General features: G+C 37.4%; 1 protein-coding gene, 1 non-coding gene and 1 pseudogene across 2 annotated transcripts; 2 read left to right on the forward strand and 1 right to left on the reverse strand.

The window, feature by feature from the left end:
• Positions 1 to 10,360: 10,360 nt before the first annotated feature.
• On the forward strand, positions 10,361 to 54,341 carry CAND1 (cullin associated and neddylation dissociated 1). Its single transcript, XM_039234287.1, has 15 exons — positions 10,361 to 10,841; positions 22,243 to 22,386; positions 32,750 to 32,904; positions 34,695 to 34,818; positions 36,572 to 36,828; positions 36,905 to 37,010; positions 38,192 to 38,337; positions 41,696 to 41,988; positions 43,751 to 43,892; positions 44,214 to 45,707; positions 46,444 to 46,539; positions 49,469 to 49,638; positions 49,719 to 49,883; positions 51,274 to 51,381; positions 52,293 to 54,341. Exons 1-15 carry the CDS (start codon positions 10,774 to 10,776, stop codon positions 52,515 to 52,517), a joined length of 3,693 nt encoding a protein of 1,230 aa, XP_039090218.1. The 5' UTR covers positions 10,361 to 10,773; the 3' UTR covers positions 52,518 to 54,341.
• LOC120233194 lies at positions 28,745 to 28,851 on the reverse strand. Its single transcript, XR_005528746.1, has one exon. It is a non-coding gene; the product is annotated as a U6 spliceosomal RNA (small nuclear RNA).
• A 15,832-nt stretch (positions 54,342 to 70,173) lies between the features above and the next one.
• LOC120233189 lies at positions 70,174 to 71,265 on the forward strand (annotated as a pseudogene).
• Positions 71,266 to 72,089: the final 824 nt, after the last annotated feature.

The following is a 72,089-nucleotide window of genomic DNA, read 5'->3' on the forward strand; positions in this document are numbered from 1 at the left end:
AGTCTTTAAGAACTGAGAAAAGAAACGTGATTAGGCGGAGAGCAGGTTTACTAGAAAAATCAGGCCAGGTAAACTTCGTATAATTTTTAGATAGGCTCATAATATATATCTTGATTTTAAAGAGTCTTTTGGCAGACTCTCTTATAGTACCCTTAGAAGGAAAAGATTTAGAAGGAATGATGTTTGCAGATCAAGAAGTATTGTGAGTGTGGTTATGTGGATTTGTAATTAGAGCACTTGATTAATGATATTCCCCAAAGCGCTGAGTAATGAGTGGATGCCAAGTTATGCAGAATTCTCCAGGAGTATGTTAGGGTCTTATTCTCGAATTTTTATGAATGATTTGGCTAAGGACATTGCTGACACGATGTTAAAATTGCAGAAACTCGGTAGCACAAGGGCTAGGTAGCATGTCTTACGGTAAAACCAAGATCCAAAAATATCTTCAGAAACTGATGCAAAATTCCACACTTAGGTCCCAAACAAAACAGCAAACATGAACAGTGCAACTGAACCCAAACCAGCAAAACAAAGCTGCGGTTCTCGATGCCAACGTTGCATGTTAGCATTGACTGGAGAGATTTTTATTTAATTGGTCTGAGTGTGGCCTAAGCAAGCATCAGTATTTTCAGAGGCATTCCAGTTGATTCTAAGTTAAGCCAGCTGAGAATCGCTAACTATGCAAGGAGAGGAGGATGGTATGTGGAATAACCAAAGCCCAGTGTGTGTAAGGAAATGTTTGGAGGCTTTGTGGACTGCAAAATCAGGGAAGCAACAGTGAGATGTGGTGACTGAAAAAGCTAAAATGATCTTAAGCCGTAAGTATTGAACAGAGAATTAGAAAATGGCAAAAGCAACCCCCATTTGTCAGATAATTACTCTTGTGCAGGCACAGTAGAAAGGATTTTTAGTCCTTACATTAACACCGTGAGGTCGCTATTACCACCACCACCCCCATTTGCAGTGGAGAAACCAGAAGCTTGCTGAGGCTGAGTAACCCAGCTAGTGCCTAAATCACCCAGCTAGTGTCTAGTATGGCTATGGTTTACTGAGCAACTATATAGTAGAGTTGAAGAGGGTCTGGAGAGACCAATTGTGCTGGGGGTTTATTAGAAAAGAAAAATCTAAGTAACAGTTTCATGAAAAATTTAAAGTGAATAAAGATAATGAAGGAAATACAAAATTCAAATCTTTTCCTGAGATTTTCAGTCTACAAGATGTGAATATTTGTGGGAGCTACAAATAGAAATATGGTGCTAGGGAAGAAGGGTACATTTTTAGAGAAAACTAATTTTGCTTTTAAATAGGAATAGGTAATACTTATTAAGTACCCGTGGCAGGCATTTTATATAGATCTCATTTAAGCCTCATACAGTCCTACGTACTGTCAGTAGTATTTTCATTTTAGAGAAGTTGCCCAAGATTACAGAATAAGTGGTATAGCCAGGGGTTGAATCCAGGGCCCTATGAGGTCGAGTCTGCTCTCTGAATCACCTGGCTATACAATATGGCAAATCGGGTTTAAGATGGATATACAATATGTAAGCAGAAACATGCCAGAACACTTGGACATATGGGAATGGAGCACAGGCAAAATGATTGGATTTATGTCTGAGTAGTTAATAGTTTATAAATGTATATACTAAGTTATTTCAAATGAGGCATTAGCACATAAATATTTTTAAGTGTTATAAATATAATATTACTAGTTTCTGAAATTTTTTTATCAAGACTATAAATATGTTTTGCTTGTGTTTGAGAAAGAGAGAGAGAGAGGGAGAGAGAGAGAAGGAGGGGCAGATGGAGAGGGAGAGAGAGGATCTCAGGCAGGTTCCACACTCAGGGTGGAGCTCTGTCCCACGATCATGGGATCATGACCTGAGCCAAAATTAAGAGTGGGACGCTTAACCAACTGAGCCATCCAGGCACCCCAAGACTGTAAATAGGTATATCGTCAATAGATACTCTTTTTTTTGTACAATTCCTGGTTCCTCCTCTGTAGTAAGTATCTCTTGCTCTCCAGTGGTGACAATACTGAGTTATTCTTCTTATGTCTTGGAGCAAATGCTCTCTCTGGGGGAAAATCCAAGAAAGAAACTCAAGTTATTTTGACTCTTGTATTTTATTTTATTTTATTTTTTAATGTTTTATTTATTTCTAGGAGAGAGAGAGAGAGACAGCGTGAGCAGGGGAGGGTCACAGAGAGAGGGAGTCAGCACAGAGCCCGACGCGGGGCTCGAACCCACGAACCGTGAGATCATGACCTAAGCGAAAGTCGGACGCTTAACCCACTAAGCCACCCAGGCGCCCCTTGACTCTTGTATTTTAAAAAAGTTTGTTTATCGTTAGGTAACTCACTTCTATTTTAATCATTATTTTGGCGTCTCTATTGAGGTATAATTGACATCCAAATGAACAGCACACATTTAAAGTGTACACCTTAACGGATTTTGACATACGTATACACTTGCGAAATCATTACTACAGTTAAAGTAACACACATTTCCATCAATTTCAAAACTGTCCTGGAATCTTAATCGGTCCTCCACCCTCATCCCTTGGCAACCACTGATCTGCTTTGTGTCTTGACAGATTAGTTTGCAGTTCTAAAATTATATATAAATAGACTCAGAGTCTGTATTCTTTTTTTCTCTAATTTCTCTCGTTCAGAATGATGCTTTTGAGATTCATCCATATTGGTGAGTTTATCAATGGTTCATTCCAGTTTACTGCTAGGAAGTAAGCCATTGTATACATATGTTACAGGTTGTTTATCTGTTCACCTGCCAGCAGACACTTGAGTTATTTCCAGTTTGGCACTACTATAAATAAATCTGACATTAACATTCATGTTCTTCTCTTTGGGGTAGACACCTAGGAATGGAATGGCTGGGATATATGGTAGATGTGTGTTTAGCTTTTTGAGAAACTGCCAAATTGATTTCCAATAGCAATATTTTAATGTCCTAGTTGTGCCATATCCTTACCAACACTTAGTATGATCAGCCTTTTTGATTTTCATATTCTAAAAACTATGTAGCAGTATCTCTTAGTAGCTTTAATTTGTCCTTTGATGCTAATGATATTGGGCACATTTTCATGTGTTTGTCATCCTGTAGCTTTTTTTGTGAAGAGTCTGGTCAAATCTTTTGTCCATTACTTTAGTAGGGATTTCTGTCTTCTTATTGAGCTGTATGAGTTCTGAATACAAGTCCTTTCTCAAATATATTTTCTGCAAGTATTTTCTCCTGTTTGAAGCCTTGGTTGGACTATTAAAAGTAAGAGTTTGCCCCCAAACCATAGACATTTTCCTTAAACCAATTCTAGATTGTGACATATCTTAGGTGTTAATAGCTACTTCCATTATAATAAAGCTCTCACACCTGTTAGGAAATGAGGCAAGCTTTTTTTTTTTTTTTTTTTTTTTTTTTTTTTTTTTTTTTTTTTTTTTTTTTTTTTTTTTTTTTTTTTTTTTTTTTTTTTTTTTCAGAAAATTTTGTTTTTTTCAAAATGATATAAATACAATAACAAGACAGGTATTTTATATAATCAGCATTTTTTTCTAAAATGTGGTATTTCTGTCACTTCTCCTATTAGTATGTATAATANCCATTATAATAAAGCTCTCACACCTGTTAGGAAATGAGGCAAGTTTTTTTTTTTTTTTTTTTTTTTTTTTTTGTAGCATTCTCCATGCCATGTAAAAAGAATTTGGGGTTTTTTTACTTAGATCATACAGAAAATTTTGTATTCTCCAAAATGATATAAATACAATAACAAGACAGGTATTTTATATAATCAGCATTTTTTTCTAAAATGTGGTATTTCTGTCACTTCTCCTATTAGTATGTATAATAATGATGGACTCATTTCATTGTATAAATATCCACTGCAGAAAGAATCCCAGTACCACTTCATTCAGTTTATTTTCATTAAAATTACTATTTTTTCCAGATTCATTTTACTGGGCCAGCTTTATATTTATAAAGTTATAGTTTTAGTTTTCTGAAAATCCTGGACAGTGCTCTTATAAATTTATATCAGAGGATGTTATGATTTTTAAATGCCAGACCTGTAAAAGTCAAAAGTAAGAATGAGATGGTAGATGTTCCAAAGGAAACACCTCTGTGATATAAATAATCTTTGTAATTTTCTCTAACATGCTACAAATGTATTTCTAACTCTAAAAGAATAATCCCTTCATAGAATAACAATCCAGTTTGATTTAGACTGTGACTAAAAATTAACCAAGAGCGTCAAGCAGTTGTTTAGAAAAGAGTAGGTCATAGAAAAAACTCTAGCTGTGGAATTGTTTCCAAACAATTGGAAATAAATCCTCTTAAGATCAACCTTCTACAGCATTTACTTCCTTTTGCATCTAGGGTGAATTCATTATTAACAAATGATCTGTAACAGGGGCATTTTGTGTTTATTTGTGTGCAAAGCTGTCATTGCTGAAACACAAATCACAACTGCTCCTTTCCTCCACTATTAACACATCAGCCTCGACATTTGACCAAGAATTATATTTCAGAAATTAGTAACTGGTTGACTAAGTATAGCTCTATTTATTTCCTTTAACTCTATTTACAGCAAATCTATGAATTAAGCACAATCCACCTTTACTTGGCAGAAGGCTATTTTAAAATGAATGTCTAATAAACTTATTTTCTACCAAGATTGTCTTCTTCCCCATCACCCATGCAGCATTCAGTTCAGAATAAAATTCACCAATGAAACAAGATTTCCACTGTTTCATGGTACTCTTAATTCCTTGAGATGGTAATAGGTAGGACTCTAAAAAACTCTATGCTCAGATGTGTAAAGTACCTGCATACTTGTATTAGTCAGCTTAAGCTACCATAAGAAAATACCACAGCCTGGGGTGGCTTAAAACAACAGAAACTTACTTCCCACAGTTCTGGAGGCTGGAAGTCCCAGATTAGGGTGCCAGCATGGTTGAGTGCCAGTGAGAGCTCTCCCCCTGGCTTGTAGATGGCTGTCGTCTTTCCGTGTCCTCACATGACACAGAGAGAGAAAGAACTCTCTGGTGTTTCTTCTTCTTTTCTTTTTTTTTAAATGTTTTATTTATTTCTGAGAGAGAGAGAGAGAGAGAAACAGCATGAGCAGGGGAGGGTCAGAGAGAGAGGGGGACACAGAATCCGAAACAGGCTCCAGGCTCTGAGCTGGCTGTCAGCACAGAGCCCGATGCGGGGCTCAAACCCACAAACTGCGAGATCATGACCTGAGCCGAAATCAGAGGCTCAAGTGACTGAGCCACCCAGGCACCCCTGGTGTTTCTTCTTAAAAGGGCACTAATATCATCATGAGAGCCCCATTCTTGTCACCAGATCTAAACCAAAATACCTCCCAAAGATCCCATCTCCAAATACCATACCACTGGGAACTGGGCCTTCAACATCTGAACCTGTCCCCCCTGTAAGGGAGAGGAGTGAATGAAACACACAGGTCAGTCCATAGGGGTTCTATATATTTTTCATGGGTATTCACATCACATTAGCATATGAAGTGTCCTGAGATTTTTCTGCAATTAAGAAAACTGTTTTCTAAACTTTTTTTTAAAACCACAATGCTACCCTCTATTATACACACCCCAGTAGTATCTGCTTCTATTGACATCTTATGGAACTAGTGTTTGGGACCAGTACCTGGTTTGGGAAATGTTATGGTAGAGCCCCCTTGTAATAATGGGGAGCTTCCTTATAATAATGAAACAGATATAAAGCCCTGAAGCATCTTTTGGAAAATTAACCTGAACTGAATAGCATTCCTCTCAAATCACTGGATAATTGTATGTTACCTATTAAAGCATCAATAGCCATAAAACAGAAAAAGAAAATTTCATTCTTTGTCATATCACCCAGCGCAAGAGCTTCAGCAGACGAAGTAAGCAACTCCCTCCAAAATCAGACGGGCAGGAGACTTCTTGAGGGAATCCATCTGTGAGTGCTATTTGCCCCCTGGAGAACGAGGGAATGCTCAGATGTGTTATGTCATGCAAGTGTGCAGAAGGAAGACCTCTGAAATACACGTTAAAGAATTTACAACCTTGACCCTCAAGGTTGGGTATCTGCCATCAATAGTCAAGAGAGAGGTAGAATTATAAGCAGTTAAATAAAGAACATTTTCTTCTTTCCCCTTCTCCTCTCTTGTCATTCCCTTTAACCTTATGGAGTATGGAAGCAGATGGCGGTGTCAAGATGGACATTGGACTAAACTAGATTGAACTTTTAAGACTTCAAAGGGAAAGTTCTGGGATCTGCCCAATATGTCATTAAGAGTCATGTGACAGAACTGACAGAGTGTGTTTGAAAAGCAAAACACAAAGTAACATTTTATGCTGGTACCCCAGCAATTTCGTATGACTTAATAAATCAATTATATTGTTTCCATTGTCTTCTCTTTATTGATATTTATCTTTTAATAGTTATTTACATTTTACCATATTTATCTTTTATCATATTTACATTTTAAAGACAATTTCAGGATCCATTCCTTTTAGACAAAATTCAAAAAAAATTCTATAAAATTTAAGGTTTGGTCAACATGAATGTCCCCCCAAATAAAGGAACCTGTCTCTTGCTCATCCCTGCGTCCCCAGCATCTAGTACACTGTCTGGAACAGTGTAGCCACTCAATAAATGTTTGTGAATTCAGCTAACCTACTGGTTGATATCTGAAGAAACTTCGAAGACCTGAAGGACACCATTTTTTTTCTTTTCTTCTCTCAGTTTTCCATTATGACCATTGACTAGAAAGAAAACTCTTTGAGGGCAGCTTTATCTAGGTTTATTTATTTCCTATTTATTTATTATTTATTTTGCACTTAAAATTGATTTAGCATTTACAGATCCTTAAGAGAAAGCGTTTTCCCAATGTTAGAAGCTATATTCAGCGATACGTAGATCAAATCTCTAAGAGGCCAAGAATACAAAATAGAAGTAAGTACTTTTGTGTGTGTGTGAAAGAGAAAGAGAGAGAGTGTGAGCAGAGGAAGGGGGAGAGAGAGAGACTCTTAAGCAGGCTTTGTGCCTAGTGAGGATTCCAACATAGGGCTCTATTCCACAACCATGAGATCATGACCTGAGATGAAATCTGGAGTTGAATGCTTAACTGAGGCACCCCAAAATTAAGTACTTTTGAGTGTCTCTTTTGAATTTGGCACGGGCTAAGTACTTGAAAGAAGTTGAAGTGGTTTAAAGTTGGTATATGCTCTTAAGAAACTTATACTCTAGTTGGAGGCTAGAATATAAACACTATTATTGGTTAAGATCCTAGAAAGAGACAGGGGAGATGAATAGCATTCCAGCTGGGGACAAACATTTTTGTACAGAGATTTGGAGCATAGGCTCTGAAACCACATTGCCTGGATTTTAATCCTGACTATACCCTATTGGTGACCTTTAGCAAGTCACTTAAGCTGTCTGTGCCTCTCGCACTTAAAATCTGGATTAAATGAATTAATTTAGTACCTGACCTATAAATAAGGGCTTATTATAATGATGATTGTAAAAAAAAAAAAACAAAAAACTTGGAGTTGGGTCTTTGAGGGACTCAAAAAAATTGATGGGATCAATATTAGAATAGTGGGAGAAAGATCAGAAAAAAGGGTTAGGAACAGATGAAGGGGCCACGGAGTGTCAAAACACGTGGACATCATTCAGTAGTAGAGAGCCACTGAAGTTTTTTAAATAGCTGAGTGACACTATAAAAACAATGTTTTAAAAACACTCTAAACTGGCTATGTAGAATGGTTTGGGATAGGGACAAGTAAAAGACCAAGAGAATATACGACTAATAATAGTTGACTTTTATTAGATGCTTTACATGACATTTGCAATGCCATAAATATTATTACATTCCAAGTACTGTACTGAGCACTTTAATGGGATATCTGTTATAGACTGAACTGTGTGGCCCCCCAAATTCATATGTTGAAGCCCTAATCCCCAGTGTGATGGTATCTGAAGACACAACCTCTAAAAAGACCTATGAGGTGAAATGAGGACACAATTAAGGTTGAATGGGGTTAAGAGGATGGGACCCTAATGCAATTGGATTGGTATTCTTAAAAGAAGAGAAGGAGATATTAAGGGTGTGGGTGCACACAGGAAAGACTACATGAGGACACAATGAGAAGGCCGCCTTCTGCAAGCTAAGGCCTCAAGATAAACCGGCCTTGATATTACATTGGTCTTGGATTTCTAGGCTCCATAACTATGAGAAATCAAGTTATTGTTGTTTGAGCCACCCAATCTATGGTATTTAGTTATGGTAACACTACCAACTCAGGCAATGCCTCCTTTTTTTTTTTTTTTTTTTTTTAATTTTTTTTTACTTTATCTTTGAGAGAGAGAGAGAGAGTACAGGAGGATCAGAGAGTCAGGGAGACACAGAATTTGAAGCAGGGTCCAGGTTCTGAGCTGTCAGCACGAGCCTGAAGTAGAGCTTGAACCCACAAATCGTGAGATCATGACCTAAGTCCAAGTCGGTTGCTTAAACTACTGAGCCACCCTGACTCTTAAAAACAGCCAGATTGGGTAGTACTATACTCTGATGATTGTAGTGTTATCCATAAAGAAATCAAGGCTCAGAGACCTTGAAATGAATTGCCTAAGACAGCTAATAAGTGGCAGCAAACAGGATTTATATTCAAGCTGTCTGCCAACAAATATTACAGTTCAGTTGGAAACTGATAAATGAAAGGATTTAATACACAAATGGAGAAAACATGACCTGGCATCTGTAGATTCAGGCTCAAAAAAAAAAAAAAAAAAAAAAAAAGGAGGGGTGGAGTTGATTTATCACCAGATGACTGAGATTTTAAGCCTTGGGGTCCACACGAGGTAAATGACCGGCTTGTTTGTGTGTGATGTGCATAGCATAGTTTATATTAAATATTGTTGATAGCAGAAGGGAGTTAACTGCGGCTGGCACCCTTAGAGAAACTGATGTAAACTTGGGTAAAATGAGTGAAAAGATGCGGTGCTGCTAGGGAGAAACACAGCACTAAAGGAAAAGGACACATGGGGCTGAACAAAGGGAAAATTTAGGTATGAATCATGAGGCCAGATCACATTTCATCTGTTTTAACTGTTATTGATTATAACAGTGCGTGACTTTTAGAAAAGACAACTACAAGAAAGAACAATAGAGAAACGTCAGATTTAATAGTTGGAAGAAATGAGCTATTCAGCTTTTTTTTTTTTTTTTTAACAAGAGCAGTAAGAGATACAGACAGAATTTTCCTTGTCTCCTGACTGGGCTTTCCCATTCTTCTTTTACAAAGGCCTGTTAGCTAGCTCTAATTCCAATTAAACAGATAAAAACGTGGGTACTAAAGCAAACGATTCGGTATCTGATCTCCCACTGCTGTGTGTGTGTGTGTGTGTGTGTTTGTGTGTGTGTGTCTGGAAACAATACACAACTGCAGGATTATTAAATCCACAATAGCTGACTACAGAGGGTAGTCCTTTAGGTACTATGAACAAAACGAGTAGGCCCGAATCCAATCATTGGTCGTTGGCCTTCCTTGCTATAGTGAGCTGGCTCTTTAATGCACTGAGGGAGTGTGCCCAGCGAACTCCGCTGCCTAAAGAGGATGAGACTCCCATCATTCTCAAGGATTAGCGCTAGGAAATCGCTACTACATCTCTGCCAAGAACACTAACTGGTCCGCAATGCGCCTGCCCAACCCGCAGCAGCCTAGCTCTGCGGACACCCGACAACAACAAAAAGAGCTGCAAGAGGAAATCGAACCCGCGGCACAAACCAAGTGCGCGGGGAGCTAAAGGTCTTAGAGAGAGCAACTGCCTCGCCAGACTACAAATCCCGGCATTCACTCCTCGCACGGGAGCCAATGAGGAAGCTACAAGTTCCTTCAGCCAATCACATTCTGACTCAGTGTCACAACCCCGAAAGCATTCTGGTATTTGTGGTTTTCACGTGGCAACATTATTCTACCGTGGGGAAGGCAAAGTAGGCCACGCGTCCGATTCGAAATGAAAGCTCCTTCTAACAATTCTTATGTTGGTTGCCACGCTACACCTTAGCTAGCAATACTCTGTGACCTTATACTCCTTAAGAATCGCAAACCTTTCCCAATACTGTCGTACAGAAAAGAGAAATTATTCTCAGGTTACAGCACGCTCGTCCCCCTCAGCCCCCCTTCCTTTAACCGTCGCTTTCAGGTCTCGCGAGAACAGCCCCTTTTGGTCGTTGTCATGCCTTCCGGAAGGCGGTTCACGCGAAGACTGACGGAGGCTTCAGCCAACAGGATTGCCTTTTAACTAGCGCCTCTACAGCGTGCGTGGGGAGACCTCCGTGAACCCTGACCTCAGCTTTCCGTGGCGTCCCGCGTTTGCCGCCCCCGCCCCTGAAGCTAAGGAGGCGGGTTTTGGCCTCTTGCCCTAGGCAGCGAGTGCGGAGAGAGTGGGAGCGAGACGGACCCGAGTAGAGGTGTCTAGCTCCCCGGAGAGGCCCTGCTGTACTCCTCGCTGCCCATGAGCTCGTTCTCCAGCGAGCAGCGCCGTCGTTAGGCCGGCCCCGAAGCCTCTGCTTTCTCCGGGACAGGCCCGCTCCTCGCCGAGGAGGAGGCAGCCTGTCGAGGCGCCTCCCTAGTCCGCGTCGGCGTCGCGCTGCGACCCTGGAAGCGGGAGCCGCCGCGAGCCAGAGGAGGAGCCCCAGCACCAGCGGCGGCGGCAGCGGGCAGCAGCACCAGCAACGCCAGCGGGCGCGATCGAGGCCGTCAACATGGCGAGCGCCTCGTACCATATTTCCAATTTGCTGGAAAAAATGACATCCAGCGACAAGGACTTCAGGTGAGGCCGAAACCCGACGCTAAACCCACCTTGGGGGGCCCCATCCGCAGCCCTGGCCCTCACACAGGCCTTGCCCCACCCCTTTGGCCTTAGCCGGTCCCTCTGCCTTCTCGAGGTCCCCGGCCCACCACCCCGCGCCCCGATCCCGCAGGCCCCTTTGCACTCCCACCTTCCAGCCCCCTCCCCCATTCTTTCCTCTAGGCGGTTGCCCGCCGCGGCTCTGAGGCCCTTTCTGCGTCCCCAGACGCCTCCACTGCATTCTCTGTCCCCACCCCCAATCCCGAGACACGATTCTCGCGTCCCAGGTAGCGTGAAGGGGCGAAATGACCCGCCGTTGTGGGGTAGGGAGTTGCTCTAGGCGTGAGGACCGGGAGGCCAGGCCTACCGGCCAGCCGGCCTCAGGCGCTAGGCCGCCCTGCTCGCTGGGGCTCTGGCTGCTCCCGACTCCGGTCCCCAGCTGCCGCCCCTTTCCCCGCAGATGGGGGTGGGCCTGGGTCCATTCCGCTTCAGTGATTTGCTTCTTTCCGAGCTTTTCCTGAATTGGTTTATAAACTTTTCCTTTGGACCTTTCCTTTCGGGAAGGTGGGAAGAAGAAGAAGGAGATGGGGAGGAGGGGAGCCAGGATGGGGGAACTTGACTCTCAGGGTTTTCCCGCCAGCATCTCTGTCATTTTTCCTTGTCAGGGAAAAACTAAAAACTAAGCAGGAATTGGGGGTTTCAGTCTCGTTTCCTTATATCCAAAATTACTGTCTGGAAGGTGCATTCCTGAACCTTAGAAGAGTAAAACGAGCAAATGGATCTTACTGATAGAAGTTTTCAAAAAACAAGCGTGGTGAATATGAAGCTTCATGCAGTTGTGTTCCAGAAGACTTGTACTATGGTTTCCAAGCCTTGGTAGCATGCATATTGAAGAAATACTATATTTTCACGGATTATCTTGGTGTCTCTCTCTCTCTCTCTCTTTGCATTACAGTGGTTGCATTTCTTCCTACCTCCTATCCCATCACAAACTAAATAAGCTCCTGATCTAAAAAAAAAAAAAAACTTTTCCATTTCTTTGATATCTGTTTTTTCTCTAAGGCTTGGTGGTTGTATTTTGTGTGCATTTTAAAGAAAAGAACAGATAGTCTTCTACTAAAATCGTGGCTTCAGTCTCTTTTATTTTATTTTATGTAGGTATGAACAGTACCCTGAAAACACACCCAAACCTTATCAACCAAGAAGAAATTTTCCCATTTGTGAAAGGAGAACCATGAAAAATGTAATGGTCATGTTTCTAATTAAATTGATGTGCTGGCATATTCAAATGGCCAGTGAAATACAGTTTGGGTTCTGTGACTTCAAAGCCAGAAATGAATTTTTAAAAGTTTTGCTACCTAGGGAGTCATCAAGCAATGCATTTGAAACTTTTTAAACCCAGTTTCCTAGTACCAAAGATTTTAGTGTGTGTTTAGTGATTTTAGTGTTGTGACTTTTTGGAAGACACATGTTTGTATTGTTTGGGTAGTGTAGATTAAAATCAAGATTACTGGAGGAAATAAAGTTTTTCTTTTTGTTTTTGTTTTTTGTTTTGTTAGGGTTAGAATTCCCTTTACTTCCCTTTGGAGCTTTGCTAGCTCCCAGTGCAAGACACTGAAACTAAAATATACATTCGGGTGACCTATGTATATGTACGTATATATATTAAAAACTTGGAGCTGTGTAGAGTGTGTTGTGAGATTCGCCCCCTTCCCATTTTTGTCAAGTTGGCTCATTCTGTAAAAGTACTCAATATCATTCTGATTGTATTCAATTTCAGACTAAAGGTAGCACTTTCCTATAATAGCACTATTTTGTTAAACTGGTCAGCCTTGTGTATGGGTAATATGTTTAGAATAAAATCAAGTCATGTTAATGGTGCATATGTGATTTTTGACTGAAGCTACTTAAATTTCTTGTAAATATACATACGTGCTTTCGTGTTTTCTTTTTAAAATAAAATATATGAAAGAAATATTGCTCTGATGTTAAGCAGTATTCAGTGTTGAACTTGATAAGAATTATCTACCACTTTAAGCTAGAGTAAATCAAAACATAGCTTGGAGGATTATTTTTCTAAAAGTGTAATATTGGGGCACCTGGGTGGCTCAGCTGGTTAAGCATCTGACTTTTTCTGGCTCAGGTCATGATCTCACAGTTCGCCGGTTCCAGCCCTGCGTTGGGTTGGGTTCTGTGCGAACAGCTCAGAGCCTGAAGCCTGCTTTGGATTCTGTGTCTGCCTCTCTCTGCCCCTCCCCCCACGCGCACCCTGTCTCTTTTTCTCAAAAATAAATACCCATTAAAATTAAAATAAATAAGATAAAATAAAAGTGTAATATTGATCTATTTCTAATAGTTGGTGAACATTATAGAAGATAAGCGTGGAAACCGTGACTTTAGCAATATGGCATTGCTAAGATTTTTATTAATTCTGTTTTAAAGACTTGTAATATGCTCAAGCCATCTAGTTAACAGACAAGTCTTTGGAACTAAAGCACTGTGTATATTAAATTACAGATATATATATATTTTTAAATGTTTTATTTATTTCTAGGAGAGAGAGAGAGACAGTGTGAGCAGGGGAGGGTCAGAGAGAGAGGGAGTCACAGACCGAAACAGGCTCCAGGCTCTGAGCTGGCAGTCAGCACAGAGCCCGACGCGGGCTCAAACCCACGAACCACGAGATCATGACCTAAGCGAAAGTCGGACGCTTAACCGACTAAGCCACCCAGGCGCCCCTTAAATTACAGATATTTAACGTTAACTAAAATAGTGAGCACTTGTTGAGTATTTTGAACATTTTTCTGTATAATTGCAGTATAGACATTTGAATGTATGTGTTCTATTTTAAAATTATGCCTTCTGATTTCTCATTTGAAGTTTATTTTGCTATAAAATATCACACTTTATTGTTACATGTTTTAAAATATCTACTAACAGAAAGGACAAAGTTAAAAACTAGAATATCTAACATGTGCAAACCACTCTACTTGTGCTAAGGGCAGAAGATAACAATGATATATCTAAAAGAAAAAAATTATTCTTATGGTAGAATCCAAACAAAGTATAACGGGCTGGTCACAAAATATGGGTTCTAGCCATGGGTTCTAATGTAGTAGGAGTCTTTCCTATGAACCATCTGAAATCTTAGGCAGGCCACTTAATTTGGGATTAAATTTTCACTTTGTACATGGGTGATTACAAAAGATCCCTAATAGGCCTAAAATTTTAGGTCTGTGGATAACTACATAGTCCATTCATGTAAAGAAACGGGTATAGGCTTCAAAATTTTCAGATGTCAGCATTTTTAAAGAATCATTTTGTAGGATTTAAATCCCATGATTTAAATGTGCTATTGGGAGGGGGAATCTAATGTTCTTTTCTTTCATGTTTTAGTATTCTGTATTCTTGGAGGGTGGTATATTAAGGTTTAGTGCCAGTAGACAGATAATTCTGTAGGTACCAAATGAAAACTTTAATGTGAATGCTCCATTTGTGAATATTAATATTGAAAATTCAGTGGGCTGAGGTAACTAACGTTTTGCTTTTATTTTCATATGCTTCACCATAATTGAACTATGGTATTACAAAGAATCAAGAGCTAAAGAAAGTACACATCATTTTTCTCTACATCATAGTTAACAGTGCTTACTGTTAACTTCGTACACTTGATCCTAATTATCCTTATAATACTAGTAAAGTGGAACCTAACAATCTCTATTCCAGTTGAGAAATCTTAGATGTGGTGATGTTGATTAAGTACTTGCCCAAGGTAGGTTAGACATTAGATCTGGGATTTCCAGACACCACCCGGGCCTGAACTCCTAACTACTATGTTATGTTACTTCTCCAGAATTTTGACTAGGGAACATTTAAGAATGAGAACTTAAATTTCATTTTCTTCTAAGGTAGGCTTATGGAATATTTTGTGCTAGAAGATGCTTTTAGTAATTCCCTGAGAAGGACTACAAAATATTTAAGATCTAGTGCTTGCCCTCAGTAATAGTACATGCTTGTTGAATGGTTAAGACATTTTTATAAAAAGATAAAGAGCCCAGGGCAGTAAGTAGTTGTTAGGCTTAAGTGGCAGGGAAGATGAAAACAAGGCGATTGATGTTTGTGGAATGATCTGAGCTAGGTCTTGAAATTGTAGGTAGAGAAAATGAGTACAAGTATGAAAGCACGCTGTATAAAACTCCATTGGGGGAGAGGGAGTAGGTAATTTTGACTGGAGCTGGGGGTCCCTGTTGTTTAGGGAACTGCTTGAGGGTAGGGACCTTGTTTCACTGAACTGAATCTTCTACTGTTTTGCCTTGTGGGTTCTTAGTGGGTGCTTGTTTTAGTTGAATTGGATTTTAATTTCAGAGTTAAGAGAAAAGCATGTAAGGATTTTGGGAAGTTTCTTCTAGAAACCATTGTAAAATCTCCCAATCTTTTTTTAAAATACCATTTGATATAATATAAAATATTTTTTAGTGCATTGCAGTTTCCTGGCTTGATAATGGCTTATGTTACCAAATTTATTTATTTATGTGTTTTAGACATTAGAACGTATTTTCTCTTGGAAACTTTAAAATGCTAGTAAAAATCCCAGGCCAGGTATGGAATCATAAGCTGGAAGGGACCTTAGAGGACTTACAGCTGAAAGTACTGCATGGGCATTTACAATAATGTAACAATAAATACTAGCTAAGTTCTGTGGACAATTTTTACTTGTAGAAAAGTAAGTTTAATCAGAAGAAATAGATTTGTAGAGCTTAAGGTGATTTCTGGGCACTTTTTAAGTACTTTGCAGGTTGATGGCAGTAAGTTATTGGATTTCACTTTTGTGATTTTTCTTGATAAAGGTGTACTGCTAACACTGATTATCAGCAATGATTAAGGCTCACCACTGAAAAAATAGAAGAAAAACCTCATTGAGCAAACTGTGAAGAAGAGAGAGGACTAAAAATTAGTCTTATTTACATGAACAATATTAAGACTGTCCTCAATTCATACACTAAGGGAATAAATGAGAAAAAATGAGATAGTGGTGAGTTCTTTGAAAGATAATTGTCACTAGACGATGCACTTGGCTGCTGTTAATTTAGCTTTCTTTTGGTAACAAGGGTAAAATTGTGTTTGTGCATGAGGGGAAGATTGTGGGAGCTGCTCATTGTGCAATACAAGGTATCTGTTTCTACATTTCTACCTTGGATCCACTAGAGATGAATAAATTCTCCCCTCAAGGACCTTTCAGTCCAGTAGAGTAAGCCAGGTGTTCATAACTGTTTGCAGAGCCGGGCACGGTTCCTAATGATGGAACCCCCCCCAAGTGTTTATTGAATAAATGAGTGAGATGGCACTGCCTGTAGGTTCAGTCCACCTAGGACTCCTGTAGAAGCCTGGAGTTAATGTTTTAATTTCCCTGTCTCCCATCTTAAGCCATTTTTATTCTTATTTTTGTCCTGTTAGATTACCATCTACCAGATGGCCCAATTTGGAAAACTTTGATGTCACCCTTCTACCTTTTTCTGTGTCATTTAGTGTGCTGATGAGTATTTTCTCAAATTAGTCTTCCTGTCTCAGGCCTCTTTTTAATCCAGTCTGTTGGTAACTCTTCCATTGGAGTCTTCTTTCTAAATGTCACAGCTGATCATTGCCTTCCCCACTAATTCCCATTGACTACAACATAAACTTTGAACTTCTTAGCTGTTGCCCACTAAGATTGTTGATACTACTTTCCCCCAAATTTCTAACAAGCTCTGTGTAACTAATTCGGTGGGTGTTTTCCTTGTTAATCTACTTGACATGCAAGCACTGTTTACTACTTTTTACTTACTGAAATTCTCTTATAGAGGCATCCCTGACACAGGTTGGGTTTATTTATTACCATTACACTGAGAGGGAAAAGATGTTGGGTCCTATTCATTTGGGTAATTTGAGGAAGGGTCTGAGGAAGTGGAGTTTCACATTAGACTGGTTTGTTGGAGAGTGGGGCAATTCCATCATTTGATATCTTAATACACGGAGGGCAAGACCAAAGCAGAGGAAAAGTTGTAATTGGTGAAGAAGCAGCAGTCACTTAATGAGTTAGAAAGGAAGATGTTTGGTATTTTGTGTTAAGCCAACTTGTCTGAAATGGATGTTCTGTGAGGTTTTTTTTATGTACGGGAAAACAGTATGTTTTAGCTGTAAGCATCAGATTGGCTTGGAATAACATTGAGAAATAGGTATAAGCCTCAGATCAGTTCCTGAACTGCAGAGCTACTGTTTTTTTCCTTCTCAGTCCTCACTTTTGGCCAAGGACAGATGACGTGGGGCTGCAGGGCATTGATTTATGGTTCATACCTTCACTATTGCTGAGATTTTGATTAGGATCAGAAAAATGGCCATTCAGTATAGTTTGTAGTTGAGCCATGTTTATTAAATCCTTTCTCCTGTTTAAGATGAGTGGTTGAACCATCTGCTGTGACAGTGTGTGTTAAATCACAGTAAGACCCCTGAAGGGGTACATACCTGACCGTAACACCCAAGTCCTGGGGTTTCCCTCCTTCTTTGTCCATTTTCTAACTCATTCCTTACCATCCCCGTATCTAATCCTTTCCAAAGACTTTGTTTTAACCTTTTAAATCTCAAATGATTGGTTCTCTTTATTTTCAGTAGTTATTACTATAAAGTTACCATGAATGTTGAGTTAGTGATAGTGAGCCTTACTTCTAGGGGAAGTACAGTGGTAGGTTCCTATGAGCCTCTAGTCACAACATTTTCATAGTTGATCACCTCATAACCTTGTTTTATCTGTATTCCTGTTTAAAGATACTTATTTAATCTATGTTGTTGATTCATCCACACTGCTCATGGCCAGCAGTACTATCTTCATACTTGAAAGAAGCTTATCTAATACATGTATTTTTTTCTGAAAGATACTTCATAGCCTTCTTGTACCTGGGAACACTAGACAGTACTTCACTATGCTTGGGGTTCATTTTAAACATTAAAATTACTAACAGCACAAGCATGCAAAAGATGTGGCAATACATAGAGAAGAGGATATTACTCTTTAAAAAAATTTTTTTTAATGTTTTTTATTTATTTCTGAGAGAGAGAGAGAGCATGAGCAGGGGAGGGTCAGAGAGAGGGAGACACAGAATCTGAAGCAGGCTCCAGGCTCTGAGCTGGCTGCCAGCACAGAGCCTGACACGGGGCTTGAACCCAGGAACTGTGACATCATGACCTCAGCTGAAGCCTGACACTCAACCAACTGAGCCACCCAGGCGCCCCAGAGGATACTATTCTTTGTACTATGTGAGCTGAAACAAGAAGGCATTTACTCTTCTAATGAGGATTGATTGTATGTCCATTTTTCTTCATCCACTGATTGTCATACCCTGATTCTAGCTACCATCATTTCTCACTTAGACTGCTGCACTAACTCTCCTAACTGTTCTCCATTCAGTTTGGCTGAATGAAGAATGGTTCTCTCCAAACTCTTGCCATAGTGTATGTAACTGGATTAATGTTTCTGAAATGCACATTTAATCATTTCCATATTCTCCCCATCTCTACCTCAGAGGCCTTTCAGTAGCTTCCCATTGCTTTTAAAATAAAGAATAAAATCCTAATAAGACTCCCAAATTTTTTAATCTCTTGGCCCTTGCTTACTTGGCCATCCCCCTGCACCTGCTGCTCCTCCCCCGCCCTGCCCCTGCCCCAGCCAAAAAAAAATTCCTGCTCATGCTTCAGATCTGTCTTCCCTGGTGCACAATGCCCAATACAATCTACATCAGGTTACTTTGTTATACCATTGAATTTTCTTTGTGCTGTATTCCTTTCCTTCCCTTCTTAGCATTTATCTCTATTCATAATTACATATAATTAACCCATATATGTAGTTTTTTAAATTGCAGTGTCTCTGTTTGTATTGTAAGCTTACGATACAGAATCTGGGGCCCCTGGGTGGCTCAGTTGGTTAAGCATCTGACTTTGGCTCAGGTCATGATCTCATGGTTTGTGGGTTCAAGCCCTGCGTTGGGCTCTGTGCTGACAGCCAGCTCAGAGCCTGGAGCCTGTTTCAGATTCTGTGTCTCCCTCTCTCTCTGACCCTCCCCTGCTCACACTGTCTCTCTCTCTCAGAAATAAAACATTAAAAAAAAAAAAAAGACCACAGAATCTGTATGCTTTTACCATCTCTTGTTTACACAGGGCCTAGCAGAGTACCTGATACATAATGGGTTCTCACCACATAGTCATTGAGTATAAGACATTTCTTATCCTGACCTCAACCTACATTTCCATCTTATTCTTTTTAGATTTCTTTCCATCTACTTATGTCCCATCCATTCTTAACTGCTTCTTAGCTCTTCACTCTAAAGTGTTAGGCCCCTTAGCATTGCTGTTGCTGCTACCAACCCCACCCTCCACACTAACACAGACAAAAATAAAAATTTAAAATCCCAAACTAGCTTTCCCCATGGAGAACCCCCTGTTACTCCTTTGAGATCCAAACTAATTGTCCATTCTTTGGTGTGATCATTGTCAAATGTCCTTGAGTATTTTTCAAAATCTGTAAGATTGAGATTTGTCCATTTACCTGTCTGCTGTATTAGAAGAAAAGATTAAGAGGAGAGGACTGAATCTGTTTTATCGTCTTCGCTCTTAGCACCATACCTATAATAGTAAATACTTAAGAGACATTTTACATACTGTCTTTTGAATCTGCCATGGACAGCTTTTAAACCGGTCAACAACTTTCTTATAAGATGATTTATAGTGCAAATTTTTATATCAAATTAACAGAAGGAAGAAATTCTTAGAACATTCTGGTTTTGGAGTCACCGTAAAAAGTAACTCTTGGTATAACTTAATATTATTTCAATCTATTTTTTCTCATTTTAAAAAATACCTGTTGTTAATTTTACTGGTGCTCATTTCAGCTTTTTAAAAAATGTTTAACCATTTATCATAGATTTTTTTAAATTAAAAAAGTACTTCTACTGAAGGCATAGTTGACATACAGTGTTATATTAGTTTTGGGTGTACAACATAGTCCACAATTTTAATTTTGTACATTACACAGTCCTTAGCATAAGTATAGTCACTGTCATCATACTAAATTATTACAGTATTATTGACTATATTTCCTATGCTTTACTTTTGATCCCTGCCATTTATTTCATAACTAGCAGTTTGTGCCTCTGAATTCCCTTTAATACCTTCTGGGTCCATGTATGTTGTTGAAAATGGCAAGATTTCATTCTTTTTATGGCTGAGTAATATTTCATTGTTCTTTATCCATTTATCAGTGGAAACTTAGGTTGCTTCCATATGTTGGCTATTGTAAATAATAGTGCAATGAAGATAGGGGTGCGTATTTATTTTTGGCTTTTATGTTTTTTTTAATTTTAATGTTTGTTTATTTTTGAGAGAGAGAGAGAGAGAGAGTGGGGGAGGGGCAGAGAGACACAGAATCTGAAGCAGGATTCAGGCTCTGAGCTGTCAGCACAAAGCCCAACACAGGACTCAAGCCCATGAACTGTGTGATCATGACCTGAGCTGAAGTCAGATGCTCAACCGACTGAGCCACCCAGGGTACTTAATGCATATATCTTTTTGAATTAGTGCTTTTATTTTTGAGGGGCAAATACCCAGCAGTAGAATTGCTGTGTCATATGCTATTTCTATTTTTAATTTTTTGAAGAACCTCCAATCTGCTTTTCCTAGTGTCTGTACCAGTTTGCATCTTACCATCGGGGCATTAGGGTTCCCTTTTTTCTACATCCTTGCCAACGCTTATTGTTTCTTAGATTTTTTATACTGGCCAGTCTGACTGGTGTGAGATGATGTCTTGTGGTTTTGCATTAAACATAGATTTTTGAAAATTGGTAGACTTTTCTGAGGTCAGGAGCCAAGGTTTATTTACTTTTTATTTGTTCTTTGCTCATAATCCAGCCTTTGTAGCATAATAGGCAATGAATAAATATGTGGTAAAGGAAAGAACCTGTGTACCAGTAAACTCCCTTCAGAACCATAAAACAGTTTTTTGCATTTAGATTATTTGCTCTTTTACCTAAGTTGAAGACTGCCATATTCTCTTCAACCAGATAATAAGCATTTCAGGGTCTTTAGAGCATCTAAGTACTGTGGTTTTACTTCATGGATTTTATTTAAGTTAAATGCCTAAAATGTTAAGTGGCTAAGGTGTATAGAGTGCCTACATTAGTGTGCTGTTCATTTTTTTGTTTTTTATTTTCTAGAATATCGTGTGGTTTTAATTTCATTTGTCATATAAAATGGAGAGAGGCTTCCGATTAGAACTGGGTTCATTTTTTTAAAAAAAGTGCATCCTTACTTTACCTTGTGTAATCCCAATTTGAACACAGGCTTTTCTTTATAAGCTGTTTTATAGAACTTGTTATGAATTGTGCTTGCATTATAGTTTAAAACTTGGTCAAATCAGCATTACATGAATGAACATACTAACTCCTTAAATTCCTAAGTAGGTTGTTTTGCTAGTCCTTACCCATAGTTTATTACCTATATTGGCAGACAATCGGCATAGCTCTTTATCATTTCAGCTCTAATAGTTGTGTTTTTTAATTGGTCTAAATACAGATTTGACATTTCTGTATGTAACATAAGATACTACACTTTTATTCAAAGGATTCAGTTCAAATACAGGAGAAAGGCATTAAGTAATTGTTATTTAAGTAAGGTTATTTCAATAAGTAGAGAAGAACCAAAAATTATGGGGAAAATTCATTTGGTCCTTAAACAGGTTTGAGGGTCTTTATTTCAATGTGATTATATATTACTGTGAGAAATTACTTTTAAGACAATTTTCTGGTGAGGTATATGAGAAAAAATCTGAACATCTATTTACCTTATCTTTGTTACCTTATCTTTGCTAAACCTTTCATTTAAAGCTGAGATTAGACAGTTGATCACTCTGGGTTTTTTGTCAGACTATTCAGGATTAAACTTGTCTTTGGCAGTAGTTTTTGAGGGGACTGAATGTCAGATGGAACGATGTTCTAGAATCACCCCTTCATCGTTTTGAAAATACACCTGATACCTTGTGATGGGAGTTGAGTTAGAGGTGAGAATTTATGTTTTGGAGTTTCCCAGTAATTTTCCTCCACCCGCCCAACTCACACAATGTTATACAAGAAGGTATTCTTAATGTTTGTAGTTATACGCATCCTAGATAAATCATTCATATTGCATGCAAAGAAAAAGAGCAGCTTTTCTCCTCCTAAAAGCAATGATGCTATTAGTTAGAATGAAAGAGCACTCACTGTAAGTCCTGTCAGTAACTTAAAACAGGACTAACCTGGGGGAGAATCTTTTTTTTAAATTAATGCTTAAAAATGTTTAATCACCAATAAATTTAATTTTTTGATAGGTTTATGGCTACAAATGATTTGATGACAGAACTGCAGAAAGATTCCATCAAGTTGGATGATGATAGTGAAAGGAAAGTAGTGAAAATGATTTTGAAGTTACTGGAAGATAAAAATGGAGAGGTACAGAATTTAGCTGTCAAATGGTAAGTATGTTTACTTGCTTCCCACCTCCACCACTGCATTAAAAAACTTAGTGTAATAGTTGGTAAATTATCTTAATCTTGTGCTTTCTGTAGTTTTCTTTAGAATTTGCAGGTGAGTGGTGAGTGTTTAATGTTTGTACATGGTACATATACACTTTTTAAAGTTTCTATATTGACTAGCCTTTTATGGTATTTATTTTATTATTTAAAAATTTTTTTAGGGGCGCCTGGGTGGCTTAGTCGGTTAAGCGTCCGACTTTCGCTTGGGTCATGATCCCGCGGTTCGTGGGTTCGAGCCCCGCGTCGGGCTCTGTGCTGACTGCCAGCTCAGAGCCTGGAGCCTATTTCAGAGTCTGTATCTCCGTCTCTCTCTCTGACCCTCCCCTGCTCGTGCTGTCTCTCTCTCTCTCTCTCTCTCCTAGAAATAAATAAAACATTAAAAAAAAATTTAAAAAAAATTTTTTTAATGCTTATTTTTGAGAGAGAGAGACACAGAGTGCAAGCAGGGGAGGGGCAGAGAGAGAGAGGGAGACACAGAATCCGAAGCAAAGTGCTAGGCTCTGCACTGTGAACACGGAGCCCCATGCGGGGCTCAAACTCACAGACTGCGAGATCATGACCTGAGCCAAAGTCGGACGCTTAACCGACTGAGCAACCCAGGCACTCCTGTTTATTTATTTTGAGAGAGAGAGAGAGAGAGCGTTGGGAAGGGGGAGAGAGTGGAAGATACAGAGAATTCTAAGCAGGCTCTGCACTGTCGGCATGGAGCCCAAGGCGGGGCTCGAACTGATGAACCAGGAGAGCATGACCTGAGCTGAAGTTGAATGCTAAACTGCTGAGCCACCCAGACCTCCCTATGGTATTTTAATTTGCATGAAATATATATAGGAAGCTTCAGAAAGAGTGGTTCTTTCACTTGTGTGTGATTTTTTTGTTTTTGTTTTTTAGCTGAGTTACAAGGCTTCCTTGCCTCTATTCATCTCTGTATGAAAATTTAAGAACCAATGATGAAGGAGAAGTAAAAAGTAATAAGACTTCGTAAAGAATAGCAGCAGCTAAAACCATAGTTAGTCCAAATTAATGCTGATGACACAGCAGTTAAAAAGAATTGTTCCTAAAAATTGTGGGAATTCCAGTGGTCTTTGTGTACAGTGCAGTAGGAACATCTTACTAGGCATGATGTTGACAGTTTGACTCTTTTATTAATCAAGTACAGGATCTGAATTCTAAGTAAGTTCTATTAAATTGTTTCATTTATGCATATCAAATACTAGAAAACCTTAACAATTTACATAGTAAGTTATTAGAAAGTATAACCTTTAGTTTCATATGACAAATTATGGAATTTTGTCATTTTTTATGTCCTGTGATAATTAGGCATCAGTTTAAATCATTGTCTCATGATTACTTTTTTTATTGCACATTATCTACAAAGGTTTTAAGTTTGTTTTAGGCTAAGCTTTTACATACTTGCTATAAAAACGGCAAAAATGTGAGTAATCATTGGTCATCATAGAATTTTGAGACATGCAGTACAATTTATCTTAGGACATTTGCAGGTTTAAAATGTACCTTCAAAAGATAAGATACAGAATAATACAAATGAGTATAATTTACTGTAATCGTTATTTTTTATCTTTTATTGTTTTTGCCTGTGCTTAACAAAATTAAGTTCTGTTCAAAATATATGCTGGGCATTTACCAGCTTTTTAAAGTAGTCCTTGTCCCAGATTGAGAGTTAAAAGGTACCATAGCTCTTACTTGCATGTATCATTAGGAACCTGAGCTTTTGATCTTTTGAAGACCTTTTATACTTAAAATTAACAGTTTGGGGGAAGAAAAGACATATTTCAAGAAAAAAGAATGGAGTTAAGATATAAACTTATTAAGATAAGTAATATAGTAGGAGATAAAACCCGAGAGCTGATTCTTGGAGGAGGAAAAATCGCTGTAGATAGATAAATTACTAAGCAGCCTCATCAAGAAATTGGGGAAATTGTCAAAGAACCTATCACCCAAAAGAAACTCAGGCCCAGAAATCTTTCACACAAGTCTTTGAAACCTCAAAGAACAGATAATTCCAGTACAGAGAGTTCTAGGTCTATTCCAAAACATGAAGTATGAAAACTTTCCAGTCGTATTTAAACCCAACTACTGATAACAAATCCTGACTAAAGACAATTGTAAAAAAAGAAAACTACAGACCATTTAAATGTTGAAAGTATAATCCAACAATATAGTAAGTGTAATGTACCATGACCAAGTGAGATCAATCCCAGGAATATGAGGACAATTCAATATTATGTGCTTTATCAATATATTTCATCATGTTTATAGAAAAGAGGAAGAAAATACAGTTGTCAATGCACTGGTAAGATTCAGCATTGTTGATTAAAAACACCACCACCACAAAACGCCACACTTAGTTAGGCTGCTTAGTGTAATTAGAGGAGTGAAACATCTTCCAAAGACCAGTATCATACTTAATATGTCATTGGAGTGAAGAACAGGTCAGGGATGCTTTATCTCACTAGGGAAAATTCACTACCTGTTTCAAGGGAAACATTTAATAACATGGAGTTGACAAGACCTTTTTTTAACGTTACAAGTACACAAACCTACACACTCATGCCTCAGCCCAAAAGCCAATAAATTACCAGATACCTTTACACTAAAGTCAGGAACAAGGCACAGATGTGCCTCTATTTCCACTAGATTCTCTTTGAATGTATTAGCCACTGTAGGACAAGGGGTAATAAAGCTGGACATGTAAGGATTGAAAGAGGTACCTGGGAATAATCAAGTCAATCAAGAAAAAAATTTAACGCAAACAGGAAGAATTCAGTGAAGTAATAGGATGTGAAGGTAATGAACAAGAATCCTTAGGTTTTATATATCCAAGTAATAACGAATTGGAGTATCTCATGGAATCAAATGTCGATTTATTACAGCAACAAAAAGACAAAATGCCTAGGAATTAAATGTAACAAGAAATGTTACGATGGTGACCATGAGTAAAGGTATTGTGTGGTATATGTAAGGTTATAGTTTTATGTTTTTCAAAACTTAAGGAAAAGTTTAAAATATTATTGACCCCTAACAAAAATGTACTTGGAACAAATGAAAAGACATCCTGTACCCTTGGATAGGATAACTCAACACAATTGTTGGTTCTCTCCAAGCTTAGTGCTATCTTAATTGTAAAAATCAGTTATTTCCACAAGCTAGACAAGATGATTCTAAAGTCTATTTTAATGAAAATATATTTTTAAATTTTCTTTTAACGTTAATTTTTGAGAGAGAGTGAGTGAGAGCGAGCATGATGTGGGGACGGGCAGAGAGAGAGGGAGACACAGAATCTGAAGCAGACTCCAAGCTCCAGGCTCTGAGTTGTCAGCACAACTGAGCCAACTGTGTGCCCCATTCTAACGTATATTTTGATGAGAGAGAGAAGGGGGCAGATACTTGCCAAGAAAAGTGTGAAAAGGTATACCAGTTGCTGAAGTTGGAGAGTTGTTGTTTAACCCTATTTAGATATGAAGAGACTATTATGTTTCTCTAATCAAAGGAGTGAGGCATTAATGGACAAATGGAGTAAAATAGGATAGAAACTACATGATGGAAAGTTGAATTTTTTTTTTTTTTTAAATAGGATAGAAACTATATGATGGAAAGTTGAACTTTTTTTTTTTTTAAGACTGGATAAACATTTCAAAAAGATAAAATTGTATAAAATTGTATCCTTACCTCACAGCATCCCTACTTAAGGTCACCATTGTTTTGTTCACCTTAAATTAGTTTTACTTGTTTTAGAACTTCATATAAATGGAGGTCTACAATATGTCCTCTTTTGTGTCTAGCTGTTTTCATAGCTGTGAGCTTCATCCATGATGAGTGTATTAGTGTTTCTTGACTTTTTATTACTGATTAGTCCATTGATATCTTGTCTATTTTTGTATTTGGTTTCTTTCTAGGATTTGGCTATTTCGAATAGAGATAAAAATGAACATTCTTCTATGAGTCCTCTTTAGGACATGGGTCTTTCTTTATGGATAAATACCTAAGAGTGAAATTGTTGTTTGTCCATTTAGATTTTTAAGAAATTTCCCATTGTTTCCCAAAGTATTTTTATCACTTACATGAAAGTCCCAGTTGTCTTCACATTCTCCTCAGTGCTTGGCTTTGTAACATTTTTTTTTTTTTAATTTTTAAAAAATTGTTAATGTTTTATTTATTTCTAAGAGACCGAGAGAGACAACATAAGCAGGGGAGGGTCAGAGAGAGAGGGAGAAACAGAATCTGAAGCAGGCTCCGAGTGGTCAGCACAAGCCTGACGTGGGCCTCGAACCCACGAACCGTGAGATTATGACCTGAGCCAAAGTTGGACGCTTAAACGACTAAGCCACCCAGGCCTCTGTCACTTTTTAATTTTAACCATTCCAATAAGTGATAGGTGCAGGGTTTTTTTGGTTTTTTGTTTTGTATACCTGTAGTTTTAATTAAATGTCCCTGATGACAGTGCTGTTTTGTGTTTGTTAGATTTTTTTTTTCCTAGTTTTTTAAATTGAGGCGGTTTTATAATCAGATTTTAGGAATTCTTCATATATTCATATATATGAATATATATACAACATATATTTTATAAAAATTCTTCCAATTTGATAAGCTTAAGTTTTTAATTTTAGCTTTAAATTTAATTTTGTTTGATTTCATTTATAAATAAATTTTAACTTTCATGGTAATTTTTTTCCCTATCATAAGAAACCTTAGTTTTCCTTTTGCTGCAACAATTTTCTCCTGTGTTTTTTCCTAAAAGCCTAGGAGTTTCAGCTTTTACTTTTAGTCCTGTGATCTGTCTTGAGTTAATTTTTGTGAAGTAGGAATTGAGTTTTTTTAATTTAATATTTTTAATCTTTATTTTTGACAGGGGTGGGTGGGGGAGGGTCAGAGAGAGGGAGACACAGAATTGAAGCAGGTTCCAGTCTCCAGGCTCCCAGGTGTCAACACAGAGCCCTACACCTGGCTCAGGCTGGTACTCAGGAACTGTAGAATTATGACCTGAGCCGAAGTCGGATGCTTCACCGACTGAGCCACCCCAGGTGCCCCAAGTTCATTTCTTTGATATGAATATCCAGTTGCTGAAGCACCATTTATTGAAAACATCTTCTTCTCCCTATTGAATTGATTTCTTTGTCAAAAGTCATTGACTATGAACATGTGGGTTTAGTCCTCAGTTTTCCTTGTGTCCCTCTGTGTATTCTTTTGCCAGTGCAAAACTGTTACAATTGTCAACCCTACCAGTGTTGACTTTTTGGGCAGATAATTCTTCGTTGTGAGGAGCTATCCTGTGTCACCTTTGTAGGATGTTTAGCAGGATCTTGGCCTTTAGCCCCTATTTGCTAGTACCATTCATTCCTTCTTCCTCCAGGAGTGACCACCAAAAATGACTCCAGATGTTGCCAACTCTCTCTTGGGGGGTGGGGGGGGTCATCAGTGAATATCCTCTTTCAGTTCTGATTTTGATAATTTGTATTTTCTCTTTTTTTCCCCTCAATTCATCTAATTAGGGATTTACCAACTTTACTTACTAAAGAACTGACTTTAAGGTTTGTTAATTTTCTCTTTGTTGCCTATTTCATAGATTTCTTCTCTTTTACTGTTCTCACTTTCTTCCTTTCTAATTTTTAAGCAGTTAAAGGCATATATGTTCCTCTAATTACTTCTTGAGCTACATTCTACAAATTCTGGTGGTATCATTTAGTCTGAAATATATTTCTTTTTTTTTTTTTTTTTATATTTAGTTTCTCTTTTTTTTTTTTTACAAATAGTTTATTGTCAAATTAGTTTCTACATAACACTCAGTGCTCATCCCCAAAGTGCCCTCCTTCATGCCCATCTCCCCCTCCCCCCCACATCCATCAGTCCTCAGTTTTTGTCAGCATTCAAGAGTCTCTCATGGTTTGCCTCTCTCCCTTTCCCCCACCATTTCCGCCCTTCTTCTCCCCCTTGGTCCTCCGTCAAGTTCCTCCTAATCCTCCTATACGTGCAAACATATGGTATTTGTCCTTCTCTGCCTGACTTATTTCACTCAGCATAACACCCTCAAGGTCCATCCATGTTGCTACACATGGCCAGATTTCATTGTTTCTCATTGCCATGTAGTATTCCATGGTATAGATAAACCACATCTTCTTGATCCATTCATCTGTTGATGGACACTTAGGCTCTTTCCATGTTTTAGCTATTGTGGAGAGTGCTGCTATGAACATTGGGGTCCATGTGCTCCTATGCCTCAGCATTTCTGCATCCCTTGGGTAAATTCCTAGCAGTGCTATTGCTGGGTCATAAGGGAGTTCTAAAAAATATGGAACGCTTCACGAATTTGCGTGTCATCCTTGCGCAGGGGCCATGCTAATCTTCTCTGTATCGTTCCAATTTTAGTATATGTGCTGCCGAAGCGAGCACAATATATTTCTTTTAAGATATTATTTTTAAATAATATCTATACCCAATGTGGGGTTTAAACAAGAGTTGCATGCTCTACTGAGCCAGCCCAGTGCCCCAGTCCAAAATATTTTTAATTCAATGTGATTCTTCTTTGATCCATGGGTGATTAGAAGCAATTGTCAAATATTTGGAGGTTATCTAGATGTTTATTTTTACTGGTATCTAATTTAATTCCATTTTGATCAGAGAACCATACTCTTCAAATAAAAATTCAGGATGTTTGTTTTGGTTTGTTTTGTCTACTTACTGAGGTTTCTTTTATGGCTCAGCATGCAATATGCCTTCATGAATGTTTCATCTGTACTTGGAAGAAAGTATATCCTGCAGGAATTGGGTATAATGTTTTGGAAAGTTCAGGGTAGTTAGTTGATAAGGTTCAGATTTATATCCTTTGTGATTTTTTTGTTGTTGGTATTAGATATCAAGGAGTGTTTAAAATTTCCAACTATGATAGTCCATTTATCTTTGATAATCAGTTTTTGCTCTATGTATCTTAAAGCTCTATAACTTAAGTGCGTACACATTTATGTCTTCTTGATGTTTGACCCCTTATGGGTATAGAATGTTTCTCTTGAAATATACCTTATTGTGAAATGTATTTTTATGTTAATATGGAAAAGCTACCCTAACTTTTTTTTAAGCTTTTTAAAAATGTTTTATTTACTTTTGAGAGAGAGAGAAAACAGGTAGGTGGGGGAGGTGCAGAGAGAAGGAGGTGCAGAGGATCAGAAGCAGGGTCTGTACTGGGAGTAATGACTGGTTGTGGGGCTCAAACTCACAAACGGTGAGATCATGATCCAACCCAAAGTCGGACACTCAACCAGCTGAGCCACCCAGGCGCCCTCACCCCAGCTTTTTTAAGATTAGTGTTTGCATAGTGTATCTTTCTTAATTTTTCAGTTTAATCTGTGTTATCTTTAAATGATGTGTCTTGCAGATGGCACATAGTTAGTTCTTGCTTTTTTTTCTGATTCAGTTCATAATTTTTGCCCTTTAATAGAAGTGCTTATGTAGTCCATCAACGTTTATTGTAAATATTTGATTTGGTTGGATTTAGGCGTGTGTCATTCTTCTTATTTTGTTTTTGTTGTTGTTTTGAGTTCTTTTTTTTCTGCCTTCTTTTGGGTTAAATGTATTTTAAAAAAATGTTTATTTTTGAGAGAGGGGGAGAGAGAGAGAGAGGGAGGGAAAGAAGGAAGGAGGGAGTGAGGGAGGAAGAAAGGAAGAAAGAAAGAACAGTGGGGAGGGTGAGAGAGAGGGAGACAGAATCCGAAGCCGGCTATGCACTGTCAACTCAAAGCCTGACTGGGAAATCTCAGGACTGAGATCATGACCAGATATCAAGAGTTGATGCTCAACTGACTGAGCCTCCCAGGCACCCCTGGATTAATCAAATCTTTTATAGCAACAGTTCTCAAAGTTTGATTCAGGGGACCTTGGAACATCCCATGACTCTGAAAGTGTCAGAATTATGTAAATAATTCTAAGGTATTATTTCCCTTTGACTCTTCATATTCTTCTAAGTGCATGGTTTAATTTTTCAGAGGCCACATGACATGTGATACCACAACAGACTGAATGCAAAATCTGATAATGAGAATCCATTTTTTAAGTGCAAACATAAAAACAGTGCTATTATCCTCACCTTTTTTGAAAATATAGTTTATTTTCGTTACTTTTAGTTTTTAATGATATCTGTAAATGGTAAACATTGACAGATAAAATGCACATAAAGAAAAGCTCTTTGGGGTCTTTCATTGATTTTCAAAGTGTTATAACCAAAAAGTTGAGAATTGTCACTCTAGGCTAGGGATTATAAATTGCATCTTAAATTTATGGCAGTCTATTAAAAGTTAATACTGTACCACTTGATATAAATTATATAAAAACCTTGCAACGTTTTTCATGTACTTTCTTCCTGTATTTGTGCAGTTTTTAAAATATATTTGCTTATATGTTTCTGTAATACAATATTATTTATAGTTTGAAGGAAAACTATACAGCCTTTTTTTATTTTAAATTTATTTTTTAGTACTCTCTATACACAGTGGGGGGCTTGAACTCACCACCTTGAGATCAAGAGTTGCATGTTCTACCACCTAGCCAGCCAGAAGCCCCATATAGTCTCTTAAATATAGCCTTTTATGTTTATACACACTTACATTTCTGGTAATCTTTGTAAATCCGGGTAACTATCCGATTTAATTTTTCTTTAGCCTAAAGAACTTTTCTTTGGCGATTCTTGTAGTGTAGGTTTGGTGGTGATACATTTTCAGCTTTTATAACAGATTGTCTTTGTCTATAGTTTCATGGAATAATTTCACTGGATTTGAAGTTCTATATAGATCTTTCTCTGGTTTTAGTTAAATCATTCAAATTGTTGTTTTCAAAACTACAATTTTAGAGAGTTTACAGACATTGTTGCAGGAGGGTTGGTCTAACAAAACTTTTTCCCATTACCAAAAGCTAGAACTCTTTAAATTCCTTTTTGGAATCCCTTTTACTTTCACTCTCAATTTTTTCATTCTTTCACCTTAGGGTCTCTACATATATGCTGTGTCTCTTTTGTCATTGGCATTATTTTGGATTGGACTGTTCTTGGATTTCTCTTCCTTCTCTTAATTCTCCAAATTGCACTGCCTTTAAGTCGGCTTCTCTAGTCAAGTAGTAGTTGACTGCTAATTGAGTGTCTGTATATGAAATATTGATCTGATATTTATCAAATTAAACTATTTTTATCATGTCACATGTGCTGGACAAAATGCATTGGCTCCCAGTTTTACATTTAAATTTGCTGGCCTAACTTTAAAGATTCTCCGTAATGTCCTAGAGGCTTACCTATCATGTTGTCTTTTTGTGCATTTTGTATCAAATACTTCTTTTCACCCCTCATTTCTTTCAGTGTGCATTCCACTCATTCTGGTCTCTGATCTTACCATTTGATATGCTCTTCTTTTCTAACAATATCCTATCAAAGCCCAGTACCTAAAAACCTGTCCCTTAGGTGCAGTCTCCTGTCCTGTAAATGCTAGTAATAACATCGAATTCAAATGTTTGGGTTTTTTTTTGTTTTAAGAAATTGTGCAGAGTAGTGAATGCCTTCATTTCTCAAGTAGTTGTGTGAGTTCCTTACCTTATCACCCAGTGAGTGGTAAATATTTGGAGATAGGAGCCATACTTTTCTTACTCTGTATGGTCTTGAATACAGTGGCTCTTCAGTGAAAGTTCATGCACCAAACATCTGCTATCTTAAATTCTATGGGAAGCATACAAAGGAAGAACTTTTCTCAATCTTCAGTCAACCTGCATGCAAACCTATAATAATAGGAATAGATACTAATATGGAAGGGATATATGAGGATCTTCAGGAAGACAGAGTAGTACTAACTTTTTGCAGCAGATTATATGATGCTTTTAAAATTTAAACAAGAAAATAAGAGGAATGTACATTTTTTTTGGTTCACAAGGTAGAGTTGGTAATAGATGATAGGAGAAAGGAAGGATTATAATTGGTAAAGTGAAATGCTGGATGGCATTGCTATTTCAGTGAAACCGTAGAATCCCTTTTTATTACTAAAAAATGTGTTGTATGTTTGAAGGGTTGGCGGATGGAAAGCATCTTAAGTTCCATAATACCATGGTAGAAATCACTGGGGAGACATTGGAAACCAACTAGATGGAGTTTATCAAAATTTGTTGTAAACCCTTATTCATATACTATTTATGATACAGGTATAGTGTACTTGCTTTGTGCTAATAGTTGCTAGGCACAAGAAATTAATGCTTTTACTTGTCTGTTTTTCTGTTTTTGTATTTAACGTAAATTAAAAACTTTATTTTCTATTTTATATTACAGTCTTGGCCCCTTAGTGAGTAAAGTGAAAGAATACCAAGTAGAGACAATTGTAGATACCCTCTGCACTAACATGCTTTCTGATAAAGAACAACTTCGAGATATTTCAAGTATTGGCCTTAAAACAGTAATTGGAGAACTTCCTCCAGCTTCCAGTGGTAAGCAAGAGCACCATTTTCTTCCTAGTTCCTTTTTACTTGGAGGTATATGCCCTCCACCTTTTTTATCTCCTGGTCAGGGAGGGAGAGCAGTGCTTATCAAAGGTCTTTGTAAAGATCCTATTGAACAATTAAGGGAAAAAAGTCTGGAGTCCTATTTTTACTTAAAAGTAAATTGAATTTTCAGTTTTAAATGATTATTATTTTGATTGAATTTAAGTATCTTGTAGGAATAGCAAGATTTTATATTGTTGTATGTACCATAGTACAGAATAGAGTTAATGCCAACCTATACGGTGAGGGAAAAGATAACCAAAATTTTGAGTTACTTTTGATTAGCTCTCTACTTTCAGTATTAATTTTGCTCTGTATCAAAACTTATGATGTGTAATACTTAACACTGTTAAAACAGCTGTGAAATAGTTCAGAAGTTTACTAGTATCTTTAATTAAGGCTGAATCTACAGCTACTTTGGTAATTTAAAACTACAGTTAATGAATTTTGTCATTTAATTAGATTTTGGTCTCTGGCACAAATGTTTAGGTAATGTAAGTTTTAGAATTGTTTTTGACTACCAAGCTGTCAACTAAAATGGGCAGGCTAAAGTTTTTGATGGTCTCAGATTCATAGATGGGGTGAAATTATCACCTCCCTATTTCATGGAAAGATGTAGAGTGGTAATAATGTAGTCTAAGTATGTAGTTTTAACTCATTTACTTAAATATTTATTAATCTTTTGCTATGCTACCTACCATGCTAAATGATTCATGTGTATTATTCCAGTTAGTCTAAAGAGCAGCCATTTGGGAGGTCTTAATATTCCTAGTTTATTGCTGAGGGAACTGAAAACTCAGAAAGATTAGGTTAATTTACCCAGAGTTTTGGTGAACCTCTTTGGGTGAAGATTCAAATCCTCCCTTATCTTTTAATCCAAAGCAGATGCTTTTTCCACTGTATCTTACCAATGTTACTTTACTCTTATTATTTCAATAAAATATCTCTTATATTATCTACATTGATTAATTATTTCAGTAAAATACCTCTTGTATTAGTTACACTGATAATTGTCCTTATTTCTTTTCTCATTGAAACACGTTTGTTTTAGTTGATTTCTGGTTCTAACAAGAAATCTAACCATTTAGATTATTTCTTGTTCCTTTTTTTTCTTTTTCCCCTTGCCAGTAACAACATGAATAAACTTCAGAATAGTAATAACCTTGATTTATGAGTTCTTTGGAATAGCATTTCTACTTCATAATGAAGTTTTAGGATCTTTGGCTTGGAACAGAAAGGATCTTATTTTAAGTTACCCCTCGCTCTTTTTTTTTTTTTTTTAAAGAGACCATGTTAGGTGTTGGAGATCAGAGTATATTTGGTTTTTAGTTCACAGAAATTTTAGAGTCTAGGTTACTAGTAAAGAGTATTCAAGTAGAAGATAATCATTTCTGCTTTCCAGTCTAGAGGTGCAGACACTATAGCCATTACTGGCTCCTCAGCAGTCATGTCTGTATGTAGAAATAGTTGTCCAGGAGAATCTATTGAATTGATATTGTTTTGCCTATGTCGTGTACTCCTTCTGCAGTTATTATCTCTTATTCTTGTTTATGTCTATTATTTATTTTATTGAAAAACAGCCTGTTTTAAAATACATATTTTTCTGACATGAATCTCTTGAGTCAGTCTTGATTATAATCAAGTTTTGAGTTGTTGAATATCTGGTAACCACTGTAAATACAAGGTGGAATCAACATACTTACCTTGAAATTATTATTGGTTTATTATTTATGCAGGCTCTGCATTAGCTGCTAATGTCTGTAAAAAGATTACTGGCCGTCTTACCAGTGCCATAGCAAAGCAGGAAGATGTCTCTGTTCAGCTAGAAGCTTTGGATATCATGGCTGATATGTTGAGCAGGTAAACATGCCTATGATTTATATTACTTATAATACAAAAACTATGTGCATTTATTAAACGCCTTTTGATAAATATAGTAAAATTTGGCCTAAAATTGTTCATGTTTGTTTTTATTATTATTTTAAAATTGTTCATGTTTAAATTGTGGCTGTTTTATAGGTATGTGGGTAGGGGTAAGAGGAGAAATAAAGTATATTTATTGTGTAATATTGCACAGCAAGCATTTTTTGTAGTTTCGAAAAGTAACGATTTGTGATTTGAATATTTCATCACAGTTTTTATGTTATGTTTTATTCTAATATTTTGAATACATTGATCTATTTAGATAAGAGATGTGCTGGTAGAAGTAGCAGTTTTCCAGTTAAAATGATGCTGGTATAAATTTTAACAACTATGATTATACTGCATGTTTTGGGATGAGGGAGCTTGACTTTGTGCATTTGTTCCTTGTTTGCTTTTCTCTGGAAGTCAGACTTCGGAAGATAGGAAGATGTAAGCAATTCCTAGGAGAAAGTACCTTAAAAGGCTTTCATTTTGTCCCTAATTCTCCAAATCACTATGTCTTCATTGTATATTGTTTTAACTGATGCACTGCAACTTGAAACTAAAGTGCCTTCATATGGTACATGTTTATAGTGAAAGGTAAGAGCAGTCATCCTGGCACACACAGGAGCTTATAAAGTACTGTAAGAGATAAGGACAGAAATGACTACAGTTTAAGACTGAATGGGACTAAATACTGAAACTATTAGTGTATTTTTGGGTTCAAAATGGAAGATTCCAAGAAAGAGTGGCATTTGAATTTAATTTTGAAGAATGGATAGGACACTGGTGTATGTGCCCAGGCTTAGCATATATTAGCATAAGTAGTCTTGGAGTTTGGAAAATTGGCTTCTCATTTTCCATCATATATAAAATGAATAGAAAAGTTGTCGGAAATTGTTTTCATAGGTTATGGTCATGTGGAAGAGGGTGAGGGATTTATACTTAATTTGGTTAAGTAGTAACTATTAGTTAGGAGTTCGCAAACATTGGCTTCTCATTTTCCTTCATATATAAAATGAATAGAAAAGTTGTCGGAAATTGTTTTTATAGGTTATGGTCATGTGGAAGAGGGTGAGGGATTTATACTTAATTTGGTTAAGTGGTAACTATTCAGTTAGACTTTTTGTGCTGTGACTGGCTCAGTTGCAGTGCCCTGGCACATAGATGCTTAGCTGCTGTTGACTCCCTGAGCTGCACATGTGAAATGATTTGGTAGAGAAGGTTGGATCAACAAGATCAGTGCAACTTTGTATATAGATGTGTTGAGAAAGGACAATAGGGATTAGGGGTAGTCAAGAGATGCTGAGATTTTGAGTGCTGTGAACTCCTAGAAAGCAGTTGTATTAGAGAAAAAGCTATTAATAGAGAAAACCATTAGAAATCTGGGAGGGGGGCAGGAGACAAGACCGTTGGTTTTTTCATGTCTTCTCAAGCTTGTTCGTTGGATATCTTCTAGATGGGGCTACAGTTCTAGATTCCAGAAGGGAATTTGGGGTTACAAATTTCAAAACTGCATTTACTGCACTTTTAATTTTTAGTTGGGTTGGTAGAGAGAGTAAGAGTTTAATTTTCCTTCAATTCTAAATTTGGGTTAGTGCCTTTTAAATGTTTACTCTTTGAATACATTGGGGGTCAGCGGCTGGATATTTAAGTAGTGCCTCAAACACCTTGAATTTATTTATTGTTTTCTTTTTTATTTTATTTTAAGGCAAGGAGGACTTCTTGTTAATTTCCATCCTTCAATTCTGACCTGTCTGCTCCCCCAGTTGACCAGTCCTAGACTTGCAGTGAGGAAAAGAACCATTATTGCTCTTGGCCATCTGGTTATGAGCTGTGGAAATATAGTTTTTGTAGATCTTATTGAACATCTGTTGTCAGAATTGTCCAAAAATGATTCCATGTCAACAACAAGAACCTACATACAGTGTATTGCTGCAATTAGTAGGCAAGCTGGTCATAGAATAGGTAAGACATATTTAAATACTTTAAAATTTTCTTTAAATAAAGTGAATATTTTTAAGAACCAATATGCTTTTCTTAGGTGAATACCTTGAGAAGATAATTCCTTTGGTGGTAAAATTTTGTAATGTAGATGACGATGAATTAAGAGAGTATTGCATTCAAGCCTTTGAGTCATTTGTGAGAAGGTAAGTTTTAATATCTCTACTTTTCAAATAAAAATTTTCCCTTAGGGTAATAATTAAACTCTAGAATAGGTAGGTGTGGAGAAATGGATTATTTTATTGACAGGATTTGAGTTTTGGATTTCAGATGTGTCTTGATTAAATTCTTAGTAAACTGATACTATAGTATTTGGAGTGGATATCATTTTATTTTCAGAATATAGTCTTTATATTTATTTTGAAATGTTTCCATCTCATTGTTAGGACTTGAAAGAATGTAGAAAGTCAATTATCATTGTCTTTTGGTCTAATTTGATAATGTAGTTACTATCCTAAAGAGTATTAGGGTAAATTAATCATCTGGCCAAAAATCTATCGTGAATTTTATAGCTTTTCAACAATTGTTGAGGTTTATCACATCCATTTTGCTAGTGAGTCTCAATTTGGAAACCTTGGTTCTAAGAATAAAATCTGCGTTTATGTACCCGAAGGCCATACTGGCTAGGTCGCTGATTTTTCTTTCTTCTTTTTTCTTTTTTTTTTTTTTTTTGCCTTTGGCTAGCGTTGCGGTTTGGTAGCAGTGTCTTGAGACTTTACTGGTTGTTCTCCGCAATAATCCTTTGCCCCACTCATGGTTTTGAGAAGTAGCTTTATGGTCATAACCACTTTTTAAAATTAGAAATAGTGGGATTTGTTTCTGTTCTTTTAATTAATTATTCCTTTATTATAGGACATTTCTTTGTTCTGTCTCTCAGAACATAGCTAGAGCTAGAACACATAGCATACAGTCAGAAGACCAAGCCTAGAAGAGTGTGCGTTGGCATTTTTACAGACAGTCCTAGTTGCTGAAGGGCATATTCCCTTGGACTTGGTCTTCTGGTCATATGTTCAGTAGATAGATTATAGGTATACGGATTTCTCTATCCACCCTACATTAACAGTAATATATCATTTATCATAAGAATCTTCCTGATTTCAGAGATGTTAAAATGTGAGGGGGAAAGTCCATCTTAAAATTAAGTGTAATTTGAAAAGTACATATTTTTAAATGTCGAGTCATTGGTATTGAAAGGGCAAGGAACCACTTTAAAGGTTCCTTTAAAGTTAAAGGGAAGAAAGAATCCAGTAATAAAGCAAAATGTGTCAGATATTGAATGAAGGAGAAAAATATAGTTGTTTAAGGCAGCTTTTATTTTTTTCTTCAGATGTCCTAAGGAAGTATATCCTCATGTTTCTACCATTATAAATATTTGTCTTAAATATCTTACTTACGATCCAAATTATAATTATGATGATGAAGATGAAGATGAAAATGCCATGGATGCAGATGGTGGTGATGATGATGACCAAGGTATTTGAAATTATATAGAAGGAATTTGTTAAATTTTCATGAAAGACCCAGTATTATAGACAGAGAAGATTCTTACCCCAAATTGTAGCATTTATTTATAATAGTGAAAGTGGAAACGGCCTCAGTATTCAACAATAGCAAGTTGATTAAATAAATTATGGGGTATGTGTGTATTAAACTACTATGCAACATTTTCAGAGTCCTAGAAAAATATTAAGGCAGTTAGTAATAAGTTTTGTGAAAAAGTGGGACAAAAATTATGTTCCAGTTTTATTTTTAAGTACACAGAAAAAAAAAGGTTAGTATTTTCTCTTAGCTAGCAATAGAAATGATTTTTGCCTTTTTTTGTTTGTTTTTTATTTTTGTGCTTTATTCAAATTTTCTACAAAGAGATTTTATAAGGAGGGAAATGAATGTTATTTTAAACTGTACTGTAGATAATACATACTCAGTAGTTTGGTTGGTTTTATACATACTTTCATGAAGGATCCTAAATATTGTTTGAGGCTCCATTTAACTTTCATGAATAATCTAAATATTTCTCGAGCTCCTAAGATTGATGTCCTCATGCCATGATTTGTAGTATTTACTCTGGAAAGGAATAGCACTTTTAAGGATAGAGGGCATTTGTGTTAAGTTGTTTCTGCTAGTATTAAAAGACTCATAGTGGAGATAATTAAATGGGTAAGTTACGAGGTATATGGGTTGGTGGATTTCATGATGGTTTTCATAGTTTTAAGTTTGACTCTTTGAATTTGTTCCTCTTAAGTCTGTAATTTCATTTGTCTTAAAACAACAACAACAACAAGCAACTATAAAAAATCTCTCTGAACCCAATATTACACTGGCAGTTAGTGCCCAGTTCTCTTACAACAGAACTCAAAAGAACGCTCTCCAATTCCTTTCTTCTTCCCTCTTAAATCTAGTCTTCAGTGATGGACAGGATCGCCAGTGATCTCAAATGTTTGCCCGTTACTGAGTTCGGCAGCATTTCTTTAACAGAGGATACCACACTCTCCTGGTTGTAGTCCTGTTTTGTGATTTTTCCTTCTTAGTCTCTATGCTGGTTGCTCTTCATAATCCTGATCACTAAACTTCGGAGTATCCCAGGGCTTAGACTTCTCTGCGATACTCATATTCTTGTTAATCTTACCTAGTTTCCTGGGTTTTATGTCATTATGCTGAAAACCCGAATTTTTCTTTATTCCAGATCTTTCTTGTGAATTTCAAGCTCTGCTTAATTGACTCACTGCTTAGATGTATAAAATAATCTTTCTCCCACTTTTCCCCCATCTCCTGCCCTACCAGATTCTTCTTTAGCCTTTTCCACCTCAGAGTGGCAGCTTCATCTTAGTTTACTTAGGCCAAAAGCTTTGAGGTTATACCTGATTACTTTCTCTTGTATACCCCCTTCATTCTAATCTCAGGGCTTTCCCCTTTATTTATTCCTTCTCAGTGTTTTCATTTTCATTGCATTTAATCTCTTTTGACGCATCGTAATTATTTTCCACATCTAGGATGTAAGTTTCATGAAGACAGAGAGTTTTAGTCTCTCTTTTGACTGCTTTATCCCAGTGCCTAGGGTAGTGCTTGACACACTGTAGGCACTCAGTAAATGTGTTGTATTATAATAGGAGACTACCCTTTGAAAAAAGCAGTAGCAATATATATTCCAGGTTTTTATTGTTGGTTTTTAGTGTGCCAAGTACTTATGTCGAATAACTAACCCAAGTCCTTTAGCTGTTACATCTGTTTGTGTGGGTTATATCTATTAACTATCTTTGCACAATAGTGTTATTGTAATATAAAAGCACCATAGCTTCAATGATTAGGCTATTTAATGTTTTAATAATCCTTTTTTTCAATAAAGTATCTTTCTACAACATAATTTCCACGGTTGCCATGGGAAAAAACTTCATTTATTTGTTTGTTTTTAAATAGCCTGTTTTCATATAGTAACTTTTCGGGTTTGTTTTTTTTTTTTAATGTTTTGTTTCTCTGAGAGAGAGAGAGAGACAGTGTGAGCAGGGGAGGGTCAGAGAGAGAGGGAGACACAGAATCTGAAGCAGGCTCCAGGCTCTGAGCTGGCTGTCAGCACAGAGCCCGATGTGGGGCTCTCCACAAACTGTGAGATCATGACCTGAGCGGAAGTCAGACGCTTAACTGACTGAGCCACCCAGGCACCCCTGTACCTTTAAATTTTTATTCAAATATGTATTTGCAAATAAGTCATATGCTCTGGGTTTAGTAGTATTTGGTCGGGTTTTTCTATAATATGCTAAAATGAAATCAAGCAAACCTTCTGGGCTTTGGAAAACTTCATATAATCCTAGGATTTTGTAAGCCATAGATGGCTACATTTAGCTGTCACTAGGCTAATTGGAATATAAGCCAATGAAGAGATGACATTTCCCCAGCCCGCACTGAAGAATCAGCATGTCATCGCTGTAATCGTATCTAAGAATAACAAAATCATTGTTAATTTAAGAACTGCTAGTATTTTTGCCATCTTCCTGACTTTATGTTGCCCAACTGAGTCAGTCTGATAGTGTTAGAAGGAAATAATTTTCAGAGGTTTCACACACATTATGTATGTATGTAATGAAGCATACATGCTTGGAATGCTTATTTTAAGGTTTAACAGAAATTTGGAGACGATGGTGCTGTTTTTACATGGTGCTTTGTTAGAAGAATTTTCTTGTAATTGAGGAAGTATTGTTTCTTTAAACTATGTTATGAGAATACGTTGAAAGGTTGAAAATATACATATTTTTTCCTTAATAGCCCATCAATAAATGTAGTGAAAACCCTTGTAATCCCAAAGAAAGCTGATGTCAGTTAGGATTCTTTTTTTCCCCAGAAAGTTAGTTCTACAGCATGTCCTAGGATTGTAACCATGCTTTTTAACATATCTATAGTCACAAATCATATTTCCTGGTTTATCTTAACTTCTTTCTTGATTGATTGATTTTCCTATAGTGTCAAGTGAGTCCTTTGAACTATTCATATTGTTTAAAAGGTTGGGATGAGAGATTTATGATTTTACAAATGTTTATTTTGGAAAGAAGTTTCATGTGTTAATTTTAAAAATGATTTTAAATGATTTAGGCTGCTCATTACCCATAATAAGTGAGAAGATGACTAACAAGTTAAAAACAATTAGGAGTATTTTCTTTCCAGGTTAATTTGTATGTAACTTGATGTAATTTCTATCTGTTTAAGTACTTGTTCCTTTAAAACTTGGCTGTACGTTAGTGAAAAGTTATAAAACTGTCTTAATTTGAGTATTGGTTCACTTTCTGTATTAAAAGAAACTTTTCTTACAATTAAGCCTGTTAACATTAAAACTTCTGTCTAGGGAGTGACGATGAATACAGTGATGATGACGACATGAGCTGGAAAGTGAGACGTGCGGCCGCTAAGTGCTTGGATGCTGTAGTTAGCACAAGGCATGAAATGCTTCCAGAATTCTACAAGACTGTCTCTCCTGCACTGATATCCAGATTTAAAGAGCGTGAAGAGAATGTAAAGGCAGATGTTTTTCATGCATACCTTTCTCTTTTGAAGCAAACTCGTCCTGTACAGAGTTGGCTGTGTGACCCTGATGCTATGGAGCAGGGAGAAACACCTCTAACAATGCTTCAGAGTCAGGTCAGTTTAAAAGTATGATTGAAAGTCATGTTCAAAAATATGATCTTGTAAAATTGGGTTTTTACATGGAAATGTGAGTCCCAGAATATCTTTAGAGAAGCAGAGTTCTGGGATATGCTTATATAGGAGTTTATGTATATGCTTTCATACTATATTACCTATAGTTTATTCTGATTGAGGTATTCTTGACTTATTAAACAATACTAAAATAATTTTAAGATTCAGTAAAATTAATCTCTGATGTTAACAGAGAACTCTTAGAGCTACAGAGTCACACTGCATGTGTTCAACCTCGCTTCACTCCTGATATAGCTGTGTGATCCTGGACAAGGCAGTCATTTTTTTAAACCTCACTTTTCTCACTCATGATAATGGTTTACTTAGGATTGTCTACCCAGGGAAGTGAGAGATAAGATGATCTACGTGAACATTTTAATGTACTGCCTAGAACATAGAAGTACTTATGGATTTTATTAATAAGAGCTAACATAGATACTTTTCACCTTAGGATATCTTTTCTAAGATTCTAAAGATTAGAGCTACGGCTCCTATTTACTGAATGTTCGGTGCATGCTCGACACTTTCCTATCTTATATTTAATCGCTATAGCAGCCTAATGGTGTACACATTTGCTCATTTTTATAAATTGCAAAACAGATGTTGAGAGAGACTGAACAATGAAACTGGGAGATGTACATGTCATATCTGTCTTGCTTTCAAATAGTACAAATTAACAAACAAATCCTAGTGAACTTAAAAGTGAACATTGAAGTATGGACTGTAGAAGGAAACAAGATAAAATGTATGGAGGACATAAGCCATTAAATAAACGTATAGAAGTCAGGTAAAATCATGGGAAATTCTGATGATTTGACAAATGAGGTGGTTGTCTTTTGTCTGTAGCCCTCAGATCACTGTTCGACATGGTATGTGTCTGCATGTATCCTCGCATCTGTAACATTAATAAATACCCTATTTATGTTTTACCAGCTACCAAAACATTAGAAAGTTTATAAGCAGATGTCTTTTGTTTTGTTTTGTTTTAATGTTTTATTTATTTCTAGGAGAGAGAGGGAGACAGCGTGAGCAGGGGAGGGTCAGAGAGAGAGGGAGTGACAGACTCTGAAACAGGCTCCAGGCTCTGAGCTGGCAGTCAGCACAGAGCCCAACGTGGGGCTCGAACCCACGAACCGCGAGGTCATGACCTAAGCGAAAGTCGGACGCTTAACCGACTAAGCCACCCAGGTGCCCCTATAAGCAGATGTCATTGAATTATAACCTTGCTGTTTGTAGCTACATTTTGAAGTGAGGTCTTATTTCATTGTGAGAGCAAACTAAAAGCAAAAACAAAGACCCATTTAATGGTTTCTTTTCCATAATTTGTCCCTTTTCATTTAATGCATATCGGTGCTATTTTTGTTCAAAAAGCCATTTTTAAATTATGTTTCTAAAATTTTGATTGAAAATTTACTATTTGGTTAGATTTTTATTTAGTCTTTCATAATTAAAAATTAAGGAAGACTTGTTGCTTTGTAAGAAAGCTAATGCTAGCTTTTCTCTCTTATCAGTATAAAGCAAATATAAGTTCAAGGAGAACAAATGTAGTGGGTACGACAAAAGTTGCATCAGACCGTTTTGTTAGAAGATGGCAGAATTAGGAATTTATCAAAAAAGATAAATTGTTCATTCTCCCCATCCTCTATAATTTGTGTTAAGTGTACTGAGGAAATACCAATAGTTAACGAGTGTGTGATAATTACAGGTTCCCAACATCGTTAAAGCTCTGCACAAACAGATGAAAGAAAAGAGTGTGAAGACCCGGCAGTGTTGTTTTAACATGTTAACTGAACTGGTAAATGTACTACCTGGAGCCCTAACACAACACATTCCTGTACTTGTACCAGGTATGAAGGATAAAGAAAATCACTTTGGGGACTTACCACAGGCTTTATTAAGTCTTCGAGAAGCTTAAATAATTGTTCCCTTCAAAAGGGTAATTTGTGACAACTTAATTTGCACATAAAGTTAGAAACTTTCAAGTACAAAGTTTAAAACCTGACCCTAAAATTCCTGGCTGTAATATATTTATCATAGATTGTGGAGTCTTTACTACTTTAGAGTTAGTATGATGAAGTGGAGACTTTAGTAATATTTTAGGAATTAGTTTTTAATTTTTTTCTTTCATACAACTAAGAATTATTCGACTTTTTTTGTTGGCTTTTTAGGAATCATTTTCTCACTGAATGATAAGTCAAGCTCATCAAATTTGAAGATTGATGCTTTGTCGTGTCTGTATGTAATCCTCTGTAACCACTCTCCTCAAGTCTTCCATCCTCACGTTCAGGCTTTGGTCCCTCCAGTGGTGGCTTGTGTTGGAGACCCATTTTACAAGATTACATCTGAAGCACTTCTTGTTACGCAACAGCTTGTCAGAGTAATTCGTCCTTTAGATCAGCCTACCTCGTTTGATGCAACTCCTTATATCAAAGATCTTTTTACCTGCACCATTAAGAGGTTAAAAGCAGCTGACATTGATCAGGAAGTCAAGGAAAGGGCTATTTCTTGTATGGGACAAATTATTTGCAACCTTGGAGACAATTTGGGTTCTGATTTGCCTAATACACTTCAGATTTTCTTGGAGAGACTAAAGAATGAAATTACCCGGTTAACCACAGTGAAGGCGTTGACACTGATTGCTGGGTCGCCTTTGAAGATAGATTTGAGGCCTGTCCTGGGAGAAGGGGTTCCTATCCTTGCTTCATTTCTCAGGAAAAACCAGAGAGCTTTGAAACTGGGTACCCTTTCTGCTCTAGATATTCTAATTAAAAACTATAGTGACAGCCTGACAGCTGCCATGATTGATGCAGTCCTAGATGAGCTCCCACCTCTTATCAGTGAAAGTGATATGCATGTTTCACAGATGGCTATCAGTTTTCTTACCACACTGGCAAAAGTATATCCCTCTTCCCTTTCAAAAATAAGTGGATCCATTCTCAATGAACTTATTGGACTTGTGAGATCACCTTTATTGCAGGGGGGAGCTCTTAGCGCCATGCTAGACTTTTTCCAAGCTCTGGTTGTCACTGGAACAAATAATCTAGGATACATGGATTTGTTGCGCATGCTGACTGGTCCAGTGTATTCTCAGAGCACAGCTCTTACTCACAAGCAGTCTTACTATTCAATTGCCAAATGCGTAGCTGCCCTTACTCGAGCATGCCCTAAAGAAGGACCAGCTGTAGTAGGTCAGTTTATTCAAGATGTTAAGAACTCAAGGTCTACAGATTCCATTCGTCTCTTGGCTCTTCTTTCTCTTGGAGAAGTTGGGCATCATATTGACTTAAGTGGGCAGCTGGAACTGAAATCTGTAATATTAGAAGCCTTCTCATCTCCTAGTGAAGAAGTTAAATCAGCCGCTTCCTATGCACTAGGCAGCATTAGCGTGGGCAACCTTCCTGAGTATCTGCCATTTGTTTTACAAGAAATAACCAGTCAACCCAAAAGGCAGTATCTTCTGCTTCATTCCTTGAAGGAAATTATTAGCTCTGCGTCGGTAGTGGGCCTTAAACCATATGTTGAAAATATCTGGGCCTTATTGCTAAAGCACTGTGAGTGTGCAGAAGAAGGAACCAGAAATGTTGTTGCTGAATGTCTAGGGAAACTCACTCTGATTGATCCAGAAACTCTCCTTCCACGGCTTAAGGGGTATTTAATATCAGGTGCGTACCTAGATTTTCTTACTTAAAAAATTTCTTATTAGCAGTTGGTAACCTTGAAAAATGCCTAGTGCAGTAACCAAAACAATTTTGTATTGTGTTACATATAGAATCTATTGCTTTATGTTAAAATGGGGAGCCGTACTGAAATGACATTTTGTTGTTTAATAATGATTAAATGAATCTATTCTAATTCCTAGTGTTCATTATATTTCAGTGCTACTTTTTTATCTTAAAAATTGTGTAAAAGAGAGATGTTTATTGATGTATCCTAAGGAGCTTGGTACTACTAATTATAATACTAAAATTAGTGAATTTAGTTCGTATGAATGATCCCAGAAGAGTTTTGTTTTCAGATTACCAGTGTCAACTCCTTTAGACCAAGTAGGGATATAATAATCGCCATTGCTTTTTTTAGAAACTGCTTTTTTAAGAAAAAACTTGATTCTCTTTATGGGTTTAAACACTTCCCTTTTGTGAGGGCCTAGATCCTCCACTGCTGTTCTCCGAGGTCTTCTCCTTCCCAGAAGACATTATTTCTTTTGAAATCTAGTGGGATTATAGTTTATGAGTAAAACTTTGCTCCCCTGAGAACAGTAAGTGTCACCCCTCTGGACCAAAGACAATTTTAAGGAATTGAAGACACTGGTGTTAGTTGAAGGGGTTTGAAAATGATGAAGATGCCCATGGGTTTTAGTAAATTTACATACCAGTAGACTTAAGACTTATTTTTAATTAGGCTCATCATATGCCCGAAGCTCTGTGGTTACAGCTGTGAAGTTTACAATTTCTGATCATCCACAACCTATTGATCCACTGTTAAAGAACTGCATAGGTAAGTGGAAACAAAGATAAACATTCTGATTAATAATTTCAGTAACCAACAATATTACCAAGGAACTAAAATGCTTTTAGGGGTCTGGTAATTGTTCCATTAAAAAGTTAATTGATAATGTATGATTTTATATAACTTAACAATCAATCATCCCTTAGTTTGTAGTTACCAGATAATTTTGCAAATAACTGAAATTAATAAATAACCCTAGCTAGGATAGCTTCAGAGTCGACTACATATTTGGTCTATCTGACCAGATAGGTCCTGCTTGATCTGTTAGGGCCCCAGTTTTCTGTTACTACTTGTAAACCCTCCGGCTCCCAAGGAGATCTGTGATGGCTTCCATATGTAAGGTGGAAGAATAAAAAACAGAGTTGGGTAGAACAAAGGTAGCCAAGAAAGACTAGGGCTGTCTCTGTTTTTGGGACGTCAGGAATTAGCTTCTAGGATTATGGGTAATGATTTTGTAATTTCTTGTGTTGATTTCATCATCAGTTTTCCTAGCGCTGGTACAACTAAAAACCTTTGGAGCTTAGTTTGGTGTTTTCTTGAATACAGAGCAATGGGAATAACAGCAGAGAGCATAGAGGGATATGGAAAAGCAGCTTTGTAGTTCCATGCCATTCTGCAGTATGCCAACAAAGGGAAGGAACACAATTTTAAAAATTACAGTGGATTACTTGGTGATCAAAAAGAATGAAATCTTGTCATTTGCAACAACATGGATGGAATTAGAATGTATTATGCTAAGAGAAATAAATCAGAGCAAGATAAATATGATTTCACTCACATGTGGAATTTAAGAAAACAGATGAACATAAGGGAAGGGAAGGAAAAATTAAGGTAAAAACTGGAGGCAAACCATAAGAGACTCTTATATACAGAGAACAAACAGTTGCTGGAGGGGTGTTGGGTGGGGGCATGGGCTAAATGGGCCATGGGCATTAGGGAGGGCACTTGTTGGAATGAGCACTGGGTGTTCTATGTAAGTGATGAGTTACTAAATTCTACTCCTGAAACCATTATTACACTACATGTTAACTAACTTGGATTAAGTAAAATGAAAAAAAAATTACAGAAATAGATTACCAGTTAATAAGAGGGACATAGGGATAAATGGATGCTATTGCTGGGACCTAGAAATAATCTAAAGGTCTGTAGTGGAAGATTCTTGCTTTTGTTCTCCTCATGTTTGCTTTGATATATTTATTGACTTTTGGGTACAAGATAGAGGACAGAGTCTCCAGAGACATATTTCCAAGTTGACAGGTCAACCATTGTGTATCATTGGTGTAGTTATTTGGTTGGATGATTGTCATTCTCTTTGAATTATGATCTAGTTTAGTATTATTTGTGACTAATAACATCAGAACCACCTAGGAAGCTTTTTAAAAATTGTAATTTCTAAACTGAGGAGATGGGTGTCTTTGATCCTAGTCCATGTCATCGTTTGCCCATAATAATAGCAATATTTTAGATGCTTTTCTGAAAGCAAATACTTTATTCTAATTATTATTCTAATTCAATGTCTTAGTAATTCTAAGCAAACAGATGAAGAGATTTTATAGAAATATATAAATATATATATAAAATATAAAAATATATATATTTAATTTCTTAATGTTATTTTTGAGCAAGAGAGGGGCAGGGGCATAGAGAGAGGGAGACCCAGACTCTGAAGCAGGCTCCAGGCTCTGAGCTGTCCAGCCCAGAGCCTGACATGGGGCTTGAACTCAAGAACCGCGAGATCATGACCTGAGCTGAAGTCTGATGCTTAACTGGCTGAGCCACCCAGGCACCCCTTAGTCTGATATATTTAAATTCTTTTTGAATCGAAGGTGTCTCCTGGACATTTTTTGTAGTCAGAAGTTTCCCAGGTGGTCAGCCTTGAGTATACCCCAGTGTACAGTGTCTGAAGTGTTACTTCCTTCCCATTCTTTCACATTACTCTTGTGATATAGTCAAGTGTTGAGCACCTCTCTTTTTCCCTGTGTATTCCAAAAGATTGCTGATTGCAGGGTTGAGATTACTTAATGATGAACGGTAGCTCCATATAAATACTAGGTATGTCCTGGACACTATTCAGCAGTGTACATTCATCTAGTCATGTAGGTCTAAAAGGTTTAGAATTCTCATTTTATAAGCTGAGAAACTGAGGCTCATGCTAGTACCTTGCTAAAAGTCATAAAATTGGCAAATGAAGTGATTTGGATATCACCATCTGTGTGACTCCAAACATCTTTGTACCATAATTTCTTCCCCATGTTTGCAATGTCTGCTCTTTGTCCCGTGTTGAGTTTTAGGTTCTTCTTCTGTATTTTTCCCTCTTACCAATTTCTACATTCCTCATTAAAGATAGAAATAAAAATATCTTGAAAGCCCATGTCTTATCATCTGATAAATTGTAATAGTTAATAGTGTTCCATTTATTGAGCAGTAGATCTGTCCTCACCCTAATTATTTTATTTGAACTCAGTTTTTTAAATTCTGTTTTTGTTGCTTTTAGTGAAAATATTAATTTTGAACTCTTGAGTACATCATTCACAGTATTTTTATAGCTGCTGGTTCCATCACATCTCTGTGCAACCTACCTTTTTTTTTTTTTTAATTAATGTAAAAAAATTTTTTTACATTACTTTCTGTAAAAGTAATGAAAGAACTTTTGGGGTTCTTTTCATTCCATACCCTCTGCATTATATAATGGTGTTAAGAGTTGGTTATCATGTCTGAATGTGAGTGAGTTTCGTTGATAGTTTACCTGTTGCCAAAAGTAGTTCTGTATTTCACTTAGTATCCCATCATGTTCTTCTGCCACCTGCATGGAAGAAATAATATCAACCATGAACTTCCCCATTTAGAAAAAAATATAGAATGTATATTATATTGTAAGTCTGCCAGGACAATATTTTGTTTCTCTTATAATTTTCAGGTGATTTCCTAAAAACATTGGAAGACCCAGATTTGAATGTAAGAAGAGTAGCCTTGGTCACATTCAATTCAGCAGCACATAATAAGCCATCATTAATAAGGGATCTTCTAGATACTGTTCTGCCACATCTTTATAATGAAACAAAAGTTAGAAAGGAGCTTATAAGAGAGGTAAGTTAGTTACGTTACTGTTTATGTAAGCTTGTCTTTTACTTTTAAGTATATTCACACATTCTTTTTTGTTTCAACAGGTAGAAATGGGTCCATTTAAGCATACAGTTGATGATGGACTGGATATTAGAAAGGCAGCTTTTGAGTGTATGTATACACTGTTAGACAGTTGTCTTGACAGACTAGATATCTTTGAATTTCTAAATCATGTTGAAGATGGTTTGAAGGACCATTATGATATTAAGGTAAGAAATTTTGCCTGTTTATAGATTGTTTTAGAGGAAGACTTTGCTATATAGTGACTTTCACCCTTGCAGTTTAGTCTTGTGTATTATGAACAGTGATTTGCTTGTCATGTTATAAACTAGAACATGCAAAAGTAATAGTGATACAGTGTAACATTACAGGGGAAAATCCAGAATCCTCATTGGAGGAGGAAGTCAAGTCTAAGTTATGGATGAAAAAATTCTCAAATTCTGTGTGCCAGCTTGCTTTAATGCAGAGACCTGAGATCTTTCCATTACTTAAGAGTCCATGCAGGTTTTGGGGTTTATAGTATAAAGAGTGAATTATAATATATATATTTTTGGCCTGTCTTAATATTGGACAGTAATCTTCTCAAGGGAGGTTTTTTTTCTTTTTTTTTTAAGTTTTCCATCATTGTCTTGGCTGCTGCTTTTGGCTGTTTTTAGAGCTGTTCTATATGATAACTTTTATTTACATGAATGCGGGATTTTTATTTTCCAGTATAATAGGCTTAATATCAAGAATATTGTTAAAAGATAATACAGAAGGACTGTTTCCACATATACAAAGGAATCTGTGGAAACAGCTAGAGAGAAATACCCCTTCAGAGGTTTAGAGAAGGAACTTTGCATAGCTGCTCTTTGTTTTCTTTGTTCATGTCCATTTTAAATTTGAACTATAAAAGGGTGATTTAAAAAAAGTAGTGCATTGTCTCTCTTCTACTCTTCAGGGCTTTTAGTCAAGCAGGGCAAAACTGGTAGTTGAATAGTAATTCAGCCATAGTATCAGAAATACAACTTCTGTTTCCTGTGTGGTAGTTACCTGACTCTCCCAAATTCAGTGAGAAGAACCCCAAAAGAAGTAATAGGATCCTCCTGTGTTACTGTACAGTTATAGTCTAAGAGAGAAAAAAAAGATTATGAGCTACTGGGCTTTATATGGAATATTTGCTAAGACAGTGGAGATTACAAAGCTTTTCTCCTAGTTCAGTTATTTTCTTGTTCAGTGATTTTCCATTCTGGTGCACATGAGGCTTTTTAAAAAATACTGTTATCTGTGGCCCTATCATGACAGGTTAAGTAAAAATCTCTGGGAAAGGGGTTGAGGAATTGGGCAGATTTCTAAAGCTCTCCAGTGCTAATGTGCAGCCAGGATTGAGTTCTGGACTCTAGGGACCACATTATAAGGTAGCTCTGTCTAATGGTGGTAACTACTATTCCTCAGAATAAAGTTTGAAACAAATTTATGTGATTCCAAATGGCAGATTACATTAAAATTAAACTTTACGGGACATGCTAGGCATTTCCTCTTAAAAGCTTCGTCAGAATTTGGAATTTTGTCTTTAGAAAATAATGCAAAGTCTAAATTTTTTGTTTTAATTTCTAACAGATGCTAACATTTTTAATGTTGGTGAGACTCTCCACCCTTTGTCCAAGTGCAGTACTACAGAGGTTGGACCGACTTGTTGAGCCATTACGTGCCACATGTACAACTAAGGTAATCATTGATAGACATCACCCTAGGCCAGAGAAATCCTAGACAATTTCATACTGTAGTTTTCCAAATTTAACCATGCTAGCACCCTATGTATTAGTTGGTTTGAAAAGGTAACCTTTTAGGGGCTCCTGGGTAGCTCAGTCGGTTAAGCGTCTGACTTTGGCTCAGGTCATGATCACGTGGTTTGTGGGTTCAAGCCCTGCGCCGACAGCTCTGAGCCTTCTCAGATTCTGTGTCTCCCTCTCTCTCTCTCTCTCGGCCCCTTCCGCACTCATGCTCTGTTTCTCTCTCTGAAAAACACATTAAGAATTTTTTTAAGTTAGCCTTTTAAAGGTGATGTTTTAGAAAACTCAGCACCATTAAATGCCATTCTAAAAGCTTTTATTTAATGTTATAAATATGATACATATGTTGAAGTACTGATTATGAGACCATGAAGGAGGAAGTGGTATATTCTGGTAGAGGAGGAGGTAAATGGGAGTCCTAGAAAACTTCATATGAGCACGGTGACATATAAAATGAACTTGAAAAGTTAGAATTATTTTTAGATTCAGAACAGGATTTTTTATAGAAAAATGGACAAATTAAGGCATGGTATAGGGCAGTACATGACATGTTTGAGAATAAGGGATGAAGAGGGTAGCTAGAGGAGTAGTTTCTTGGAGACCAGAGTAGGACTTGCTTTAAGCAGGTAAGGCTCTGGGTCCCGATTCTTTGTTTCAACCATGATGGCTCTGGATTTTCTGTTTTTATAATGGGCTTTGTATAAAATGTTCCCTCAAACAGTTTAATGTATCTTTTGGACCTATAAAACAGTGGCTTTGCTTTATTCACCAGAAATTTCTACATGCTTAAATTTTGTTCAAGAGCTGTCTTTATAACCTATATTATAAATTTACTCAATGTTACAGGTGAAGGCAAACTCAGTAAAGCAGGAGTTTGAAAAGCAAGATGAACTAAAGCGATCTGCCATGAGAGCAGTAGCAGCATTGCTAACCATTCCAGAAGCAGAGAAGAGTCCACTGATGAGTGAATTCCAGTCACAGATCAGTTCTAACCCTGAGCTGGCGGCCATCTTTGAAAGTATCCAAAAAGATTCATCATCTACTAACTTGGAATCAATGGACACTAGTTAGATGTTTGTTCAACACGGGGACCATTACTTTGACCATATGATGCACTGAATTGACAGGTTAATCATAAGACATGGAAAGAAGTATTTAAGGCTTCAAAATGTTCCATTTTTCCCCCCTTCATGGAGACAGTTTGGCTTTCTTCCATTGTTGTTTTTGTAGCATTTATTTCAGAAACCTGTATTTCCACAATCTCCAGAGGTTGTAAAACCACTAATGTTTTAGTGGTTAGGGCAACATTTAAAAATGGAAACTAAAATTTAGGATTTATGGAGAATAGGGTCCAGTATCTACTTGCCCTGTAATGTTTAGGATTAAAATGTTGAAATTTTGTGACCATGAATTTCTTTCTTTTATAAATTTTCTTTTAAAGAAAAAAATCAAAAAATTTTACAAGACTGAAAACCATGTTTTTCTTGTATAACTTTTTGTTTCAGCAACATAAATCAGTTTTTAGCTGGCAGACAAGAACATCTGTGTAAGATTTGTTACGTTTCAGAAGGCTTGGCAGTTTAAAAGAGATAATAAGGTATCATTTTTTTAAGTATGGGGATTAACAGTATCCCTATTGCACACACTAATTTTGCATGAGCAAGTTTACAAATATGTATTGTCTGTAAAGCAGCATGTGCAGATTATTCATAATAACAAAAGTTAAAATATTATTGTATTAGTGCAATTTTCAGATATTTATTTTTGCACAGAAAACATATCTGGAGAAAGAGAGAGAGAGAGGAGTAAATTTTTGAAACTTTGGTTTTCTTAATGCCAGTGTGAATTTGCAGATGTTTTCAGCAAATCAAGTCACAATAACAATTTGCCACTTTTTCTATTATAAATTTTCTTACACACTTAAAATTTGAATATTTAAGTACTCGGTTTTTCTCAGTTACCCATTTGTGTGTGTGTGTTTCCAACTTAGAAATTTTTAAAGCCAGATGTTTCTTTCATTCCCTTTGGATCCCTACATTCCTTATCGAAGGATACAAATACTGTGTATGCTTTTGAATTTTATTTTTAGGAAAATTCTGAAGCTGACTAGCACAGGTTTGTTAGCTAATATAGTGTCGTCTTTTAGTTGAGTTAGATTTTCCCCCTCTTGTAGCGCTAATTCACATATTGTATTTGGTAAGTGTTGACTACTTTTCCTGATTTAAGGGGTCTGTGCTGGGGGGAGACAAAGCTTTGCAGTATCTTATATTGTAGTTAAAATTTTATTTAACATATCCTTCAGTGAGCTCATTTCACACTGTAGCCTCTTCCTTCAAATTTGTGGTGCTCCTGTAACAGTAAGAACTAACTTCTGAAATAAAAGACATCTCCTAATGCTGTGCAAACATAGTTTACATGTATTGAAGGAGGCAGTTGTTAAATCGACCAATTTAAGCAATCAGATATTTGAAAACTGCACCCTTTATTTTTTGAAACTGTGAATTAGAAATATTTTTCCTGCTGTATAACTTCCTGCTTTAACATCTGAATATGCAGTGGTTTTAATTGATAACATACTGTGGTTATTAGATTAACAGCTTGGTTTCAAATGTTCAGATGATACTGCATAAGACATCATTACCAGTAAGGATTTTAGTACATTAATATAGAACATTACATGAAGTTGGTGCCATTTCAGAATGTGGCAGGTGATAATCTTCTACCATAATTTGCAAGAAAAAAAAAATGTAATAGAACTTTATTTTGAGATGTCAGTATATTATGTACTATGCATTACCGTGGTATATAGATGTTGTGGATATATTTAAGTATTTGGTTACCTGGTTTCACAATAAATTAAAATACTGCAGGCTCTAGGACCATATAGGAGACTGACATGCATATGTTGTGTGAATGTCTTAGTTAATTGCCTAATGTTAAATCCAAATACTTCTCATGTATTGGATTTTTTTTTTTTTTTTTTTAACTTCCAAGATGCATGGTTTTTTTTTGGCTTGGAAGATGGCTAATTTTTCTAACAGCTAAAATTCTATCTTTTAATACAAAAGTACATTACACTTTTTTTCTAGTAGTTGATCTGGTTTTAGTGGTTTTGAAACTATATATATGTGAATATATATATATATTTACATACATAACAAAATTAACAGAAGAATACTCAGATTTTAAATGTTGAGTCATTCTGATTAACTTGGTACTTCTAGTGGTGATGTCCTAATCCTGAAAGTGGGGTCAGGTCTTAGTCTGCTACTCCTGCTACTTACTGGTCTTCTACATATTACGGACAGCCGCTAAGCCAAACTTCCTGAATATGTAGGTTTCTCTGGAGAGCTACAAGTTAATAGAAAACAGCTGTTTGCTGATTTTCTTGAGGTCATAAACTGTTTAGTTCTGGCTTTTAAAAACAAGTTCACTATGCGGTTGCATTTTGAGGTTAGATTATTTTATGAAACTAAGGCAGAAAGGAAATTTGGTATGGCAAGGCCTAACCTAAAAATTTATATTTAAAATAAGTAGCACTGAATAAGTTTTAAATGTAATTTTAGAGAGTGCCGGCAGGGGAGGGAGGGAGAGAAGAGAGAGAGAGAAGCAGGCTCCATGCTCCGCACAGAGCCCAGCCATGGGGCTTGATCCCACGATTCTGGGATCATGACCTGAGCTGAAATCAAGAGTCAGACCCTTAACCCACTGAGCCACCCAGGCGCCCCTGAATGATAATTTTTGAAAAGGTGATCATATCTTCAGTAGGGATGGCTAAAGCTTTCTGACCATTGGGAATTAGAATGCTTAAAAGATTGGAGTATGAGGACTTCACCAAATGTTTGAATGGTTACAAGAAAATTTCATGTAACCATAATTACCCAAATCAGTCTCTTTTTTCCTTACATTTTTGTTGGGTAAATGATAACATAGGAGCATATCTATATTAACCATTTCTAAGGGATTTTTGTTATTCAGGCTCGGGGACAGCAAATGAATAAAATGATAGAGTCATGGTTGAAGTTCAAAATAATGCAATATTTAAAATTGCTAGTCATTGAAACATTTAATAAGCCGTGAGCTTTATTCAGCCACATGACAAAGTATATAGCAATACTGAACAATTAAAATGCTGAAGTAATGTTTTCTGCCCACACTAAATTTTACCAAAAATGTAAGTTGTTAAAAGTAACTGCCATTCTCCACATATATTATGCTGAGTAAATATTTTGATATTAAGGAGCTTAAAATTTTCAGCACATTTTAGATTCTAGCCCTGTCTTAAATTGAATCCTATTTTTCAAATCACTGCCGCCTCAGATTCACCTTTTTTAGCATCTTCCTTAATCCATAGAATGGACAATGGACAATACGGTAACACTTCGTATTAATGTTTGGAAAAAGGATATTCTGGTTTTAAATGTGATAAGTTTTCCTTTGATACCTTTGGTTGTAAATATGGAAGACAATGGAAGTATTTGGTGGTGAGCTCCCAAAAGCTCACCAGAGGAGGCCATTTTCTTAAGAAATATACACAGTAAAATTACTTCTTTTCCTCTTCCTAGAAAAGTAAGATTTTGTGAACACCTATAAGTTAGGATGAGATCTATCAGCAACACGTTTCTGCTCTCAGGGAGTTCTAAATTCAAATTGGAATTTGTTTTTCATTGGGCATCATAAAAACCAACTTCAGTTAAAACTACTGGAGGGAATAATGCAGATTTTACTTGGTTAGACCCTGTGATGTCAGTGTGTGTCAGGTTTCAGAATAAAGTTTTTTAGTAGAGGGAATCTTAATACTCTTCTCTTCATACCTTTTAATTCTGATCTTAAATAATTATCAGTGATGATTTTGGCAAGTTGAATTGTTTCATTTAGGTGTTAGAAAAAGCTTACATTCGGTGAACTGAAATTTTTCCAGATTAGGTAGTATTGGAATTAGTGTGTATTTAGCCATTATCAGTAACTAATGATGCACATTGAGTGGTTTTATTCTAGAATGCTCTCTCGCATACACAGAAATTGGAAGAATTGCACTCTAGAACTGGTTAATGTATGGCATCATAGTAGCCTCGTGTTTTAATAATCTGGACTAATAACCCTGTTACTCTGAAAAGCTGTTTTACGCCTTGCACAGACATTTCACTTTTAATATAAAGCCAGCTGCTTTCTTAGGTAAGGACATCTGTGTGATGGTGTAGCTTACTATAATCCTAGTGTAGTATTTTTAGAAGGCACACAAATGTGTATTTTGTTTGGAATCCTTACAATCTATGAACTCAGTTATTTCCTAAAAGGTCTGGCAGTAAGCTCCTGGCTCTATTCTAGATCTAAAAGCGATACTTTCCTCCAGGATTTAGACTGCAATAGAGAAAGACCTGTTCTTTTTTAGATCAAGATTTCTTAGGCCTGGCGCAGTGGACGTTCTGGACTAGATAATTCTGTGTCATAAGGGCTGCGCTGTGTATTAAGATCTCCCCTTGCCTCTACCCACTTAGATAGTAGTGCCATCACCAATCCCAGTTGTTAACTACCACAGTTGTCTCCAGATATTGCCAAATGTCCCCAGTGTATGCAGAATTGCCCCAATTAAGAACCACTGCTTCAGAGATTTATTTCTAGCAGCTGCAACCAACTGAGAACTGTACACGTAGAAGTCTTCAGACATTCTTGTGTCGGTTCATCTTCCAAAGTATTACTTCAGATGAACCTATTTTCTTCCTAATCATTAAGCTCAAGTCTCATGATTTAGTGAAAACAGGTTTCTGCTCCATACTGTTAGCTCCTCTAATTGAAATGGATGGTCTTAAATCCCTTAACGCACACTTTGTCTCTGGCTATAAAGTGCTTTCTGCACACCTAATAGAGGTAGGAGCATAAAGGGGCTGCTACTATTCAGGGTACTGTGAAGTCGTTTGAATGCCTTGGGATCAGTGCCCTGTATAAAACAGCTTGGGGGCAGTAGCCATGAGCAACTAGTACATTTTTCTTGAATTCTTAAAATAAGATTTGTTCATTTTCTCTTTAAGAGAGTAGTTAATTTACTTTATTGAACTAATGACTTCCCAGTATAGGTAATTTCCTATTTAGCCAGAATATGTGAACACCTGACAAATAGTGCTATTTTTTGTAATTCCAAGACCATATATATTTGAACTTGGAAAAGCTGGCTCTGGCAGATTTTTGCTGTTTTTCTAGGATTAGTTGATGTTTGGAGACAAATGCTTCTGTATGAATAGCCACACATGAGATTTTAAAGACTGATGGTGATAGGCAAGTGGCAGATAAAACTACCACAAGATTGCCTGTTTGAAATGACATTGAGTGAGTAGTGTTTCAAGCTTCTGAACCGTTTCAGTGCCACTTAGAATTGGCATAAGCAAAAATAAAAGTTTTTCATCTTTTACATGATGTTATTGAAATACTGAGTTATTGGTTTACAGTGTGAGTGAAGTCCAGAATAACCTTGATCAGTCTTCAAAATTTACATTTAAAAGATTTAGAAATTAGTTTCAGCATCAGTTGTCTTCTAAAATACAATTAAGCATTATCAGATGATCACATACTGCTGTCCAGATAAGAGCCCTGACTGATATGTGTACTGCCAGAGCCCCTACTCAGTGTTCTACGTGTCAAGATTTATACAAAATGCACTACCATGCTTCCCTTCCTATAAATGGATCAAAGGCAAAGCTAATTACCTCGCCGCTACCGCCCCCCCCCCTTCCTACTTTTTAGTACTATGTGCTTGATAGAGGAGATGGTGCCTACAGGGAAAACACACTGCATAATTACTATTAAATAGTGTTGTAATTGGGGAAACACAAGGTTCTATAGGATTTGTACCACAGTAGTTCCTGATCTGGGGTTCAGAGCAAGCCTAAGCCAAGGCAGCTGTGTACTCCAGTGGGAACAGAACTGGCCGAAGCATAGAGACAAGGGGTCAGGGCATACTCAGAAGCTGCATATGGCTGTACTTTGCAGTATAATAATGAGAGGTTAGAAAGGGCAGATTATTTGAGGCCTTGTCAACAGTTTAAATTTCAGGGATGATGGCAAACCATAGAAAGACGTAAAAGCTAGACAGTAATGTGATCAGATTTGTTCGTTTTGAAAAAAAAAAAAGCTGGTTTAGAGAATGGACTAAAAGGAAGGAAAGACATTTGTTGAATTACTGGGGTAATACAGGTGAGAAGGAATCTTAATGCTGAATAATATAGTTTGTAATGGAAGTCAGTATGTTTGAAATAAAATTGACAGAAGTATATACAGTAATACTGCAGTATGACCAGTCCCTCAAATAGGGAGTTTAGGACAACTTGCTTATTATTCTACATGTCTACTGTAGGTAGCATAGGGGATCGCCTTCTCATCTCACTAGGCCTCAGTATGACCAGGCTACCATTTGAAATGTCCATTGCTGTGACAGAGGGACAGTGAATGAATCACATCTGTCTCCTGTTGCTTGTGCCCAGCCATGACCTATCACTTATCATATTTTGATGGGCAAGAAGTCATAGCCATATGTGACAGCTGAACATTCACTCACAAGGTGATTGTGAGAGTAGTAAGCTCAGCTGAGTGGGTTTTGTTGTTTTTGGTTTTGGTTTTTTTTTTTTTAGAGGCAAGGGATATAGAAGAATTGTCACTTTGCATGCCCCACCACAACTCAAAATTCGATGTTCTTACCTGTTACAAGTTCTTTTCAATCGACCTGCCACTGAGTTTCTCTGAAGCTTTTTCTTCACTCAGTGCTAGTGTCTGACTCCCCTCCATCTTTTCTTTCTTTATCTTCTATAACCACCCTCTTTCTTTATCCTCTATAACCACCCTCACTCACCCTTTCCAGAATAACAAGTTTTGTTACTCATTTTTAACACTGGCACCCAGGGCCATGGGAAATGGATCACCTACCTCAAGTCTCCTTCCTCCCTCCACATTTCAAGTGTATTTTTCTAAACAAAAGCAGTATGCGCTCTCTAAAAGTACCAGCAACGTTGGTTATTTTCTAACATACATATGTGGATACCCTTATTCAATATTCCAACCCTATGATCCCTACTTTTATCAACTTTCATCTTTACTATTTCAACCAACCCCTCTGAGAGATACAGCTTAGATATTTTCATTTAGAGCTATTTGAAATTAACCCCGGATATCCTACTTTAACTATAACTTCCTGTCTATCAAAGTCTGTGCTCACTGCCTCTAAACTGATCTTGACCTCATGGAGTGCTGCAGTTCCTACAATTTTTTTTTCCTCAATCCTTCCAACCCTTCTGTTCTCCACCCAGTATTGATCTCCTGGTTTGATTTTATAAATGGCTCATTCATAAAATTATTTGTCCTTTTATTGCATTTAAGGATGCTAGATCTCCCTAGATCTTCTTTAAGTTCCATACTTAGCTTTCTTCTCCACACCCACTGAACTACCATTAATCTAATTTTACCAGTAAATTTAAGGTCGTCCTTCCCCCTGAAAATTCTCACATCCGTTCCCATCTTCACTCATACCCTCATCTCAGAGACGGAGTTGTTGCCTTTTAGCTCAAGACCAACCTCTCTCCCAGAGCCCAGTGCTCTCTAGCCTCTCCCAGGTTTTGGTTAATTAAGTTAGTTCTCCATTTCTTCCCCTTATTCTCAACACCACTTCCACGTCCCAGCTGCTGGCCTCAAAAGTACACTGAAGTCTCATCTAAAAATCTTATTTTTTTATTGCGTCTTCCATAAGATATCCTGTTATCTATAGAGAATGAGATTTGCTTTCCCAATTTTCTTGCCACCTTTCACATAACATAGTCTAATCTGTCTTTCATCCCTCTATTAGTGACATCTTAGATGCCAAAATGGCCTTCGGTCTTTTTCTTACTTGAATGTATTGATATTAATACTGTTCATCACTTCACTTCCTTCATGAGACTACCTGTTGCCTTGGCTTCTAGGACTCTGCTATCTCCTGGGGTTTCTTTAAGAGGCCACTGCATCTTACGATTCCCTCAAATATTGTTCCCTAGGGCTTTCTGTCCACATGTCTTCTCATACATACAGGTTTCCCCTGCTATCCAAAAGTAGAGCTTCCTATGAAAGCTTCCATAAGTCGAAACGGCATAAAGTAAATATGCAACTACCATTAACTTACATGGAAACATTTGTGAGTGTTCCCAAACCCAAAAGTAACCTGCCAGCTTTTCTAATACCTTTGAACCCATCTTGCCAACAGATAAAAAATAAATAAAATGGAGATACAGCACATCTGCCCACAAACACAGTTCAAAGCTATGGCAGCTTGTTGCTGAGAAGCTGAGTGTGGGTACAGGGAAGGAATTAGTGGTGCCACTTTTGCTGCTTGGAGCATGCACTGCCTATATTAACTGCTGCGAAACCACCACTGAATGCTACTTTTGCTTTCTTTAATATTTCTTTTCATTAGTGAAAACACGTACTAATGTAATAAGTCTTTCATAAAAGCACAGTGGTGTGACATTAACTGAAAAGTGGGGATACCTGTAACAAATACTTCCTAGGTTATTTCACCCATTCTTACTGTCTACATGTTGGTTTTAAAATCTGTATACTTAGCCCAGTCCATGCCCCTGTATTTCAGACAATTACATCCAACCACTTGCTAGACGCCCTGCAAAGCTATCTGAAACACAGCATGTCTAAAGCTGAACTTAGCATCTTCCTCCAATTTCTCTTGTCTTTATGCCTTTAGAGAGGGCATTCCATTTACCCAACCACTCAAAATCTTAGCACAAGTTTGGAGGCAGAATAACGTAAAGACCAAGGATTCTGCTGCCAAACATCACCTGAGTTTGAATGTCGGCTGAATATTAGCTGTTTGACTCGGGTAAATTTCTTAGCCTCAGTTTCCTCATTTATATCATGGGGATAAAAATAGTAGCTACCTCAACGGGTTATTGTGAGGACGAGCAGAAATAGGCATAACGCCCTTAAAACTGCCTGGTACGTAGTAAGTGCTATAGAATTGTTAGCTCTTATTAACATCCTGCCCATTTGATTTCCTAAATATGTCTCAGGTCCATCCCAACCCCTCTTGGTTCAAGACCTCATTTTCTCCTTATCTCTTGATTGGACTACTGCAAATGCCTCCTAATATGGATTTTTTTGTGTTCATTCACTCAGCAAGCTACTGTATTAGGTGGTTTGCTAGGTCCTGCTGGCCTGCAAAAGGGGGTGAGAGACCGTACCTGATACAAAGTGTGACGGTTGCCATGACAAAACACACCTAAGGAAGCTCCACAAAATTCTACTACATATAAGTAGGTAAAGGGGACAGAGAGGATGACGATGGATAATATGATCCACTCTACATGGATGAGGCAGAAAAGTTTCATAGGAAAGATGAAATGCTTTGAGATAAGAGGTGTTCTTTAGAAGAGTGGTTTCAAGTGAGTATGCATCACAATCACCTGGAGGGCTTGTTAGATTGCTGGGCCCTCCCTCCAGAGGTGCATGTCCAGCAGGCTGGTGTGGGGCCCAATAATTCACATTTCCCCTAAGTTGCCATGTCCAGATGCTGCCTCTCCAGACCACACTTTGGGAACTACTGTATTAAGATACCCAGAAAGCATTCATTCCCAACTCCTTTTTCTACACAATTGCCAAAACAATGGTCTTGACCATTTCACATCTTTGCAGTACACCCTTCGGTGGTTCCCTTTTGTCTGTAGAGCAAGTATGATCTCCAGATGTGGTTACTTACTGTCCTTCCCTCGAGCCTTAGCATCTGTCACACCAAGGACTGACCTTTATCCCGTGGCAAGAAAGATTTTCCTGAGCCACCATGCTGTTCTTTACCTTTGTATCTTTCCTCAAGTTAAAAATATGCCTTTGACTAGAATATATTGTTTTCTCTTCCCTTTAATATGACTGGATACTATCTTGTAGGCTGAGACAAGGTGTCCAGGGAGTTTTCCTTGCTGCTACGTGACAAAGACCATAATCTAGGGGCCAACTGCCATATTTGGAGCCTGTCCCATTTCCACACATGTAGTATGATCCAATTTCTTTAAAAAGCATCTCTCGTTTAACATTGTGCTGACTTGGTTATTCCTCATGCCATTCATTGCCTGTGATTGCTGAGTAGGGGAGAATAAAGGAAGAGTGGACTGAATCAAGTGTTCACAGACAGTCCTTTATGTATAATTGACTACTACCAGCAACCCAGGCCCCCATGTACCTAATGCCTCACAGCTTGGAGTCCTCTCTGGGACTTGGCTGGCCTAAAAGGATTTCTGTTTTCTCTGGTGATTTCCTTTATTCTGTTGCCCTTCCTGCTTTCTGTCTTCTAGAAATTTGCCAGAATTGCTGAAATACTTGGACGTTCCCTTTTGCTCTCTATATTGTTTGGATTTATATTTTACAAATGTTTGCTATCATTTCAGTAGAATTTTGAAACTGAATAAATAGTACATGACATATGTCTGCATCTTGAAGTTTCTGTTATTTCTTGGTCTTTTCTAATGAATTAATGGGAAACTTTATAACATAGTTGTTGAAAGCTCAGGCTGTGAACCAGACTTCAAATCTGATTCTATCTTAGTTGTGGGACTTTGGCCAAATTGTTAATGTCCTTAGGTCTGTTTCTTCAGCAGTAAAATAGAGTTAGGCGTACCATCCTCAAAACGTTGTTAAGAAGCTTAACACATACACCCACACCACAGAGGATGGTACATAATTTAGCACTCAAATATATTTTGAAAAATACATGTATTCATAAATGAATGACTATGTGAGCTTAATAGTCCACTTATAGATTTTCCTTATATTACTCCCATTGCTGACAATTTGGACTTTTCCAAAGGGAGAAGGGAAATTTTGAGACCGTTAGTCTGGCTTAATATTTGAAGCTGTAAAAACATAAGTTATTGTATTAGAAAACTAAAATAGTAAAATTATAGAGTAGTTACCAGAAATGATAACAAATAGTATCCTACATGGTGAAAAAATAAAACAATTTGATTTATAGTAAGGCGCTAGACCATCATCATTATAATGTAGCATTCTCTTGGAGGATTAGAAAAATGAAAGAGAAGGTAATGAACGTTATTAATTAGAAAAGAGAGAGGGGCACCTGGGTAGCTCCGTCTGTTAGGAGTCTGACTTTTGGGAGGTCAACATGGTGGAGAAGTGGAGGGATCCAAACTTCCCGCACCTCTCAAAGAAGTGTTGAAGCCAAAGGACTTTGAACCCCCAGAGTCTGGGAGAAAAAGAGATGGAGTCGCTACCAGGAATACACCAGAACAAACTGACAGACCATAGGTGCATTATTGGGAGCTGGGAGAGATTAAAGGAATAGAGGGAGGGGTCCCCTCCTGCGGAGAGACAAAGGGAAGAGAAAGCGTGGCTGGGGAAGCATAGGGCTATATGTGGACAAGGAAAAGAACTCAGACCAGGACAGAGAAAAATCCAATCTCTAACTGAGGGGCTTTCTCCAGACTGGGGCCAGCTACCCATACTTGGGGAGGAGAGGAGCCAGCTCCTGGCTGGGTGGCTACATCAGGGGCATAGTCCACAATAAGAGAAAGCGATCTCCTCCCCAGAGTGCTGCGGAACAGGACAAAGCCTGTCCAGGGAACACTAATCAGGCTGCATGAGGCTGTGCTTCCCCAGTATCAGGGTACACGGAGCAGGAGTTTGAATCCCAGCCAAACTCCGGGGCATGAGATCTGGGGGAGCAAGATAGACTGCCTCCTCTATGCCGGTGGCATGGTGGGGACTGCTCAAACAGAGTGATTTGGGACACCCAGTCCATGGAGGAGAGACTATGGACTCACCGTTTTTCCCCCCCCCCCCCCCCAAAGCAGGACATCAGGGATCTGTCCACAGGACCCAGAGTGGAGGAAGGACCCACCTACACCAGACCACACCGCTCCACATGTGGTAACTGAGCACCTACTGGGGCAGGATATACACTGAGGAACCCTGCCCCGCCCCCTCTTCCAGACCAGGGCTGCTGCATTGCCTGGACTGATACTTGGACAATTCTTGTTATATAGAGATCTTCTTCCTTCCTTTTCTCCTTCTTATCTTTGCCCTCCTCTAGTCTGGTTACTCTGGTTGTTGGTTTGTTTAAGCAGACATATTTAATCCATTCTCTTGACAAATGTTCTACACCTCCTTCTTTCCTTTCTCTCTCTCTCTTGAGTAATTAAGCTGCATAGTTTCTCTGTCTGGGCAACGCTAATTTCTTTTCTTCTTCCCCGACTCCTTTATTTTCCTTTCTGTCTGGATTAAGCCATTTAGTCTCCTGGTCAAAGTTTACTTTTCCTTTTTCCCCCCACCCCTGTCATTTCTCTTTGTATGTGCTCTTCCATTAGCACAGCCTCTACGCTGTTCTTTACTTGTAGCTGGCATTTCTGGTTTTTTACTTTTAGTTTGTGGTGTTTTTTTTTTTTTAATTTTTTTTTTTAATTTGTCTGTGTGTTTGTTTTCGGTTTCCCTTTCCAGGGCTACATCAAGGAACAAATCAAAGCACACCTGGCGCAGGGTTCAAAACATCACTGCAAGTAGGGAAATAAAATAACCAAAGTCACAACAACAGAGAGCAAGTAACACTCGCCAAAAGAACACCTCCTGAGGGGCCAGGCCCTGGACAGTGTACGACCCCTCCTTCAATATTGCAGTGCTCGCAGGTGCAGAGCACATAACAAGCTTTTAAAATATATAGAGCAGAAAACTAGCCATAATGATGAAACGAAAGAATTCTCCTCAAAGAAATTCCAGGAAGAAGTGACAGCTAAAGAACTGATCAAATCAGATATAAGCAATATAACTGAACAAGAATATAGAATAATAGTCATAAACTTAATGTTTGAAAAGAGCATAGAAGACAGCAGAGAATCTATTGCTGCAAACATCAAGTAACTAAAAAATAGTAACGATGAATTAAAAAATACTATTAATGAGGTGCACAATAAAATGGAGGTGGCCACAGCACAGATTGAAGAGGCAGAGGGGAGAATAGGTGAATTAGGAGATAAAATTATGGAAAAAGAGGAAGCTGGAAAAAGAGAAAGAATTCTAGATCACGAGGGGAGAATTAAAGAACTAATTGATTCAATGAAACAGAACAATATCCATACCATAGGTGGTCCAGGAGAAGAGAGAGAGAAAGGGGCTTAAACTGTACTTGAACATATCATAGCTGAGAACTTCCCCAATCTGGGGAAGAAAAAAACAGACATTGAAATCCAAGAGGCACAAAGAACTCCCCTCAGATGTAACTTGAATCGATCTTCTGCATGACATATCATAGTGAAACTGGTGAAGTACAAGGATAAAGACAGAATTCTGAAAGCAGCTAGGGATACACAGGACTTAACATGCAAAGGTAGACACATAAGGGTAGTAGCAGAAACTAGGCTGGCCAGTAAAGGTATGGCAGGAAATCTTCAGTGTGGTGAACAGGAAAAATCTGCAGCCAAGAATCCTTTATCCAGCAAGCCTGTCATTCAGAATAGAAGGAGAGAAAAAGGTTTTCCCAAACAAACAATAACTGAAGGAATTCATTAACACTAAACCAGCCCTACAAGAGATCCTAAGGAGGACTTTGAGTGAAATGTTACAAGGGCCATAAAGCACCAGAGACATCACTACAAGCATGAAACCTACAGATAACAAATTACTCTTAACCCATATCTCTCAATAATAACACTGAATGTAAATAGACTAAATGCTCTGATCAAAAGACATAGGGTATCAGAATGGATTAAAAAACAAGACCCACTTATTTGCTGTCTACAAGAGACTCATTTCATTTTATTTTATTTTTAAATGTTTTATTTATTTCTGAGAGAGAGAGAGAGAGAGAGAGAGAGACAGAATGAACAGGGGAGGGTCAGAGAGAGAGGGAAACAGAATCTAAAACAGGCTCCAGGCTCTGAGCTAGCTGTCAGCTCAGAGCCCAATACAGGGCTCAAATCCACGAACCGTGAGATCATGACTGGATCCGAAGTCAGACGTTTAACCGACTAAGCCACCCAGACACCCCTACAAAAGACTCATTTTAGACCCAAGAACACCTTCAGATTGAAAGTGAGGGGATGGAGATCTATCATGCTACTGGAAGTCAAAAGAAAGCTGGAGTAGCCATACTTATACCAGATAGACAAACTAGACATTAAATTAAAGGCTGTAACAAGAGATGAAGAAGGGTATTATATAATAATTACGGGGTCTATCTGTAAGAGCTAACAATTATAAATGTCTATGCACCAAATTTAGGAGTACCCAAATATATAAAACAATCACAAACATAAGCAACCTTATTCATAAGAATGTGTTAATTGCAGGGAACTTGAATATTCCACTTACAGCAATGGACAGATCATCTACACAGAGAATCAGTAAAGAAACAATGGCCCTGAAGGATACACTGGACCAGATAGACTTCCCAGTTATATTTAGAATTTTTCACCCTAAAGCAGCAAAATATACTTTCTTCTCAAGTGCACATGGAACATTCTCCAAGTTAGATCACATACTGGGTCACCAAACAGCCCTAAATAAATATAAAGGCATTGAGATCATACCATGCACACTTTCAGATCACAATGTTATGAAACTTGAAATCAACCACAAGAAAAAGTGTTGCAAACCTCCAAATGCATGGAGGTTAAAGAACACCCTACTAAAGAATGAATGAGTCAACCAGGCAATTGGAAAAGAAATTTAACAATATATGGAAACAAATGAAATTGAAAACACAAGAATCCAAACCTTTAGGGATGCAACAAAGGCAGTCCTAAGAGGAAAATACATTGCAATCCAGGCCTATCTCAAGAAATAAGAAAAATCCCAAACACAAAATCTAACAGCACACCTAAAGGAACTAGAAGCAAAGCAGTAAATACACCCCAAACCCAGCAGCAGAAGAGAAATAATAAAGATCAGGGCAGAAATAAACAATATAGAATCCAAAAAAACACTAGAACAGATCAATGACACTAAGAGTTGGTTTTTTGAAAAAAATAAAATTGATAAACCTCTGGCCAGGCTTCTCAAAAAGAAAAGACGACCCAAATAGACAAAATCACAAATGAAAATGGATTTATTACAACCAATACCTCAGAAATACAAGCAATTATCAAGGAATACTATGAAAAATTATATGCCAACAAACTGGACAACCTGGAAGAAATGGACAAATTCCTAAACATCCACACACTACTAAAACCCAAACGGGAGGAAATAGAAATTTTGAACAGACCCATAACTAGTGAAGAAATTGAATCAGTTATCAAAAATCTCGCAACAAATAAGAGCCCTGGCCCAGATGGCTTCCCTGGGGAATTCTACCAGACATGTAAAGCAGGGTTAATACCTATCCTTCTCAAGCTGTTCCAAAAAAATAGAAATGGAAGGAAAACTTCTGGACTCATTCTAGAAAGCTAGCATTATTTAGATTCCCAAAGCAGACAGAGACCCAACAAAAAAAGAACTACAGGCCAATATCCCTGATAAACATGGATGTAAAAATTCTCAACAAGATACTAGCAAATCGAATTCAACTGCATATAAAAAGAATTATTCACCATGATTAAGTGGGATTCATTTCTGGGCTGCGGGGCTGGCTAAATATTCGCAAATCAATCAGTGTGATACATCACATTAACAAAAGAAAAGATAAAAACCATATGATCCTGTCAATCGATGCAGAAAAAGCACTTGACAAAATACAGCATCGCTTCTTAATAAAGACTCTCGAGAAAGTCAGGATAGAAGGAACTTACTTAAACATCATAAAAGCCATCTATGAGAAGCCCTCAGCTAACATCATCCTCAATGGGAAAAACAGAGCTTTCCCCATGAAATCAGGAACACGACAGGGATGTCCACTCTCACCACTGTTGCTTAACATGGTGCTGGAAGTCTTAGCAGCAGCAAGCAGATAACAAAAGGACATAAAAGGCATCAGAATTGGCAAAGAACAAGTCAAACTTTCACTTTTCACAGAAGACATGATCCTCTACATGGAAAACCCAACAGAATCCACCAGAAGCCTATTAGAACTGATCCATGAATTCAGCAAAGTTGTAGGGTACAAAATCAATGTACAGAAATCAGTTGCATTTTTATACACCAATAATGAAGCGACAGAAAGAGAAATCAAGAAACTGATCCCATTCACAATTGCACAAAAAAATCATAAAATACCTAGGAATAAACTTAGCCAAAGATATAAGAGATCTGTATGAAGAAAACTATAGAAAATTACGAAGGAAATTTAAGAACACACAAAGAAATGGAAAAACATTCCATGCTCATGGATTGGAAGAATATTGTTAAAATGTCAATACTACCCAAAGCAATCTACACATGCAATGCAATTCCAATCAAAATTGCACCAGCATTCTTCTCAAAGCTAGAACAATCCATCCTCAAATTTGTATGGAGCCACAAAAGACCCTGAATAGCCAAAGTAATATTGAAGAAGAAAACCAAAATGGGAGGCATCAACATCCCAGACTTTAGCCTCTACTACAAAGCTGTCATCATCAAGACAGTATGGTATTTGCACAAAACCAGACACATAGACCAGTGGAATAGAATAGAGAACCCAGAATTGGACCCACAAATGTATGGCCAACTAATCTTTGACAAAGCGGGAAAGAGTTTCCAATGGAAAAAAGACAGCCTCTTTAACAGATGGTGCTGGGACAGCAACATGCAGAAGAATGAAACTAGATCATTTTCTCACACCATACACAAAAATAAACTCTCAATGGATGAAGGACCTGAATGTGAGACAGGAAACCATCAAAACCCTAGAGGAGAAAGCAGGAAACAGCCTCCTTGACCTCAACCGCAGCAATTTCTTACTTGACACATCCCCAAAGGCAAGGGAATCTAGATCAAGAATGAACTATTGTGACCTCATCAAGATAAAAAGCTTCTGCATGACAAAGGAAACAATAAAACTAATAGGCAACAACGGAATGGGAAAAGATAGTTGCAAATGACATATCAGATAAAGGGCTAGTATCCAAAATCTATAAGGAATTCACCAAACTCCACACCTAGAAAACAAATAATCCAGTGAAGAAATGGGCAGAAGACATGAACAGATACTTCTCCAAAGAGGACATCCAGATGGCCAACAGACACATGAAACGATGCTCAACCTCTCTCATCATCAGGGAAATACAAATCAAAACGACACTGAGATACCACCTCACGCCAGTGAGAGTGGCTAAAATGAACAAATCAGGAGGCTCTAGATGCTGGCGAGGATGTGGAAAAACAGGAACCCCCTTGCACTCTTGTTGGGAAGGCAAACTGGTGCAGCCACTTTGGAAAATAGTGTGGAGGTTCCTCAAAAAATTAACACCAGAACTCTCCTATAACCCAGAAATAGCACTGCTAGGAATTTGCCCAACGGATACAGAAATTCTGATGCATAGGGATGCTTGTGCCCCAATGTTACAGCAGCCGTTTCAACAATAGCCAAAATATGGAAAGAGCCTAAATGTCCATCAACTGATGAATGGATAAAGAAGATGTGGTTTATATATACAATGGGATACTACTTGGCAATGAGAAAGAATGAAAATAAACAGGAGGAAATCAATAACATACTAGAGAATGCAGGAAGACAGATCAATAGTATGAAAAAGTAGTGGGAAGAAAACCAACCTGGACTGCAAAAAGAAAAAGCATACAAAAACAATATTAGGATAGGTTAAAGTATCTCTGTGGCAACATGAAGTACCCAAATTATAAGGATTCCTAAAGAAGAAGAGAGGTAAAAGGGCAAAAAACTTATTTGAAATGATACAATCTGATAACTTCCTTAACTTGAGAAGGAAATAAACATCCAGTTTCAGCGTATACAGAGAGCCCCAAATAAGATGAACCCAAGGATGTCCATACCAATACTCACAATAATTAAAATGACAAAAATCAAAGATAAAGAGAAACTTTAAAGCAGCAAGAGAAAAGCAAACTGTTACATACAAGGGTAACACTGTAAGGCTATCAGATGATTTTTCAGGAGAAACTTTGCAGGCCAGGAGGAGAAGTGGACTGGACAGACTAGATTGACTGCAAGCACTAGCTGGAGAGGCAGTGGAAGAGATGAGAGCTTCCTGGTTCAGCCGCCCATTGGAGAGGGCCTCCAGTGTGCTTGCCCCTCCTTGAGCCTGCCCTGGGCTGGCATACATTGGTCATTGAAGCTCAAGCTATCTTCAATATGGTCTGTTCTTGAAATCACGAATCTTGTTTATAGCCCTGGTTCTTCTCGGGTTCTCTATGCAAATCCCAAAGCAACTATTATCCAGCTGATTTCCCCATGAGCTATGCAGCCACAGCTCCTGCCTACTTACGCAACACGTACCCTAGAGTGAATCCTACCTTCCAGACAGGTTACATTCCTAGCACTCCTTACAAAGCACCCTGTTCCCCCACCAGCATGGCAGTGCCACCAACTCCTGCTCTCCCAACCCCTACCAGACCACTGTGTACTCCATGTTCAAGTGCCTATCCCCAACAGAGTCCCTAGGTACAGCAAGGCCATGTAATACACACAGCCACTGTATGCAGAACCTCCTCATATCATTTATCACACCACAGTGGTACAGCCCAATGACATGTTAGTGACAGTGTACCCTGTTCCCATTCCTCCACTTAGAGGCAGCAGTGTTACCATGGGCATGGTGGCTGAGACCACTATGGCCATGTCACCAAGTACCCTGCTGATCGCCCACTCCCAAACTCCTATTGCTTCCACCCAGTCACTGTGGCTACATTTTGGGCTCCAGGAATACCCACCTACAGCTAAGTGCTCCCTCAGTGATCACCCCGCAAATGTTTCAGGGTGGAGCTATGAAGTCACATCAAGGAGGTTCCACAGCTGGTGCTGCAGGCCTAATGCCTCAAACCTGGACTTTCTTCTTCATGGTTTTGACATTTTAGCTAAACACTACTATGGCCTGGCCCAGCAAGTCCCAGAAGCATTAGTCACCACCTCCGTGTTGGTCTTAAAGTACATCCTGCCTTGTGGTCTGCCTGTCAATTTTTTAAGCTAAGTGTAATGATAAAAAAGAAGTATTAATCTATTCTGAATCATATATAGTTGAATGCACATGGAAAACCCAAATGACTCCAACAAAATGCACCAAAAAACTGCTAGAACTGATACATGAATTCAGCAAAGTTGCAGAATATAGAATCAATTTATAGAAATCTGTTGCATTTCTATACACCAATAATGAAGCAACAGAAAGAGAAATAAAGGAATTTATCCCATTTACTACTGAAAACCATAAAATACCTAGGAATAAACCTAACCAAAGAGGTAAAAGATCTATATGATGAAAACTATAGAAAACTTATGAAAGAAATGAAGACACACACAAAAAATGGAAAAACATTCCATGCTAATGGACTGGAAGAACAAATATTGTTAAAATCTCGATACTACCCAAAGCAATCTACATGTTCAATGCAATCCCTACCAAAATAACACCAGCCTTCTTCACAGAACTAGAACAAACAATTCTAAAGTTTGTGTGGAACCAGAAAAGACCCCAAATAGCAAAGTAATGTTGAAAAAGAAAACCAAAGCTGGAGGCATCACATTTCTAGATTTCAAGCTGTATTCCAAAGCTTCAATCATCA

This window comes from Hyaena hyaena, unplaced genomic scaffold (genome assembly GCF_003009895.1).
Source record: "Hyaena hyaena isolate Hyena2069 unplaced genomic scaffold, ASM300989v1 scaffold_87, whole genome shotgun sequence".
Taxonomy (NCBI): Eukaryota; Metazoa; Chordata; class Mammalia; order Carnivora; family Hyaenidae; genus Hyaena; species Hyaena hyaena.

What these genes read in the sequence shown, in the direction of transcription:
- CAND1 (XM_039234287.1), top strand. Translation starts at nt 10,774, where the DNA reads ATGGCGAGCGCCTCGTACCATATTTCCAATTTGCTGGAAAAAATGACA. An exon ending in TCCAGCGACAAGGACTTCAG is followed by an intron (nt 10,842 to 22,242) that starts GTGAGGCCGAAA and finishes ATTTTTTGATAG; the next exon opens with GTTTATGGCTACAAATGATT. An exon ending in ACTTCCTCCAGCTTCCAGTG is followed by an intron (nt 32,905 to 34,694) that starts GTAAGCAAGAGC and finishes TTATTTATGCAG; the next exon opens with GCTCTGCATTAGCTGCTAAT.